Raw genomic sequence first — 72,089 nt, forward strand, 5'->3', positions numbered from 1 at the left:
TTACTTGTTACATTAATCTCTTTGTCTTGGTGTGTAAGAGAAGAGGCGGAACGAACTTTGGAGCAAAATATATTTCAGTTATTTCAACAACCAAAGCAAACAAATTAAGACCAGGAAGAGTGATTTATTGACTACACGAAATTGTTTCTGTTGTTTACAGCGATTATCTTTTGTATGTTTCATTTTGCGTTATCGATTTCTTTATGTTCCTTTCTTTACATAATGTTTGCCTTTCTTTTTTCTCTTTATCTACGTATTTCTAATTCTCCATATATGTCTAATTGTCCATATATCAATTTTCTATCTATCTATCTATCTATCTATCTATCTATCTGTCTGTCTGTCCGTCATCCGTCCTTCCTCCGACCGACCGTCCGTCTAACTATCTATCTCTCTGTCCGTCCTTCCTCCGACCGACCGTCCGTCTAACTAACTATCTATCTATCTATCTGTCTGTCCGTCCTTCCTCCGACCGACCGTCTAACTAACTACCTGACTAACTAACTAACTAACTAACTAACTTACTATCTACCTCTATCTATCTGTCTGCCTGTCGTCCTTCCTCCGACCGATCGTCCGTCTAACTAACGATCTAACTAACTATCTATCTCTGACCGTCCTTCCTCCGACCGACCGGCCGTCTAACTAACTAACTAACTATCTATCTATTTATCTATCTATCTATTTATCTATCTAACTGTCTGTCCGTCGTCCGTCCTTCCTCCTACCGTCTAACTAAATAACTAACTATCTGTCCGTCGTCCGTCCTTCCTCCGACCGACCGTCCGTCTAACTAACTAACTAACTATCTATCTATCTGTCTGTCTGCCTGTCTGTCTGTCTGTCCGTCCGTCCTTCCTCCGACCGACACCAACTACCTGACTAACTTACTATCTATCTATCTATGTATCTATCTGTCCGTCGTCCGTCCTTCCTCCGACCGACCGTCCGTCTAACTATCTAACTATCTATCTGTCCGTCGTCCGTCTGTCCTTCCTCCGACCGTCCGTCTAACTAAATATCTATCTATCTGTCTGTCCATCGTCCGTTCTTCCTCCGACTGACCGTCTAACTAACTACCTGACTAACTAACTAACTTACTATCTATCTATCTATTTGTCTGTCTGTCGTCCGTCCTCCGACCGATCGTCCGTCTAACTAACGAACTAACTATCTATCTATCTATCTAACTGTCTGTCCGTCGTCCGTCCTTCCTCCGACCGACCGTCCGTCTAACTATCTATCTATCTATCTGTCTGTCTGTCTGTCCGTCCTACCTCCGACCGATCGTCCGTCTAACTAAGTAACTATCTATCTATCCATCCATCGAAGTTCATTCTCTCGTCCTTATCTCTCACCCCTTTCACCAACTGCGTAGCCACTTATTCTTTTGGAGGGGGCGTTAAGTGCACGCGAAGCGCGCTCCCTATAGGGGAGGGTACCATCTGTTTGTGAAGCGCGAAGTTGTTGATGTCTATTCAAATTCAAATCAAAAGAATACTTCTCTTGCGTCTCTAATACCCTTATCATCTCAGCTTCAATTAACTTGCTGTGACTGAAAAAAACCCCATATTTTTTTAAAGAATTATGAGCATCAAAAAAGGGAAAAGATTGTGCAATTTGAAATAATTCCTGTAAAATAAAACGTTTTATAAGATAAATGAGATCAGATTTTAAAGTTTTATCGTATTTAGCACGGCACGAATTTAATTCTTGCCCCTTTGATCAGATACTAAATCGCCAAAGATTACTTGCTGAAAAGCATTATGGGGACTCGGGGAGTGGCGATAACTGGTATATAGTGTTCATTCGCTCAGACCAGAAGAGAAGAAAGTTTGTGTCAACTTGGTCAATGCAATCACAAAAATACATTTCATAATTTACACCAACGTATATATACTTAACAATTTCTGGCAGAAAAATACACGAGTCCGATTTCCGAGGAGGGGAAAAACGGAGTAGAAGAAAAAGTGTGGGAAACAAAGGGAAAAGGCAATTTCGATATTTTCCAGGAAAAGGAAACATTTTAAGGAAAAACAATAAAACTATACCCTTCTTTCCTTTTACCCCTTCGCGTTTTCCGTCTCTCCTCCCCCTTTTTTTTGGGGGGGGGGGCGACCACCCCCTGTCTACGCGCCTGCCTTTTCTCATTCTCACTTCTTGGCATACGTACATATATTTTTTTCAAATGCTATCTCTATAAATGATAATTTTCTCGATTATTGCAAATTAATTATATAGGTGTTAAATAAAGCTGTTCGTCAATAACGCATTACTGGTGACCCATTCTTGTGCTATGTGATATCCCTGTCATTGATTATGACCTAAGAACATGTTCCAGTCGTGCATAAAGTTTTGCGTAAGTTTACGAACAGCTTAGTGAAACATCCATCTAAATGAAATGACTAATCAAGATCATCGTTGCATGCGCATTTCGCTAAGTAGACTGACTATGAACCAATCAGAGTTGTCCTTTGAAATTAGCCACCAATCGCTAACCTTTTGTGTTACGGACCCTCGACTGGTTGCCCAAATAGACAAATACACCACATTCATATTTATAACAATGAAGAACAAATCAAAGACAGTCAAAAAGGCAGCTGAAATACTTTACCAATAATTGTGTCACGCTTCCATAATAATACACATTCATAAACTTGAGATAATTTCCCTTTATTCAATATTGGCAAGACATACGTGCATGGATAGAGTAAATAAGTAAACATCCTTCAAGTATGAGCATACATGTATGTCAGTTAAAAAGTTCATTGCTAATGACTGTGCAATTTCAATTTACTTTAATATCATGATCAATATCATATAAGGAGATGAATTTGAGGGGCCAATTTGGGGGGTCCTGAAAATTTAGGACATAGGAGGAAGCAAGCGAGTAAACCTCCCAAATCGATCAATTTGATATGCTTTGAAATTGTGATCAGCGGTAAAGAGGCAGTCACATCAACAAAACCGACTCCAGATCGATCAATGAACACTAAAAAGTCCCTCAAACTTCCACTTTCTCTCTCTGTTTCTCCTCTTCTATCTCTCCACTCCCTCTTTCTCTCCACCCTGACAATTTGTTCATATCTATACTTTTCGCCACCCTCCCCTTTTCTCTCTCTCTCTCCATCCCCTCTCTGACATCTTCCTTTTTCCATTCTGGGTTTTGTTTTCTAGAAAGCTCTCTTCACTCCTCTTCCCGAGAAATAAAGTTTCTTCTTTCACCACAAATCGCTATCAAACTCCTCGGTTAAGAAATAAGATATTAAACACCATTTACAAAATCGTTGTGTAATCTTAGTATATTTATGAATAATGCTGAATACTTTCAAGTGATAAATTGATAAACATCAAAATTCTTTAGAATTTATCAACATATCTACCCTCGTATTAAATGTAAGAAGGAAATCTTTGAATGATGCGAGTAATCAGATGATGATGGTAATGATGATGACGACCATGATGACAATGACGACCATGATGATGATGATGATGATGATGACAATGACGATAAAGATGACGATGATGGTGGCAATGATGATGATGACCTTGATGATGACCATCATGATGACAATGATAACCATGATGATGATGGTGATGTTGATCATGATATAGTGAAAATTGTTATAAGATGATGACACTGACTGCTATTTTTGTATCATCATCATCAACATTCTTATTATCATGATTGTCACTTTCTTTCATTATTATGATAGGAGATATAAAGCTATATTGCCCAAACTGTACCGTGTAGACAATAATGGATTTAGAATAAGTAATCATTACCATGGCATGATAAATGAGTAAAATAAAAGTTCAAGATCAAGTCTACAATAGAAAAACGTGGATTGGAATAAATAGAGAACAAGTGGAATGCCCCTGGCCGTCTCACCTGCATCACGCGGTTCAATATAGCAGCAGTGCTGACTTTGAATACTACTCTAACTCGCACAAGATGTTCAGTGATACATGGTTACTCTTATGTCCAAGTTTAATTAACTAGACCAATAAACTTTCAAAGTTATGATGGTAATTCAACAGATACCCCCGATTCGGCCAAAGTTCATTGACCCTAAATGACCTTTGACCTTAATCATGAGACCTGAAACTTGCACAAAATTTTCATTGATGCTTGATTACTATTATGTCCAAGTTTCATGAATCAGATCCATAAACTTTCAAAGTTATGATGGGAATTCAACAGATATCCCCAATTCGGCCAAAGTTCATTGACCCTAAATGACCTTTGACCTTGGTCATGTGACGTGAAACTCATGCAGGATGTTCAGTGATACTTGATTAACCTTATGTCCAAGTTTCATGAACTAGGTCCATATATTTTCTAAGTTATGATGACATTTCAAAAACTTAACCTCAGGTTAAGATTTCGATGTTGAATCCTCCAACATGGTCTAAGTTCATTGACCCTAAATGACCTTTGACCTTGGTCATGCGACATGAAACTCTAATAGGATGTTCAGTAATACTTGATTAACCTTATGGCCAAGTTTTATTAACTAGGTCCATATACTTTCTAAGTTATGACGTCATTTCAAAAACTTAACCTCAGGTTAAGATTTGATGTTGACGCCGCGCCGCCGTCGCCGTCGGAAAAGCGGCGCCTATAGTCTCACTTTGCTTCGCAGGTGAGACAAAAATCAATTTATGCATGATGAAGAAGTTTCACACAGTTTCATAAAATTAATTGTTATTAGCACAACATGTACAATAAACATGTTGAAAAATGCAGATAATATGCAAATGAGAGCTGATGCCATCTGTTACATCATAAATTAAAGGTCAAGTCCACCTCAGAAAAATGTTGATTTGAATCAATAGAGAAAAATCAGACAAGCACAATGCTGAAGATTTCATCAAAATCGGATGTAAAATAAGAAAGTTATGACATTTCAAAGTTTCGCTTATTTTTAACAAAATAGTTATATGAACGAGCCAGTTACATCCAAATGAGAGAGTCGATGATGTCACTCACTATTTCTTTTGTTTTTTATTGTTTGAATTATACAATATTTCAATTTTTACGAATTTGACAATTAGGACCTCCTTGCCTGAAGCACAAAATGTTCAAATAATGGAATTCCACGTGTTCAGGGAGGAATGAAACTTCATTTCACCTGACAATGACGAGAAAATCAAACTATTTCATATTTCAAACAATAAAAAACAAAAGAAATAGTGAGTGAATGACATCATCGACTCTCTCATTTGGATGTAGCTGGCTCGTTCATATAACTGTTTTTGTGAAATGAAGCGAAACTTTGAAATGTCATAACTTTCTTATTTTACATCCGATTTTGATGAAATTTTCAGTGTTATGCTTGTTGAATTTTTCCCTTTTTATTCAAATCAAGTTTTTGTTGGGGTGGACTTGTCCTTTAAAGAATATTTGAATTTTCTAGAAGATTGAACAAGGGAGCTGTTCAAAAAAGATTACAATGGCAATTCGTCATGTTCAGTGAGAAAATAAAGCCTTGTTTCACATGATGATGAAAAAAATAGAAATACGAAGTACAGGAGCATTAGAAATTATGTCTCACGGTTTATGGCATATTCATGTCAGTGAGAGTCTCACATATGATAAATTCGACGAATTTTCCTGCGCTACAGTCTTTACTGATCTGTCAACAACAACAAAAATCTGTGATATTCAGGTTTCATCTCATATAGGCCCTCGGGGTGTTTTACACAGATTTAAGTGTGCTAAGTGTTCAGTTATACTTAAAAGTTAAGTCCACCCCAGAAAAATGTTGATTTGAATCAATAGAGTACAATCAAACAAGCATAATGCTGAAAATTTCATCAAAATCTGGTATAAAATAAGAAAGTCATGACATTTTTTAGTTTTCGCATATTCGTTTTCCCAAAATCAGTTGTATGCACAACTCAGTGATATGCAAATGAGAGTCGATGATGTCCCTCACTATTTCTTTTGTTTTATTGTGTGAATGATACAATATTTATTTTTTTACAGATGACAGATAACCAATTTGACTGAAACAATGGTAATTCCACATGTTCAGGGAGGAATTAAAATCATTTCACATGACAATGAGAAGAAAATTGAAATAATTCATATTCCATACAATGAAATACAAAAGAAATAGTAATGTCATCAGTTCGCTCATTTGCATACCGACCACTTGCATGCCAGGTAATATTGGCAATGTGAAAGCAAACTACACTTAGTCTTCCCGATAGAAAATACCCACTAAATAGTAGGTACTTGTCAAAATTACGAGAACTTTCGCGGGGATTCTTCCAAGGTCGCAGGTATTTTGGCAATGTGAAAGCAACTTACGGGAACTTTTAGCCTAGTGTGTAGTTGGGTGCGGGCGCCTTGGGTGGCTGCTGAGCTAGTGATTTGGAATCTCGCACCTTGCCTGCTTATCAGACCATACTGCGCATGCTCCTAACTTCAGGAACTTATCCCGAAGAGTATGTTTCGGGGCGGTGTGAATGCAAGAATAATTAGAATTTTATGTCGTCATGAGGATGAATTAGGTGATCTGTCTCTGATTTTCATGATCACGAATACAATCACCATGTTTATTGAGATCAATACGATGCTCATATTGAAAACTAAACTTTTATTACGAAAAGAAGATGTTGAAGACTCTTGAAAAGAGGGAAATGAGAATATGTGAAATACATGTAGGTGTAGGCGATACACATTGTACAAGTTAAAGGCCTATTAAAAACGATTTTAACCTACTTTATTGTGCGATATTTGAACTAATATACCTTGTAATGGTGATTAAGGAACATTTGCGAAAAGTTTGAAAGAAAAAAAAAGAAAAAAAATTTATGTCCACTTTTGGGTTCGAACCCTCGACCTTAAGGATGCAAGTCTGGTGCCTTACCAATTGAGCTGCACTGTATCCCATAGACTTTCTACACAAGCAAATTAAGAGGATCTCAAATCCAATTTTGCAAGTGAAATACGGGCATGATCCCGGCATCTGATCGGAAAATGAAGACCACATTTACGATAGCTTACAATCTCAGCTACAACATACTTCAAGCTCAGAGAAAACCAACCAATAGAAATGGAGATATGGCTCGCGAAATAGAGGAATGTAAAATCCAGTTTTGAGAAAAAGTCATTTCCCATAGAGATTGCACACAAAATGAGCGAAAATGACATGCCTCTATAACTTGCCATTTTTCAGGATGATCCATTCCTTTAAAAGTAAATAAAGGCATCAAATTAGAAAGAGTATGTCCTCAGCTACAACATATTGAAAACTGAGCGAAAATTGACCAATATTTACAGAGTTAGAGTCAAATTTGCATAATTATAATGACGTCATAAGTAGCAAAATGGGAATTTTGAGTTCCGCCATTTTGATGACGTCATGATAAAATTTCGGGTCAAATGCGACATGAAATCACATCTCCCATCCATACTCTATTCGAATATGAAAAAAAAATGGGGGTCAACGGACTACTTTAAAAGCTATAATGAATTTTGTATAGGCATGTTTTTGCACATATATTGTCTATGGTTAGCGCGCGCGTGCTGTAAACTTTGATGGAGGCTAATTCCTTTATTACTTGTCGTAGAAGGTTGATCAAGGTATCAAATTGTTCAGAATTATATTATCGGTGCATTGATATAAAAACAAATCGCGATCATATGTTTTATAGTGCCGTTACGCGCGAGAACGCGCGCGTAACCGTGCGCGCGCGCAAATTTTTGAAATGCTTAAAATGACCCGATTCGTACTCTGTTTTGGTCAAAAAGTGATTTTGAGCATTTTAAAATTTTGGCGCGCGCGTACGCGCACGTCGTGACCTTTACATGACCTTTGATGACATGGACAGTTGACCCTTAACCTGAAGTTAATGTGATGTAAATATTGTTAATTTTTGATAATTGATAATGAAGATATGATTGATAATGTGATTTTACAAAATGGCGTCTAGATGACGTCATGATGACCTTTTGACCTTGAACTTGCTTTATACACATCACATGATAGGTCCCCATATCTGATGATATTTTGAAGATAATTGATGATGTAGATTTGGAGATTTTGTGCTCACAAGAGGTGGGAAAATAAAAATAAATAATAAATAAATAAAAAAGAAAATTCGTACGAAATTAATAGTTGATCTGTCGATTGACAGATCACCTAATTACTGAGTATTGTTAGCCAAAAAAGTTCTCGTAATTTAACAGGGATTCTCATGATCGAGGCAGTTTGAAACCACCATTTGTGACCCCCCCCCCCCGTTGTTTATTTTGAAGGTGCAATGATCTAGGAGGATTAAGATAATATCAGGCTGGTCATAATGGCTATACAAACTCAACTTGTCTATTACATATCAAAGTCCAATTCACTAAACCAAACCTCCCAGCCAATCTGGGTCATAAAACGGTGTATGAGAGGAGAAAAATAAAAACAATTATGACAAGCAGTTTGGACAACTTTCACAAAGGCTGTGAAAGGGATTTGTGGTTTCTTTGTAAGTGGACTGAATATTCCCCTGTCAAGTAATCAAAATATAACACAGACAGTTCATCTGAAGTATAATTTTTTGGAAAAATGACATTTCAGCCATTTCTGTAGAGTACTTGAGAAAATGGAAGAGTATTCACTACAATACACCACATTGACATTGATGGGGGCGTATCTGAAATCTACAGAGATATAGTGATTAATAGCCAGTAATTATAACTTTTTACAACTTCACAGCTTTCTCATTTTTTCAAGAATGATTGCCTAGAACATCAAGGGCTTAGTTCTGCAGCAAAAAAAGCATATCTTGGGCCTTACATCGGGATTTACAAATAAATCAACTAAATGCAATTTTCACAAACAAAATAAATACGATTTTTGCAGTTTAGATCTCAGGCAATCGAGTGCTAATTTTCAGCGCAATTGTGAAGTTGATGGCTAAGATTTTAAGGAGGGGTGGGTGAATATGAGACCCCCCCCCCCCCCCGGCCATATAATATCCAAAATAGCCTGGCCTAGTTAAGATTATCTATATGGTAGGTTTATGACAAGTGAAGTGATGTCCATTTGCTGAACAATCTAGAGAGCATATCTTTAACCTTCCATAATCAAATAATTGCCCATATGTTGCAGCAGTTTTTATACCATACAGTGCAAAGAATGCATCATTAACCTTTGGTAAGTCAACTTTGCAGATCGGATTGAGATGTAAAACAAGCAACCCAACATTTGCCCTAATTATTCTCAACCTTGATGCCATGGAAATAAAAATTAGGAGACATACATGTAATCCTAATTTGAATTGGTTTATCAGAAGGCAAAGCCACCTCAATTAAGCTTGTAGATAGTGATAGCTTGCTATCTTAATTTATAGAATATCATGTTTGATAAAGCGTGATAAAGTGGGATTAATGTGTGCAGATAGCCTCATTCACATCATACATCCAAACAACTGAAGTATTGTGTTGTTACCAAGCACCAGCAAAAATTCAACTAGGGAATCTACTTTTCAGGGGGGGATGACCATGTGCCAGCCCCCCCCCCCCAACTGAATAGCATGACATCATGTATTCAGTGACGCCAGTGCTACCAAGTGATTGAAGAATATATTTGCAGCTACCAACCCTCATGATCCACAACCTCCAATCAAGTTCTGGGCTCCGTAACACAAAGATTAGCGATCAATCGCTAAATGAACTGGCCAATCAATATCAATGTTATATGCGCAGTTGGTTTAAAATACTGGCCAGGGACCAATCAGTGCGGTTCTTTCATATTTGCAATTCATCAAAAACCTTTGTGTTACGGAGCCCTGGTTTTAAAGAAATCTAGGGTGAAGGGGAGAATTGACCTTCCTTCACTTATAAGGGGCCGACCCTGTTGAATTCAACAAAGATCAGAGGCAACTTGCAGGGGCAACCTGTACCTTAAACACACACCCTACATGTATAAGAATTCATTTAGACAAACATCCATTTATCTATTGATTAATAAAATTTTAACTTATCCCATATTGGGGAGTTGTTCATTTGCTCTTATGCACCTTGAGCACCTAATCAAGATGGAAAGTTCAGTACATAAATCATATGTATTATCATTATTATAATATCTCCATCATTTGGAAAAGTTTAACAATTAGACAAAGTGGTGACGACCAAATGGATATTAGACTAAATGAGAAATAAGACTCATTTGGTATTAGACCGAACATAGGGAAGACCAAATAGCAATAAGTCCTGATTGATATTAAACCAAATTAGACTAAGAATTAGACCATGTGCTGGTAGACCACATTTTAATATAATACCATACATTGATCAACAACATAACTGTGTAATAGAGATGTTACAGACACATATTACATACATGTCCACCCTCAAACAACTGAAACCTTAATCAATTCCTAAGGCAGATGAGGTGTGATAGCTTGGTTGGTGAAGAGCATCAATTCAATGGTCCAGTAACTCATTCCGCAATTAGGTCCTGTGGATAGGATGTACAGCCATGTCTACCACAACCAACTGCTGATATTGTGGAGACAATGTTCACATTACATGCTCTCTCACTGAAATGATACTCCAGACAATTTACTAAGAACCATCCATGGGCCATTCTTGGTCACATGTGTGAACAAAATTATGAGAAATCTTTATTGTAATTAGTTATAAATTCAAAAATCTTAGAGATTTAGCAAATCAAAGGTTATATAACATTTACATGTTTAGTCAGCTTTCACTTGGAAATATTATTTACTGTCTTCAATATGCAGGTTCAAGGTCAGAGGTCAAAAGAAGTGGGTCACGTGTGCGACTTTACTCAGAAGCATGATTTTGAAAGTTTAATTTCATTTTGACATTCCAATGAATAAAATGAAATTACACTAAACTAACTAAAATTAAACTAACTGATATTAAATTAGTTATAAATCTCAAAATTTTTAGATTTTAAACTGATTAAAGCCAAGACTTGTCATATTTTCGGTCACACACTCATGTGATAACAAAGTCTGGCAGCTCAGGTTCGTACCAAAAATCCCTTGGATGGGATGTAAAACCATGTATTTTGCAACCAAATACTGAGGTTGCAGAGAAGGTTCACACATTACATGATCTCCAACCATGCAAGTTCTTAGAAACCATTCATTTGATTCCGTAGTCTGGCGGCCCAGGTTCGCATCGCATTGTCCCTTGGATAGGACATAAAGCCATGTCTTCAGCAACCAACTGCTGAAACTAACCGCAGACAATTCTTTTGGAAACATCGGTTGTTTTCTCATCTGTAGTTGTAGGCAAACATCCCAGGTATCCGCTCACATATGTTTCTATAGGAAAGACAGAGTGCATTGAACTCTTCCATGGTCAACCACAGAGGTCGTTGGGTGGGGTCAACTCCAGAGGTATCAAACACTTCCTGGGTCAAATCCTGTCTCTCCAATGGAAACAGTGTCCTGTGTAAATATGATAAAAACAGAAATTTGAAGATCAATGTCAGGGCCCGTTGGGGAACAGTTTTTACAACTGAAGTGGCTACCCTGGGTAAATATACCACTATTATTATTATTATTGCCATTATTACAATGTCATTGGTACATGTATGCAGAAGATCTATAAATCAACCAGTCTTAGATTCCTGAAAATTGAGCTACATTTCATTCAATTCATCAATCTTTTAAAGCTTCTCTTATATTTTGTAAATCCCCTAAAAGTACATCTCGTCTTTAAAACAAAACTTTTAAACGAAAAGAAAATTGAGGAAAATAAAATGTCAGGATTGCTTTTCCACTCATTGACTAACAGAAAATAGCAAAAATGTATATTTTTTGCTATTAAAAAAATCTTGCCAAAAAGTAATGGTAGTGTTGTGTATGGGAATGGTAATATTTTAGATGAAAAGCATGAATAAGGAAACTGTTGAGATGTTGAAAAAGCAAATCATGAAGCATTTTTTCAATGTTTGAGTACATTTAAAACATAAATAAATGAATTTTAATGAAGTATAGTATAGCATGTGATGGAAAGAATAGTTCAGAAGTATCATAGTTCTGTACTTATATCAAAGTCACTGCCATCTTTATATACGAGTCTAGTTTGAAGTTTGATCATGGAAAAGGACACTCACAGATAAAAGAAAAGAATTCTTAGGCAACTATCAATGACGTATAGAGGCAGTAAATGAATTGGCACTCCCAATACAATATTCTACTTGATTCTCTTGAAAACACTAAAATTTCAAATCTTGGGATTTCTTTCTGTTAGGGGGTGGGGGCGGCATGACAACTTACTCAATTCCACGTTTGCAGTATGTCCTTCTGAAATGAAAGACACACCTCACTAGCTTCTCCACCATTTTGAAGGGTACCTTTATCTCTGGCTCTTGAAGTGGGGTGAGATGAACGACACCCACATCTATCTGTACAAAATACATTATGATAGTTTATTTCAATCCAGTTTTCATGAGTAGGACAGGTATGTGGAATAGACTCATATGTGAGAAAACATTCTTTTATACACGTGGGGAGCGTTTCATGAAAGGATTTGCCATGATTTTATCCCACAAGTCCTGTTCTATCCGACAGTAACCATAGTAAAAGTGCTTCTCAGCCAATCAAAACGGAAGATTGTCAGATCTAACAACTAACGGAAGATTGTCAGATCTAACAACTAGATGGGAAAAACTAGACGGGCAAAAATGTTGATGAAACGCTCTCCTGGAAAAAATCCACCAGGTGGGCGTTTCATAAAGTCGTTTGTAATTTGTAAAGTTACACGTAACTTAAAACACGACTGGAACATGATTTTAGGTGCTAAGTCGGCTATGTAAGGATTATACTGCTCACAAGAAAGGGTCACCAGTCGTGTACCAGTAGGCAGTTAACAAAAATTCCAGCCAAGCACATACACACACAAAATTCAAAGCAGTGTTGGCAAAAAAAAAAAAAAGAGTACATGTAGTCAGGGGAAAAGAGAAGTAGGAGGTTTCACGGGCCTAATCACTAGTGGCAGGCCATAAATATTCATTCGAGACAACCCATTGCTATTTTTTTTATTTCGATATCGCTGATTGACAAAGTGTATGCATATGATTGTCCATCTAACACTGATTCTATTTTTGGTAATTACTGAACTTCCTTTTCCCAAATTGGGAAGAAATATCACCAATTTTGGACTATATTTTCACTGGCGGAAGGATTAGGGCTATTTTGCTGTTTGAGGTGATGAATCTGCTCCCCCCGAAGGTGTCTTCAAACACGCCAATTTATTTTTAAAATGAGCCGGTCGAGGGACCCTTTTCTGGTCAGATATGGATTGCCAGATATAAATCCTATCCACTGGTAAGAAACATTCAACCCCCGAATTTCATCCTTATTTTTTATGAATTTTTTGAAGTGCCAATTTAACACATGAGTCTATGGGGAATGAATTAGGCCTGTGAAACCTATACAGGTTTCACGGGCCTAATCACTAGTGGCAGGCCATATATATTCATTCGAGCCAACCCATTGCTATTTTTTTTTATTTTGATATGGCTGATTGACAAAGTGTATGCATATGATTGTCCATCTAACACTGATTCTATTTTTGGTAATTACTGAACTTCCTTTTCCCAAATTGGGAAGAAATATCACCAATTTTGGACTATATTTTCACTGGCGGAAGGATTAGGGCTATTTTGCTGTTTGAGGTGATGAATCTGCTCCCCCGAAGGTGTCTTCAAACACGCCAATTTATTTTTAAAATGAGCCGGTCGAGGGACCCTTTTCTGGTCAGATATGGATTGCCAGATATAAATCCTATCCACTGGTAGTAAACATTCAACCCCCGAATTTCATCCTTATTTTTTATTAATTTTTTGAAGTGCTAATTTAACACGAGTCTATGGGGAATGAATTAGGCCTGTGAAACCAGGAAGACATGGCAGGGTTCCCAGCTTTGAAAGAAAACAAAATTCCATGATTTAAACCCTGATTTTCCCCTGATGAAATTTAAAAATTCCCAGATAATTATTCAAAGTCATTCCCAGTTTCGCATGTTTTCTAAGATGTTGTAGTGCATAACATGTATTTTCAGTATAAAAACAATAATGTAAAACTAATTAGTACTACCATAACCAGTCATTCAATGGATGTTGTTTTGATATGCAACAAAATATAACAGAGTCAGGGTGTGTATGTGTGTGTGTGTTTGTATTGTAACATGTGTTTTCTTTTCCTTGTTTTGGGGGACTATGACTTACAAGTTTTTTTAACTTTCATATTAGTCTCCAATTTAATTCATTACATTAAATCGCGATTGTTGCATGTTACTTTGTATATATTTTATGATTGAAATAAATAAATTGAATTGAATTGAATTGAAAAAAAATTGAATTGAATTGACTACCAGGATTTTGACTTTTTGGCTGATCAAAATTCCCTGATTTTTCCCTCATGTGAGGCATTTTCCCCTGATTTGGGGTATTTTTTTAAAATCAAAATTCCCTGATTTTTTCATGACTGGAAAAAGTAAAAATAATTTCCCTGATGTTGGGCTGGGAACCCTGCAAGGCCATTTCACCCCAATTCCATCCCTGGTCTTACCTGTGGTTTGGGAACGAAAGCTGTTCCAGGTATCACAAAACACTGTTTGATGTCACATAGATGTTGGGCCATTATTGACAATCTGCTTCGCTGGATGTCACCAGGTGGCGCTGTTAATCTCTGAATCAAGGGGAGAAAAAAAAACAGAGACTATGTGCAATAAAAAAAAACAAGCATGCTATGTAAATTGGCAAAATCTACTACATTAAGGATTATTGTTAATGTTTGGATTGTAGAATTTCAAGTTAAATAAACTGTATGAAGGTGAATGGGTCACTAGGTCACACTGTTAATCTCTGGATCAAGAAAAAACCCTAGACTGTTTGCAAGATGAAAACTAACAGGGTAGCCATGTACATTGGCCAACTTATACATGATTGATACTTTTCTGTATTATTCTAGATGTTTGTGATTGTTTGAATTCCAAGCTGAAAAAAATCCAACAAGGTGAAAGGGTAAGGTACTTTATAACACATTTAAAAACAAGACAGACCAAAAAATTGCTCAAAAATATGATTTCATCTAAAATCAATGCGAGTTTTGTTTCTACTCCTTCCAAAATCCAAAAATGCATCATCTATTTTATTTTTTGGATTAAAACAATAAATTTCATGTTTTCCAATGAATAAATCTAAAAATCCATAAAATGATAAGGTAATATCACCTTATAAAATGTTTACATTTGGGATGAATCCTAAATTAGAAGACTATCTGGGCATTAGACTAAAATAAAATTTGACTAGGTGGGTATTAGACAAAGAGTAGTATAAGACCAAATTGACAGTAGACCAAAAAGCTTAAGCACATGCTGTATCAGAGTCTCTGAGAATCCCTACTAATTGAAGACAAAGGGAATAAAAATCCCTGACAGTTTCAATCCTACCTCGGCAGTTAAACTGACAAAATAACTCGTAGATGAAATGTTAATTAGCCAGGGCAAGTGAATTTTAAACATACCTCGGCAACTTCTTTTTGGAATGTGAGTAGCATACGGGTTCTCCCATATGAGAATGGACCGGTCCTCTCGGCTACGGCTTCTAACCATCGTAACATCAGAGGAAGAGAGACATTGAAAGGCAGGTTTCCAATTATGTGGAGATTGGGAGGATCTAGGAAACAATAAAAAGACAAATTAAAAGGATGAAACAAACAGTGAAGTCATGCAGAGCTGCCAACCATGAAAGTACACACATTAGTATTCGGAACACCCAAACTTAGTATTTTTCTTTTAAAATTCACATCTTATTAAAATGGCCATCTTATCAACTGAAGTATTTTAAAATATATATACATCTATACATTTACTTTGTTGTGCTCACATGTGGATCCAGGATCATGCAGTGTAGTCCAAGGCATAGGGAAACTGCCTTCGTCAACTGTTCTTCTATAAAACCAAAGCCGAAACGCAGGGAGAGATTTCATCAAGTTTCGCCAAGTGTCAACAACAATTCATCGTCGGTGAAGCTCATACAATCGCTTCTCCAGCACGTGAATATCATTCTCGAGTGATATTACGAAGTACGAGTTTCAGCACTTGCAAACAACTCAGATACAATTTTTCATGTATCCTTCCTCCAGCAGTAGCTCTTTCACTTTTTTTTCCTTATATCAGTCACAAATTCGTACTATTGACTGCCTATTCATATTTTTTCGCTTGCGCCATGAGCATCTTCGCAGAGTGTGTACGCTTTATAAAATAACACCATTGTTATTATCATTGTATTCAGAAATATCCTTATATGTTTGTATAACATACAATTTTTTTGACAGCTGGCAGCTCTGCTTTACAGCTGTAATACAGTAATCATAACATAATTTAATGGTAAAATCATATGCAGTGAGACTTTCTGATGGTGTGGTACAAAGGTTAGTGATTAATCCTGAACTTGATTTTCATGATTCGTCATGCATTGTAGTCAATGCAATCAATCGTTAGAAAATGTTCTATGATGATTGCTAAACTTTGTGTATGGGCCAGACTTTCTTTTAAGGCCTGGTCTGCGACCCGATTTCAGAAAAAATGTAGTAGAATTTGATGCTAACATTGAGACTTGGAATATCTTACTGTGTAATCTTTAAGTATGCTATCATCCTTCTTAGAATAAAAGTGAATATAATATCTAGTCGTAATGTAATGTCATAGCAGTCGTACGATTGGCTACGATTTGAAACTAATTTGGTCTTACTCTGAAATAAAGGCTTGCAATCTTTCAAAATAGTTATATTAGTATTCTTTCAATTAATTTAAACCTCAAATAAAATGATATGTTCCATTCAAATTTTCAGAAAATGAGCAAAATGCAATTTGTTCCAAAATCGGACCGCAATCCAGTCGTAAGGTGTGCGGTGGCCTTTATAGAAATGAAATAGTACAGGATGCTATGTCTGGAAAGCTCATGCAACACCTCCATCTGAAAGTGTTAGGGCTAATCGTAATGAAAAATGGGAAAGAATTTGAGAAAAGTTGATCATGAGCCAACTATGAAATGGTTTATTTACTCTTTGAGCTTACCATCATCCCATTCTTTCTTGATATGACCAGGGAAGGCATTTTCAAACTTGAACCGTAAGATATCACCACAAGCTACTCTCACTCTCCCTTCTGTTGCTTCAGTTAACATCTACAAAAAAAACAAAATAAGGCTCAAAGAGTTCATAATTCATAGCAAAAGGGGAGAAATAAAATGAAACACTGTAGAAACACGCGTGAAATTCCAAAATAAAAATATGTGCTCTACTTTTCATGAGGAATTCCGTCCATTTGTTTAAGTGGATGAGCTTGGAATTATATACAAATCTTTTTCACGAGACAAAAAAAACCTAAAAACTAAACAAAACAAACAGAACTTGTCATAATTTATCTCAATCATGAGTTGTGGATGTCAAAATGCAGGACTGGGTTATCTTTATCTTTATCTCTTCATTTGAAGTGGGTGTTTCATAAAGTTGTTTGTATAAAATTACAAGAGACTTTATGAACGACTGGTGATCCTTTCTAAGAAACATCACTACCCATGAAAATCTGGTGTGAAACATTTACCCCAAGGAAGGATCCCCAGGCGTTCGTTGTCACTCGTTACTTACGGATAGCCTTGTGAAACACCCACCAAGACTGAAAATCATTCTACAGCAAAAATCTGAGCTCTTGCAAAAGAGGGGATCATGTCGGGTTCCATGACATTTGCTCTGGTGACAATTGCTCGGCTCTAAATTCCACACATTACCTAGTCAAATAACCAACATCAACCCTGGGTTTTAATTTTATACCTACCATCAGCCCAACCCTAAACCTAACACGAAACCCTGTTGCAACTCTAACTCTAACCCTACATCTTAGATGTAATTAAGCCTGGAGCAATTGTCGCAGGAGCAAATGTCGTGTAACTATGTGTGTCATGAGGTGCATTGCAAGATGGATAGGATTTGTATGTTTGGCCCACAATGGGACAGCTCCCCTCTTGATACGATTTCCAACTGACATCCCTCTCCCAGTGCACTGCAATGTATACCACGTGCTGTGAGAAAGGGCCCAATAAGATATGCACTTTTCTTTACATGGTACTAAATTTTGTGCGTCTTGCTGTGGTTTGATTCTGTCTACACAGATTGATTCACTTAAACACAAATTGATTTAAGTAAAATAGTGGACTAAAAAAATTCAAAACGATGGGCTCAATAATAATTGACCATCGAACCTAGGTGAGTTGAGTGCCTCATGACATAGACCCACATTCATTACTTTTCAACACAAAAAGCTCTTTAATAGTAAAAACATGATTATTGTAATCTTCATAACCATAGTTTTCACCCAGACTGAAAACCACCTTTGTGAATTCCAGAAAATATCTCTACGTTTCTTGGGGAAAACTAGTTATTAGATTTTGGAAATCAGACAAAAATGGTCTACCTCCAAACTGGGGATGAATCTGGTATCCTTCTCAATAACCAAGAGGTCTTTTACTCCTTGATTGATGATAGATCTAGTGATACCACCAGGTCCTGGTCCTACCTCGCAAACATGGGATCCCTGGAGACTTCCAGCTTGACGGACAATCTTATCTAGGTAAAAAAACAAAAATGATCAATCTGGATGGTATTTCATTCAACAGTTACTAAGGTTATGAACAACCTGATGTATAACTTTACGTAAAACTTTATGCACAACTTAACATACAACTTTAAGCACTACTTTACGGACGACTGGATAATGTTCTTGGGTGCTACTTCTGGGTTGGAGTTTGCAGAGTGATTTTCACTGTATCAGTTTGTGTGCGAAGCAAGCTATCGCTATAGAAGCCACATCACTGGTAGATGAGCATTCAATTAAAAACACATTGTCAGCTAAGAACCAACAGACAGGAAAATTTTGTTAAAACTTAGTTAATATTGTCGACCGATTATTCATTATGAGGATTATTTTCAAAATACATGGTTATGAAGCCCGTCTAATTGTTTAAAGCACTTCATAATCGCAATTTGGTCATAATTCGACTGGCCATTAAACCTACTTCTTAAATGTTCTTCGAACACACTGTATGGATAAACATTTTTTATTGGATCTGTTTTCCCCAAGGCTGAGCTACGGTACTAATAATCTTAAATAATTTTCATAAAAGAATGTTTGTGATGATACAAACTTTTACAAAGTAACTGTCAACTGCATGTTATTGCATTGTTATCCTTCTGCTGATATACAAGAAACCTTTATAAATTATTTAGACAGTCCAATTGAAAACAAAAACTATTTTTGTTCCTGTTGTCAATTTTGATGTTATAGATGTTGTAAATGGCTTGAAAAGGAAGAGCCATGGTTTTGATGGTGTAAGATCCATGGTATAATTAATGATTAATGATTCAATATTTAAAAAGAGTTACACCTCTCACTCATATTTTCAACGTGTCTTTGGTGCAGGGGAGTGTTCCTATGAAATTGAAAATAGCTAGTTTTGCCTATAATATAAAAAAGGAAATACCTCAGAAACGAGTAATTATAGACTGACCAATTTCTCTACTCACTGTCTTCTTTAGGATTTTGGAAAATCTTGTATACCTACAATGATTAAATTTTTGAAGTCTTTTCAAATTTTCTCAAGTTCCCAATTTGGTTTTTGAGAGAAACATGGTATTCTCTGTCTGTTAGATAAGATACATGCATTTTCTGCACTAAACACTTTCAATATGATTACAAAGCTTTTGATACGGTGAACCAAAATATTCTCTTGCACAAACTCTCTCTTATTATGGGGTCAGGGGGACTGCACTTAAATGGTTTAGAAGTTATCTTAGTAACAGACAACAATTTGTGCAGCTTATGCCATGGTCACATTTGTTCTAGTCGAAAACGGCCGTTTTAACAGTTTTTTGTCCAACTACATATAGGTGGTTTGAATCAAAATTGATAAAACGGCTGTTTTGGACTCGCCGTACGGCCGCCGTAGAACAAATGTGACCATGGTATTAATGAAGTATCTTCAGAAATATGCGACCAGTCACATGTGGAGTACCTAAACTTCCCTTCTGGGTCCCTTGGTTTTTTTATTTCAAACGTTAATGATTTTCCAACATTTTCAAAAAAGTTCTCTTTTTCGTTATTTGTAGGTGATACAAGTGTATTCTGCTCTCTCAGAAACTTAGAAACTCTTCTAGGAATTGTAAATAGAGAGCTATGTGTGCTGACTAAAGGGATTCAAGCAAATAAACTGTCGCTTGATTCACTGAAAATGAAATACATGCTATTCAATAATGCTAAGACAGTTATGCCTAATTGTAGTCTTTGACAAGGTAAATATTGAAAAGGTATCATCTATTAAATTTCTAGGTCTCTACATTGATGACAAGTTGCCTTGGAAGGTGCATGCATCCCACTTAAGTATGTAAATTACTTTCTAGAAATGTTGGTGTGATTAAAAAACTGAAGCTTGTATTCCCTAGAAGTGTACTTTTTGCCCTACTAAATTATTGTGTGCTTGCCTGGGGATCTCAGTCAAATCACACTTAGGGAAAATTCTGCTCATTCAAAAGAGAGCAGTGAGAATCATGTAGGCTGCTGATATGCCCGCTCACACTGATGAGCTTTTTTATGAAAACAAAATACTGAAGGTCCAAGATATCGTTTATTATCTTGGATAAATTATGTATCAGTTGGAAAAGGGTCGAGTACCCACGGCAATAGCATCCAAGAATAACCAAATACACAAATACCGTACGAGACAAGCTGCTTTAATTACATCATGTATCATCATCATCATCATCAGTTAGAACTCGGCTCAGAATTAAATCACTTGCATATACTGGACCAAAAATTTTAGTATTTGTTAAATAATTATTTAGATAAATTGTTCTTCAAAACGGCATTTTGTAACATTGCTTATATCGTAGCTATGTTATAACGAAGCGGTTCAAGGGTCGAGCTATTGTATTTGCGTTATGTACATTTGGATCGAGGGATCTACACGAGATCGGTCTGGTAAGAAACCTTCAATTTTCAACATTTTTAGTAACAGATTTCTTAAACCTTTCTACGCATTAGGCATACATGGCATAGGCCTAGCGTAAAATAAATAGAATCACCCCGATTTACTTGACTTTTATCTTAAAATACAGGTACATATTTCCTAGCTAGCTAGGGAAATCCATTTTTGTTTTGGTCAGTCTCTTATGCATGATAATGCATGCATGGGAAGAGTGTTAAGACTCCATGATGAAGAAGTAAATGTCGAAATATTAAAAATAACATTATCATGGAGTGGAGTCCTCAACTTCTCAAGACTAAAAATGAATTGAGTGCTCAGCTTACCTGTCAGTTTCAAATCGAGGATGAAGTTCTGAGCAAGATGCTTTTCTGCTCGAAGTCCATATAATCTGATAATTTCTCTGATAGTGGGTAATGGAGGGAGTCTTGATCTTGCTGCCGTCATATTGAGATTATTTTTCTGGACTCTATCTTAAAGACTTAGTGTAGTCTAACTTAGAGATCGCCTGCTGCGCTACGCAAGAATACGTCATTCAGCGGAATTCTCAGACAAAATCAGCCGTCAGTGTCCCGTACGTGTGATTTGATGGGGAACCGGTCGGAGGATCAGGAGATCCTGCTACACGTGCGTACAGTGCCACCTACGCCAGCAGCCGATACTGTGCTATGTGCATTACCAGTAGGTATGGGGCCGATTGCACGAAAGGGTCTTTGCAAGGACCGTCTTTCGTGTCGCCCATCTTTTATGATGCGCCATGTGAAACGCATTTTCAATAAATTACCTGCAAACATATTTAATTCGTCCGTTAAGATTAACAAAGTATTTGTTTATAAAATGATGTGATATATCATGAAATTGTATAAAATTTGATTTAAAAGCAAGCTAACAAATCTTATTCTTCATCATAAATTTCAGAAACACCCCGCTTATAGCGTATCATAAAAGATGGGCGACACGAAAGACGGTCCTTGGAAAGACCCTTTCGTGCAATCGGCCCACGGTAGCTAGTACCGTATTTCCTTGATGTGTACGGTGCACCATTCTCGTGGTGGTTGCACAGGTAGATTTTCATTTGTCCGCTGACGGCTAAGCTTTTCGGTGCTTATTATTTATGACAAGTATAATTAGGCCTACATCCCATACACTGGTATTCATGACACCCCACCCCCAACATTCTGGCATGGGCAGTTGGCAAATTCATATACCGGTACCATTATGTAGGATATGGGAGAGAAAGAGAGAAAAAGAAAGAGAGAGATAAAAAAACAAAGAAAGAAAGAAATAATTTTTTTTGCTGGCTACGATACCCCTGCCAGCATAAGCATGATAAGTAGCACATCTACGTCTGAAGGAGAGCGCAGCAATAGACATTGCAGGGGCCGCGGAACCGGGGGGGGGGGGCTTCAGCCTCCCCACTTTTTCAAAAACCGTGTACAAAAACGCAAAAATGGCCATACGCTGGTCATTTTTTTTTGCATGGTCAGCCCCCAGTGGCGTACCTGGGATTTTCCACTGGGGGGGGGGGGGGCAAAACCGGTCGAAAAATCTGACAAGCAACAAAAAAAGGGTTCAATCAAAAAGCTCTACAATCGTACCTGAAAAAAAAAATTGAAAAGCAAAAAAAAATAAAAAGTCTTCAAGTTTGTCAGAGGGGGGGGGGGGGCAGGGCTATGTCTTTTGTATGGGTTGTGACTCGTCGGGGGGGGGGGGGGGCAAACTGCCCCCTCTGCCCCCGTAGGTACGCTAGTGTCAGCCCCCCCCCCCCACTTTGAAAACCGTTCCGCGGCCCCTGCGTTCTACTTTGATCGATGAGTCCTGGCGTTCGAGTAAACTAAACTAAGAAAAAAAAAGAAATTAAAGAATTAAGAAAGAATCAAAGAAATAGAAATACATTTAAAGAAGCAAGAAAGAAAGCTAATTAAAGAAACAAAGAAAGAAATAAGAATTAAAGGAAGCCAGAAAAAAGAAAGAAAGAAGGAAATTAAACATCGAAAGAAAGAATAAGAAAGAAAAAAAAGAGAGACTAAATTGGAAAGAGAGAGAGAGAGAAAGAAAAAGAGAAAGAAAAATAAAGAAAGAAAGGTTTTCAGGGGCGGACATTCACACAAACCTTTATTCCTCCCAGGCCTGAACATTACCATGTTTTAATATTCTGCGGTTCAAACAAGGAGGTCCTTATATTGTCAAATCAGTAAGAATTGCCGGGGGGGGCAGTCAAATTGCCGTACACCCATGCATGCATGCGCGACAAAAAAAGTTTTTTTTCAAAGATATTTTTTCGAGTTCATATTCTGGCGACAACTTGTTTAGGGGCCAAAATGTGTAAATGTAGCCAACGAAAAACTTGTTGGTCATTTTGAACACTAAAACTCGTCGTTTAGGGTGTGTTTGGAAATAATATGGTCACGCATGTGTACAGCAAATTTGACTGCCCTCTCCCCGGGAAAAAATGTATAATTCAAACAATAAAACACAAAATAAAGAGTGGTACCATCACGGTGAGGGACATCATCGATTCTCTCATATGCATATCACTGAGTTGTGCATTATTATAACTGTTTTGTGAAAAATAAGCTAATTAAACTTCAAAATGCCAAAACTTTCTGATTTTGATTAAATTTTCAGCGTTATATGCTTCTTTAATTTTTCTATATATTGATTTAAACCAACTTTCTTGTGGAGTGATCTTGACTTTAATAATATGAGTGGGTGATTTCTTGGTAACCCGACACATGCTCCGGCGACGATTGCTCCGGTGACAAATGCTCCCCAAAATGCGACATTTGCTCCACGACATTAGCTCCGCCGATATTTGCTCCGCCGAAATTTGCTCCGCCGACAGTTGCTCCGCCGACTGTTGCTCCGCCGATATTTGCTCCGCCGACAGTTGCTCCGCCGACAATTCTCCGCCGACAGTTACTCCGCCGACAGTTGCTCCACCGACAATTGCTCCGCATTCAGCGACAAATGCTACCCGAACGACACATGCTCCAGCGACAATTGCTCCGCCTATATTTGCTCCGCATGTAGGGACAGTTGCTCCGCCGAAATTTGCTCCGCATGTATAGGGACAAAATGCTCCGCTGATAATACCTCCGCCGAAAATGCCATCCACCGAAAAATTAATGTTTTTTTATGTAAAACTAACAACGCTTCTTCTCCAAAGCTGTATGGTCATTATCATTATTCTATATATTTTTAACAATCCTAATTGAATTGCTCAACAGAAAGAAATAGTTTGGCTCAAATTAAATTTCCCATCAGTGCTTTCATCTCGAATGTATCTACTTTTCTTTCCTTTAAAACCAATTTCTCCCCCGTCCCTCTCCCCTCCTGTTTTAATTTTTTTTCTCTCTCTTCATTCCTAGTAACTTATGTTCCTATTCCTTTTACAACCTCTCCCTTCTTCTCCTATTTCTTTCTTCTCGCTGTAATGCTATTTTGGTCTGTCTTTTACTGTTTATTCTTCTAACTTTTTCCTACCCCCTCTAATGGAATTGAAAACTAATGAAGTTTTACAATCTTGTTAGAAAGGTGTTTCCCGTCACTTTCACTCCATTTTCTTTTATTATTTTCCCCTTCAATTACGTGCAGTGTGAAATTAACTCTCCGCTTAAAGGACATGTCCACCACAAGAAAAAGTTGATTTGAATAAAAAGAGAAAAATCAAACAAGCGTAACACTGAAAATTTCATCGAAATGGGATGTAAAATAAAAAATGTTATGATATTTTTAAATTTCGCTTAATTTCACAAAATAGTTATATGTACATCCTGGTCAGTATACGAGAGAACTGATGACATCACTCACTCACTATTTATTTTGTATTTTATTTTAAGAAATATACAATATTCAAATTTTCTCCTCATTTTCCTGTAAAAAATGTTTTATTTCTCCCTGAACATGTGGAATTATCATTGTTTAACATTTCTTTTAAGGGGTAGTCCTAACAGTCACATCTTAGCTTTATTCTTATAAATCAACATAGATATATGATATCATAATCCTTATTTGAATAATGCAATCGCGAGCGCGAACATTTTTTTTTACTTTATGTGTTTTGTCCTAAAATTTGAACATACTGGACAATGTAATCATGAAAATAATATGTATGCAACTGGATAAATCTACGAATGCGAAGCGTGAGCAGAAATTGTTAATACACGCTTTGAATTGATCAGAAAGGTACTATTAAGTTTGCCTGCAGTTAGCCTTGAAGTAATTACATATTTTAACAATCAAATAATGCGAGCGCGGAGCGCGTGCTGATTTTTTTTGGACATTTCTAAAAAATGGAAATTCTTAGCACTTTTTGTGATTTCAACAGGATAGGTATTCAACTAAACAATTGATGCCAGCGCGAAGCGCGAACGGAAAATTTCGATATTGAGACCTAAAACGAGATACTGTATTCACGTTATATAAATTATGTAAAAGATGAGTAATTGGGGATCTTCCTAACACTAATAATTCGAGCGCAAAGCGCGAGCAAATTTTTTTTTATATACGTTTGAACTGATCGAAAAGGTACCTGTGAAGGACTGCTTGCAGTTAGCCATGAAGACTCTATATATTTCAGCAATCAAATAATGCGAGTGCGAAGCGCGAGCTGAACATTTTTACCTTTCTACATAGAGAATGAAAAAATTCAATCAATTTCTTTAATCGTGAATAGGATAGCTATATAACCTAACGATTGATGCAAGCGCGAGCGACAAAATTCGAAATTTAGTCCTAAGAACGGGACACTCTATTCATGTTTTGTAAATCATGAATAGGGTGAGTAATAGGGATCTTCCTATATTAATAATGCAAGAACGGAGCACGAGCAGAAAATTGTTGATATTGTAATCTGAAACTGGACATTCTCGCGTGTGTTTTTTATATATAGACCTAGAAACTAGGCATTCTAAATATATCTTTTATCATAAAAATCAATAAAAAAGGGTGTATTTCAGCTCTAGTTTAAGCAATTTGTAGGAAAATTGTGAGGTGAATATGGATCATACTGAAAAAACAGCTAATATTTTTCATATTATTACTTAAGGTTTTGACATGAGACCGGGACATGATTAGGACAAGTCATCACATGATCTTCCTATTCCTCTTGCTAAGTGCGAGATGAAACAAAAGGGACAATTTAATCACAAAAATTATTTATCTTATTTAATAAGCTAATATGCCCAAGTAGGACACGAAATCATGGCCTGAAAACTGGACATTTCAAGAACTTTGGTAATTATGAATAAGATGCATGAGTAAATACATTTTAACGATTAATGCAAGCGCGAATCGCGAGCCGAAACTGTCATGAAATGTGGATTTTAAGAAGTTTGTTGTGTAATCAATATATCAACATATTTAAAAATCACTTTAAAACAATCAATTTGTAAATCAAACAAAATAATGAAAGTTCGATTTCCGCGGCGAAATATCTTTTGCATATTGACTTCCAAACTAGATATTTAAGCTCCATATTGAACAAGATATGTAAATCAACTAACAGGCAATGCGAGCACATGAAATATGAAAATTCTTCTTATTTTCCAAGTATTTCACTTGTCTTCCTCTTTTTGTCTCTCTTTTCCCTGTTCCCCCTTTTTTTGCTCCGCCAATCGGGGGGACCCGGGCCCCTCGCCCCCCCATGGATCCGCCTATGATATAAAGTGGCACAAGAACTTGAATGGTAAAACAAAACAATACAAAAAAGTATGTAACGCAAAAAATGAGGCCTAGTAACTGTCGGTAGAGCAATCGTGAGCAGGGCAATTGTTATTTGAGAACCATTTGTCGCAGGTATTTTCTTTAGGTCTTAATTTATTTTTTTAAGCGACATGCCGATAAACTGTCGATGGAGTAATTGTGGACGGAGCAATTATTGGCGGAGCATTTGTCCCTACATGCGGAGCAAATGTCGGTGGAGCAACTGTCCCTAAATGCGGAGCAAATATTGGCGAAGCAATAGTCGCCGGAGCATGTGTCGTTCGGGTAGCATTTGTCGCCGGAGCATTTGTCGCTAAATGTGGAGCAATTGTCGGTGGAGCAACTGTCGGCGGAGTAACTGTCGGCGGAGCAACTGTCGGCGGAGCAACTGTCGGCTGAGCAACTGTCGGCTGAGCAACTGTCGGCGGAGCAACAGTCGGCGGAGCAAATTTCGGCGGAGCAAATGTCGGCGGAGCAAATGTCGAGGAGAAAATGTCGCGGAGCAAATGTCGCATTTTGGGGAGCATTTGTCATCGGAGCAATCGTCGCCGGAGCATGTGTCATGGATTCGATTTCTTAGGGAGGCGTGATAGCTCAGTCGGTATAAAGCGGGGGTTTCGGATTCCGGTGACCGGCGGGTTCGATTCCCAAGTGGTGCGCTATATATATAGACTAGTGCCCCTTGGTAAGGCATTTATCCTCATTATCAGGTCCCTCGGAGAGGACCTTAAGCCGTTGGCACCTGGTTGCTTGCTCACAGGCATTCGTGCTTTCTTAGCAGTCAGGTATAACACTTTGGTATATATAACTTCGGTATAACTTATATATTTAATCTTCAATAAAGTAAACTGCTGAACTATTCATGGCAGTAAACAACTTTAATAATTTTTTAATCAGCGTTTTCACTGTGTAGGCTTTTTTGTCACAACTTTATTGTTTTCAGTTATTTTACATCTGATTTGATGTGATTTTCCAATATTATGCCTCGTATAGATTGTTTTTTTTCTCTACTTACTCAAATCAATTTTCTTTGAGTACTTACAACATGGAATGTAGTTATGAAAAAAATGACATAGCGACATTTTTGATGCGGGCTTTAAAGTCATATCGGTCTGTTGATCATTTTGCAATCGTCTTTGGATTAAGTACATCCTTCCTCTCACATTGCGCAATCTTGGAGAGTGCAACCACACTTTACATGCAAGAACACGTTATAGTTACGTGTAGACTATAAACCCCCAAACAAAATAACACACTCATATAGAAATTGTGATCAGACAGGTTGAATATTATTTATTGTTTGAGATGATTCAAAAGGAATGAATTATTATGTATATTTCTTCACATAGCAGGGTACATGAAATAAATGTGTTTGATTATGAATGCATAATATTGGCTTATAATTATGTGAGCTATGAATTTTGAAAACTTTGATTCTGTACAACACCACATTAAAGAAGCTCCCCGTAATCACATCTCCAATACAAATTTAATAGAATTAAACAACATAAAGTATAGTCTCGAAATTATTGAATTTGTATTATTATACAATACGGGAAAGATGCTCGATCGCATGTGGTGTTTATATATAAAGAATCAATGTTTGAAAATATACATGTAGCTCTACATAAATAAACATGCTTTGGTGGACTTTAACCACTCCCCGGGGGGGGGGGGGGCACTTCCATTCACGAGTGGATACCATGCGCGACCATGTGGTCTCGAAAAGCACCCTAAACATGTAATTTCCATATTCTGAAAATGCACCCCTTAACAAGTATTGGCGTGTGAAACCCTACCCTTAACAAGTATTGAAGACAAAGCGATACTCTTGGCAAATATTCCCTGAAATGAACCCCTAAACAACTGTTCCGGGTCCTTCGGTCGTCGGCTTTAACTTATTTGGTTTAGTACGACCCCACATTCTACACCTCGCGCAAATCGGACTCTAAACAAGAAGTGTTGGGGCAAAAAGGACATCCTTTATAAAACATTTTAATTTTGTTTTATCATCCCCGCAAATTCGACCCTAAACACGTAATTTTCCTAACGAAATAGATACCCTTTTTTCATTATTTTTGTGTTTTTGACACCCTTATCACGTTACGTACGTAACGTGCCCTATCGTGAACAAGACATCCTTTCATTTACGTGTTTTTTGGGTCGCGCATGGTATCCACTCGTCAATGTACGTGGCCCCCCGGGGCCATTCCTTCTTTTCAATCCATGATATAGCCTTTTTTTTCAGATACATGTAACAGTTACACACACTGTCACCACCTACTGAAAAGGGTTACACTTCGTAATTCCGAAGGTTTGTTTGTCCGAAAACGAAATGAGGTTCGTTAATCATTACGTTTTCGGACTAACGAACCTTCGAAATTACGAACCTCATTTCGTTTTCGGATTAGCGAACCTTCGGAATGACGAGCCCCATTTCGTTTTCGGACTTACGAACCTTCGGAATATCTGAACTTTCGGAATAACGAAGCATAAATGGGTGTCGATCACGGGGGGGGGGGGTGGGGGATATATCACCCCTAATATTTCAAGTGGGGGGGTGGCCTGTATTATCACCCCCCAATAATTTAGGGTAGAAAAATTATAATAATGATGATAAAAAATGAAAAGTTTGATCATGATAATTATAGTGATGATTATAATATGCCATCAATCAGTTTGTGTCCCTCGCAATTTGTGTATATTGTTATTAAATATAAACATTCTTTTTCAGGACTATTAAACAGATGGGTGGAGGTTCAAGATGAAAAGGAGTGAAATGTTTATGTATATGATATTTTTTAACACATGACATAACATGACCCCAACGAAAAACAACTTTTGCTGATAGGGTATTCCATCCCACCAGTGGTGAATAAATTAATTCAAAAGGGTGGAAAAATAACCGGGAGTAAAAGGGTGGCAAGATAAATCGTCTAAGGAATGACGGTAAGCCCGATGGCGAACGTACGAGAAGCCACACAGGCTCCGAATCTGCATTCTGGCCGTCTCACCTGCATCACGCGGTTCAATATAGCAGCAGTGCTGACTTTGAATACTACTCTAACTCGCATAAGATGTTCAGTGATACATGTCCACTTTTTATGAACTAGACCAATAAACTTACAGAGATATGATGGTTTTTCAACAAAAAACCCCAACATGGCCAAAGTTCATTGACCCTAAATGACCTTTGACCTTGGTCATGTGACGTGAAACTCATGCAGGATGTTCAGTGATACTTGATTAACCTTATGTCCAAGTTTCATGAACTAGGTCCATATATTTTCTAAGTTATGATGACATTTCAAAAACTTACCCTCAGGTCAAGATTTCGATGTTGATTCCTCCAACATGGTCTAAGTTCATTGACCCTAAATGACCTTTGACCTTGGTCATGTGACATGAAACTCTAATAGGATGTTCAGTAATACTTGATTATCCTTATGGCCAAGTTTCATTAACTAGGTCCATATACTTTCTAAGTTATGACGTCATTTCAAAAACTTAACCTCAGGTTAAGATTTGATGTTGACGCCGTTGCCGCCGTCGCCGTCGGAAAAGCGGCGCCTATAGTCTCACTCTGCTTCGCAGGTGAGACAAAAAAACGATATTGCCAGTCGGGTTAGATTAAGAGAGAAGTTGTATATACAGAGGCGTCGATCCGGGGGGGGGGGGGGGCAGGGGGGCGATCGTCCCACCAATGAAAATATTTGAGGGGGGCAAACATATCGCGTCCCCCCCCCCCCAAATAATTCCGCATGTGCAACTAAAAAATAAAATAAGATTGTAATGCTACAGTGAAATCAGCAAGCGAGATTGAGATACCAACTAGATTTTGATTTAAAATCGTGCTCAAGATGTCTGCTTTTCAGATTGGAATAGTAATACTATTACTAACCCAACCACTCCCAAATGTCCTAACTTGTGATTTAGTGAGGGTAATATTGAAAGATCCCCATCCACAAGAACATTTGTGTCAATCATCCCCCCAACCAAGAATACCGATCGACACCCATGTAACGAAGCTTCGGAATTAACGAAAGTATGCGCTGAAAAAAACAGTGTCCCACATGGTATTCAAAGTGTGAAAACAACATGAAATCAATTGAATTTGCACAGTGATCCATGCACTTGCAAGTGAACACACTGCAAACACGGACATGGTGTGCAGTATAGGGCTTGCCCTCTTTTTCTAAATTAATTTATTCAACTCCAAGATAATTGGTGGAGAATGCAATAATATAAAACAAAACGCTAAAGCAGTATAAGTGTAAAACAACCAAACAAACACAAAACAAAATCAGAGAATAATGAAACAATTAGGCTAAACACAGATCGGGAGAAAGTTGCTAAAAGGACTTAAAGGGTCCACCCAACATAAAGTTGATTTGAATAAAAAGAAAAAAAAATTCCAACAAGCATAACACTGAAAATAAGAAAGTTATGACATTTTAAAGTTTCGCTTTAATTTCACAAAACGGTTATATTCACAGCCTGGTCGGTATATGCAAATGAGGAGACTGATGACGTCTTCCATGCACTCACTATTTCTTTTGTATATGCATGATTATGAAATATTCTTATTTTCTCCTCATTGTCAAGTGAAACAAAGGGCATTTCCTCCATGAACATGGAATTAGCATTATATAGTTCAGTCAAGATGGTCCTTATTGTAAAATCTGTAAAAAATGAAATATTGTATAATTCAAATATAAATTGAAAACAAAAGAAATAGTGAATGAGGGACTTCATGGGCCGTCTCATTTGCATGTCACCGAGTTGTGCGTATCAATGTTTCGTAAAAATAAGCGGAACTTTGAAATTTCATAACTTTCTTATTTTACTTCCGAAATTTTCAGCGTCATGCTAGTTTGATTTTTCTCTATTTATTCGAATCAACATTTTACCGGGGTGGACTTGACCTTTGAATTATAGAACTTAGTACAAGTTACTTTATTACCGTGCATCAGGAAAGAAGTATTAATATACACTAAAAAATGGGTAGAAAAACACATTTTTTACAACCAACAATAAAACAGCACTTTTCGTATTTTTGTGAAAGAGATTATCTTAAATACTTTTCACATGATCACCAAAATCCCTGACGTAATAGTATTGATTAAGACATTGAAAATGACTGTTCATGACATAAAACAAACCCAAAATAATCATGATGTCACATTTTTCTTCACACAATTTTAGAGAAAATGATTAAGATTTGAATAAAATATTCAACTATATATACTAGTATTCTATCGGTAACGCTCTTATATAGTAAGAAAAACAAAAGCATATCCGCTTGTCAGAGGAACATCACACTGACACTAAATATAGCAAAATAATTATTTTAAAGGACATGTTTTCTCTCTGTATGTCACACATAAAGCACAATAAAGGTGTAAAATTAACTTGTACGTTTTGAAATGATATGTGCAAAGTTCCTCGTTTAAAGGTGCTCCCTTTCTGAAAGGTACAAAATATGTACGTAATATCTTTCACTGCTCTCAGTGTGACATTCGTATTTCTTTGAAATATGAAAGATCAGAGGATTTTTAAACTAGGGGGAGGGGGGGGGCGGACACTTTTTTTTAACGTTTCACAAAATCAAGCGCGAGCTAAATAGGCCCTACTGACATGTGAAGATGATATCACCTCAAACATTGCGAACGTAAAGCACGAGCTGATTTTTTTTTATATCGTGAGATGATAACTTGGTGTTCTAAGCATTATTGTTTTACTAATGAACAGGATGGGTATCTATCTAACTAAACAATTGGCGCGAGCTGATTTTTTGGGGTCTATTTTCTTCACTTTTTGTATTCATGAACATGCAGGACGCGTAAAAACTTGAATAGCGAGAAGAACAATTTGTGCATATTGACTCCAGCACTTGATTTTTAAGCCCCATGTTATTCTATTAGATAAATCCTTTGTCTATCTCAATCAAAAACCACTGTGTGCAAAAAGCGTGAGCAAAATTTATATAACGACCAGCAAGATTTTTGCTAGTGATTGAATATTTTTGGGAGTTCAGAGTGAATGGGAGAAAACAAATCAAAATTTAATGCTGCTTTGGGGCACTTTAGAGCATTAGTATAGGATGCCTATTAACGCATTTATTATCTTTTTTTAAGTTTTCAAAATTTCGGGGGGCAAGGGGGTGCCAGCACTGTATAGGATGCAAAGCTGCTATTTAAGGTGCTTTACTTTCTGAAAGGTATAAAGTGGGTAAAAAATTGCACCTTTAACTGCTCCAAGTTGACATTAGTCTTCAACTTTCATAATAAACCAAGCATTAAATAGTTTATGCAAATCGCGTAAAAGACATCGCATAGCCGTACAAGGGGAGGGGGGGGGGGGGAGTGGGGTGTTGAGCCGCGGAAACCCTCCCCGTATGATACGAAAACGGAAAGAAAAGGGGGGAACTTATACATTGTTATCGGGTTTTCTTAGTGATAACTTCTTTTGATGTACATTTAAACCTATATATGTCTCTCAAAATTAAATCAATTCTCAGTTGTTGTTTTTTTTTACAAGGGAGACCAAATCATTGGTGAAGAAAAGTTCCCTTCCCCCACTTCACCCACTCCCCAATCTGGTAAGGACATGCAGTGGAATGTAGTTTGGACACTTTGAGGAATACCAGCCACCCCAGTAACTGATTCAAAACATGGTTTTAGATTAAATTAAAGTCCACTAGTATTACAATTTCATCCAACAGAAGTTTGCCGAATACATGATCATATAGTATGGCTTAAAATTCCAGTTTCAGCATGAAGAGAGAAAGCATCGTACAAGCGATATACTAGTTAGCATGTTAATCCTACAACAAAAATATTATATCACATATAATTTTTCTATGATAAAAAATGTGCATAATAATGACCAAGAATAAACGATACATAATGCAAGTTAAGATAAACAATAATTTTGTATACTTGCTAAACTTTCTATTGTACAATAATCATGATAATGACCTTTATTGCTTTCCTTAAAATCATTCAGAATACATGATTTTCTTTCCTACACACCGAACATGCCATATAGGTCTATAACTATTTTTTAACAGTTACAAGTATATAAGGATATAATTTTATAAAGGAAATGTCTACTTGAAAGCATAGATCATTTTAATATTCAACCCTTGGCGGTTAAATGGTTGAATATGATTTCTCTCGACAATAACTGTGGTATTGATCTTCATCGTCTTCTTCTTATTATTCAGAATAATGTGTTTTTATCATACACACCCAATAAAACTATTATATCATTTGCATTATAGGCTAATAAGTAAAATGGAGGATTCTATTATGTTGCTACCCGATGAAAAAAAAATGATACAAACGTAATAATCAGTAACCATAATAGACAACATTCATAACAACAATTAAACACGTGCATATTATACATTAACCTAAATGAACATAGAAATCAGTAAGAATTAATGAGGCCTTCAAAGTTAACATGCTTAAAGAGTAATTTAAATAAGTTAAGAGTATTTGGGTAGATACTGTATAAAATGGCCAGACTGAGTCTTTAACTGAAATACAAAAAGTTGCAATCCATAATCAGATGATGTACATAGAACAGAAAAATCCGTTGAAGTCTGAAATTTTTATCCATAAAAACATTTCTCTCTAAACGATGACAGTCTGAATAATTTTGTTTAATGCTACAAACTTATTTTCACCATCATGTTTAACATCTAGCACTGCAACGAATTTCGGTTACTCTTAACTTAAACTCTAGAATATTCTATGCATGATTTGAATATAAAGCACTTTTAAAGCAGCAGAAATTTACGCAGAAAAAAATATAGGCGAAAATTAAGTATTTTATTTGTCTGTTTGAAGACGTATATAGAAGGCCTATATGTTGGTTGATATAATGTTACTCATCTGTCTATCGTTCAATAAAAGAAGCGAAGTCTCTAAACATGTCTGATATATGATAATATTCGCAATCACAACCCATTATTGATGAGATACTGGAAGTATACAAGCATGATATTATTTTTCAAATGCATGTGTCACCCTATTACTATGACTCGAGTAATCTTTTCACTCTAAAAACACTGAGTAAAATTTTACCCAATATTTAAAAGGAGTAGCATGTTTGCTGGGTACCTTTTTTTACCCCATAGGGCTAAACATATTCAGGTATATTTTTACCCAACCAACATGCATGTTCCCATTTTACCCAATATTGGGTAAACTTTTTTTTTAGAGTGTTTGAAGACATAGTCAAATCTTATAGCTCAGGTCACAATTTAATGACTTTAAAGCATCTTCAAACTCTCACCGCAAATTTAACCAACTTTTTGTACATTTATTGATTGTATTCCATACAAAATTATCAAACCAATTAACCAAATGAGATATTTATTTACATCATCTTATGTAGGTATGGGGCGATAGACATGACAGACATATGAAGAGTTTTGTTCCAAAAGGAGTTAAATATACTTTTGGTGTTTTTATGTAAATCAAGGTTTTTTAATTCACCACTTTCCCTTAGCCATTGTTTTATTTTGATACATTATGATAGTACAACTAAATCATGATTTCAAAAGTCTAGCATTCATTATCAATTTTTAGAGAATTTTTGAAATTTTATTTTTCGTGGATTTAGCTCCTTTTACCTTAGTAAAATGTAAATTTTTGCCTATTTAAACATGTTTGATATTGGACATTGAACACGAAACGCATAAATATGGCTAGCAGAATACATTCACACTTTTTCTGATGTAGGTAAATCCAATAATATTCTTAAAAATTGCAAAATTCTGTTAATTTCAGCAATATTTGCACTGATGGTATAGACTTGTACACACAACTTGTACCTAAAATATGAATGCATAACTTTATGTAAAATAGGAAAAATAACCAATTTTAAATAACCGTATAGTGGATTTAGCTCCTTTTGGAACAAAACCCAAATTTGAAATAAATTTTTACGAACCTTTCCCCCATCCCCCCCAAAAAAATCAAAATCGATATGTTGCATTTCATTCCCACGGCAAAGTTAAAAAAAATCAATTTTGGTCAAAAGTGGGGGATTAAGCTCCTTTTGGAATCAAGCTCTTCATATAGGTCTACGTTGAATACGAGATAAACTAATAATAATGATAATATAATAAAACTAACAATCTCCACATCCATGAAATTTCGGACGTTAGAATGTCATAGGGTTTGCAATTCGTCCAGGTTAGTTACCCTCGATTAATTGATCGAGATCTTCGTCACTGTCATCTAATATATCCCAATCATTGCCATCTCCGTCATTGCCATCTAATATATCCCAATCCTTTGCTGAGTAGACACGAATCACCTTTCCTATATTGATGACCACGAGGTCATTTCCATGGTTAGCAATCACTGGCCAGTCTTCTGACTTGAAATCTGCTGATACATCGAGCTCGTCTATGATGTACTCAAGAATACGACCATCATTCAGGGAATGCTTGGTGAGAGTAATGGTGCGGCTGCCCAAGCTTGCGGATAGAACGTAGAGGGCGTCACTCTCTGTGCAGGAGATGGACAGGTACATCCTTCCCGGTTCCTTGATTACTTGCTGGATTGTACCATTGTCATCAGTGATGATGACGGCTTTCAAATCCCCTTGGAGGAACACCAACCGACCTGACTTGGCGGCTGCAAGACTTTTAACCCTCTCAGTAGGAACCTTGAAATTATCGAACTCAAGTTGATCTGCCTTAGCAGGGGTATCCCTGGCCTTAGAAAGTGGAGAGCTGCCGAACGCAAAACCGCCGACCTGTTTGACCGGCATGGGTGCAGGAGAAGGGAGTTTCTTAGAGCGACTCCGATAGACAGTAACTGACGTGGATGATCCATACCCTGCTTTGCTCTCTATTTCCTGTGAAGCCGTTTTGCGTTTCGTTCCTGAATCGGTGGGAGAGAACTTGAACCCTATATGATAATGGAACGGGGGGGGGGGGGGTGTTGATTAATAAATGGTTAAAATTTGCAAAGGGTATTTCATTCACATTTGACTTTTCATTTAAATCATAAAATATGAATATAAAATAGTGAGGAACAATGGAGCACAATATGCTTTGAATATGGTACACTAATTTTTAATCACAAACTACGGAACAATGTGTACGCCCTTCTCTCATTCCCCTTATAATGAGTCACATAATTTATGGAAGAAACTCCATCAAACTTTATGGTGTAGTTTAGAATATTGTTGTTTTGTCATCAACATCAGTCCAACCTTAGAATTATGAATGAAACATTTGTTTATTTAGTTTGCCTTATATGGCATGTCGTAGTAAACAAAATATATGCTGTTCGTGATTATGATAGACTATTAGGCCTACAGCTCATCTCACTAAATGGGATTTCGATTCAAATGAAACTGTTATTTTAGACAAATAAATTCTCTATGAAAGAGTACACTCATTTACAACTTACAAGTACAAATTTACAAGTGCATGACCGATTTAATATGCCTACCTGAAACAGATGAAGAACTTTTGGTAGTACTTGGTTGACCAAATGCCGTCGAACTCGAAGATATGCCGAAGGTAAATTGCGACGTGGGCACGCTTGGGGTATTGAAGTTGAATGAAGCAGAATTCGTATGTGTCCCAAATGGCGAACAAGCAGGATATTCTGGTTCGCTATGAACTTGATCGTCCATAGGATTGCTGTCAGTAATGACATCACGGGATTGGAAATCAACAGCAATCCGGGCGTTATTGTTGAGTTGACATGACGAAACTGATATCGACGAACTTGCACTTAAGAAGACTTGATTGGATTTGGAAAATGCATCCAGTTTTATTCGGAAGAATTTCGTATCACCAGCGGTTGTCTCAACAAGGACAGATAGTCTCCTCTTTTCCACTGCTATAGCCATATCTACCACCTGTTTGATGCTTTGATCCTGATTTAGCTTCGTCCAGGTTGATGGTTCAGCATCGAAAGACAACAGTTTCTTATAAATACCATTCTTACAGGCAACGTACAAAGCATTATCGTCACATGAGGTTTTCACAATGTCTTTATCAGGAATAGGAAACATCTGGCTCTCTTGCCAAAAGGGCGGCAGTAACAACGCAGCAAACGGCGACACTGGCGTCGGAAAATTAGGCCCTTGAACCAGGGTACCTCTTAAAGCCAGGAGATCCCTAGAAATTGTCATCGTGACTTCTGACGCGATCTCCTCTTCGAGTTCTTTAAGGACTTCCTCGGGCAAGAAAGGACCCCTCGAGAGGTCGGCCACCTGCTTTGCTGAAATGATGTCATTAGCTTTTATTTGTAGCCTTGTCAGGATATCTGTAGATGTTTTCAAATTGTCTCTGAACGCATTCAGTTTGAGATTGAGCTTTCCCTCAAATACTTCAACCTTCTGCAGGAGTTCCTCTTCAGTTTTGTTCAAATTCATTGCAGCCCTTGCTTTCAAGTCCCGAATATTTTCTCTGAGGTTATGAATCTGCTGGTTTATTTCTGCTTCCTTTTTCTCCACCTCACCGAGTATGGCCTCCACAGATTCCTGCTTACTTTGACAATTTTCCAGACGATCTTTCATCTTCTCCTGTGTTTCCAGAAACATCTTTTGCACTGTTGTGCAGTCATGGTCAGGCTTGGTGTGGTCAAGAACAATGCAGTCTCTGCAGATCCGTTTCTTACATGTCCTGCAGAAGAATCTCCGTATCTCACCTATGTGCTCGTCGCACTCGTATGCCTTTCTCCACAGACCCTCTTCCATCCAATTGATTTTTACCGAACCGTTGACGATTTTCTCCAGGGGCACTGGTCGGTGATCTTTCATTAATATTTTCATTCTTGAATGAGAAGATGCACATGAGTCGCAGATGAAATTGAGACAATCTCTACAATATGTTGTCAGAATCGAATCGCTGTCCCCACAGGCGTCGCAGGCTATTTCGGTCGAGTTCTTCTTAGCCTCTAGAACTTCGATGACCCTGCTTATCAGTGGATCTGACTTCAGACCTGACACACCGTCCACTGGAAGGGTAATTGTTTCTCTGCACATAGGACACTTGATCGAACCCGGGCGAACTCGATCACATTGTTTCAGGCATTCTTCGCAGAAAGAATGTCCACAAGATAAAGATTTAGGATTCTTTAAGGTGTTTATGCAAACAGCACAGTCCAGTTCACGATTGAGTTTTTCCACAGCCTCTGCCGCCATATTTTAATCTAGCATATGGGAATTCTCTTCAACTATATAGCTTAAAGAATGCCACGAATGGTATAATGAATTGAAATATAAGTATATGTCCTACTTACAGCAAAGGCAATCGCGTTGGAAATTCCCACCCTCAATATCAATTTAACTTTGGAAATCCCCACTATGAACAATAAAGCATGATTTGCATAATTATATCTGATCAAACGAGTGTGCTCCCTCTTGTGGTACATCCAGGAACTGACTGTGTGCGTGTTTTTCACGAGATTATTCAGTAAACATACGTATACATATCACATGGGCCTAAATCCATGACGTCATATTATTCAAGGGGGGGGGGCAATAGGATCACCGCTTGGATATATACACCTACCACACACACACACACACACACACACACACACATATATATATATTTATGTATTATATGTACAGGATTATACATTTTTTTAAAATTGCGTAATATATTGAATCCAAATCAAGCTTAGCGTTAATAAATATTTAAGACGAAATTACCAAAGCGATGGCTAACATAGAGCCTTCTGTTTGACTTAAGTAAAGCTTTCAATACATTTAATCACAAAAAATTCCTTCACAGACTACATTCATTCGGAATACAAGACAATGTACACCGTTTTTTTCGAAGATTACTCATTAAACCTAAAAATTCAGGATATTCATATTGAACAGGTTAAATCTATAAATTACCTTAGTCATGTTGATATGACTATTGCTAAAAAGGATTGGTAATAAGATCTTTTCATAAAAGTGAGTAAGATAATCAGTTTTCTTTTCAATGTATCAAGTTTTAATGTTTTATCGGCGACTAAATCTTGTCTTGGCATTTTACAGAAACTGCAAAACCTTGCAGGAAGGACAATTTTGATTTTCTAAATCAAAGTATCAGAGCACAGGAGAGTGCGTGGAATTTTCTATATTTTAAGACAGGAAATATCTTGTAGCAACATAATTTTTTCCATATTGTCTATGCTTCGGAATAAAAATAAATTAAATAGTCACAATTGGTAATACTATTAGTAAAATGCCTTATAGATAAAATTATAGATTTTAAAAGAAGCGTAGCTTTCAAAGATGGAAGGTAAAGAAGAGCTGTAACTTAAAATCCGTTTCTGAAAGAGTCGTGAAAAAAGTGCTTTAGGTGTTTTGTACGACTGTTTCAAGAACGGATTTTGAATTCTCTTTTTTGGTCGTCATGATTGGTACTGACGAAAAGTGTGAGTCTATTCTATCTTTAATGTTTGAGAGGTACGCTCCTTTTAAATCTATTATTTTATTTCCACAGCATTTCTTTGTTGTTTAGGCGTTTTGTTCTGAGTAAAAAAAAAACACTGAAGGCTCTGATTACAGTGAAACAAAATAATGATACCCAAATTTTATTGGACAAAATCCATATTTGGCTTTGTAACAAACAAATTTGACAAACATGTTCAAAGTTATGTAGATCTTATTTCTAAAGCTACTTTTTCTTTGTAAACAAATTACATGATTGACAGATATGTTCAAAATTATGCAATTCTCTTTTCTGAACTATATTTTCAAGGGTTTATAAAGTGCTAGGGGCAATTGTAACATGCCGTTACATCTGCCCCCCGGAAATTTCTTTGGAAATATTTTACCTTTTTAGCTTATGTCGTGGAAATATTAGCCCAAATACAGGTCTAAGAACATATTTTCTAAACATTAAAAAAAATGCGCGTGCTCTGTTCACAGCTTGTCCTTGTACTTAATTTTCTGCTTGGAATGGGAGCCATGGCCACTCGTGTTACAATATTGTCCCCGGTCTCAAATACTGAAATAACTGTGATTATTATTATTTTTTGTTTTGTTAAAAAAACTCAATCAACTTTATCATCAATTTTGCATATCAAATTAATCAAAAGTATACTAAACTAAACGTTTTAGTTTCAACTCACCTCGTCATTCTTTTGTTGAAAGTGCTATGTTAGGCAGGATGTATAGGCCTACTGATGGATAGCTTAAGTGGCTACCCTGGGTTTTACGGTTGTTATTATATCACATTCATATATAAAAAAAATCATCATTAATATACTACTTAAGCATGTAGTATTGATCCGGGTTTTTCATCCAGATTGCAACATTTTGAGAAGTGTTACAGTCTTGTAATATATGCCTCATGAAATATTAAAAAATCCGCCCGCAATTATATTCATGCCACATTATTTCCCCAAGAAGAGAAGAAACAGCACGATTACGAGGATTAGTGCTTGAAGACAAAGTGTAATCATTTTGTTTTTTAATGAGGTATTGTGGCATGAATTTGATTTCTGGTGGCTTTTTATATATATTTGGGGAGGCATCATAATACATTATAATGTATTTCAACAGAATCACGAGGTGGGTTCAACTAAACAGGTTCACAAGAACATTTCATCAATTTAAAATAATGCACAATTGATGATTTATACCGAGGTTTTTTATACCAAGGTTTTATACCGAGGTTTTTTTTACCTGACTGCTAAGAAAGCACGAATGCCTGTGGGCAAGCAACCAGGGGGCAAACAGCTTAAGGTCCTCTCAGAGGGACCTGATAATGAGGATAAACGTCTACACCAAATGGCACAAGCGCATATCATTTGGGAATCGAACCCGGGTCACCGGAATCCGAAACCCCCGCTCTACCGACTGAGCTATCGCGCCTCCTCAAATGAAGTTGATTGATTTCTTTTAACAAAATAAGAAAAATAATCAGTTAGACAATACACATTAATAGATATAGAAAGTACGATATGAAAAACAAGTATAATTAGATCAGAATACAACCATTTGCATCTACAGAGTATTTATACCGTTATGACCAAATATGAATATAATGAAAGATACAGTCTGGCGATTAATTAATTGGCATCAAGGTAAGCAGTCTGGATTGCTACAATTGTGAAGAATGGTTTTATATAGCATGATTAATATTCCTACGTCAGAAACTAACATGACACATTGATCATAGTGATAAACTTTTGAAATCCCTCTCTAAAAATAATTTCAAAAATAACAAGAAAACACGACAACCTCATTAATCTGTATCATGTTATTTTCCGTTTTCACCCTTTCTTTCTCCAAATCAAGACTTCTAAGATAATGTCAATCAGGAAGAAATATAAAACGTTAAGAAAATAACCATCAACGTGAACTAAGGGAGAAATGTATGTCGCGTGTCACTCTGCATCGGTCTATTTGTACATAAATTTTGATAGTAACAGTCCATTGTGGTTGGCGAATTCTGTTATTTTCTCATCCCTCCCTCCCATTCAACAAGCTGCCTTCTTGACCCTTGCCGTGATCATCGAATGGCGTGTAAAATTCATTAGGGCACATCGATGACAAATGCCGACACCTTTTGGCAGTGGGGAGAAAAGCAGCAGATGACAATATTTGTTCGCGAACCCGTCGAAAGCGAAAGAGTCGGAGTCTCTGTTTATCTAGAGTTGAGACTATCGCTGCGTAAGTTCCATCTCAAATGGCATAGGGATGTAGGTCAGTCCGCTCCTTGGTTCAAGGCTTACCGAGTCTGGTCCTTGTGGCGCCCTGGCGTTGAAGCGATGAGTAAGGTTGGACACCAAGATAAACCGTTCCATCATGGCCATGTCCGATCCAACGCAATGTCTACGCCCTGGGAGACACATGAGAAGGTATAAACTTATCAATATACAGTGCGTCCCACAAATAGGAAACCCGTTTTCAGAGATAAATTTCACAATTATCAAACATGTGTTTCCTATGAATTTGATAATAACTGATGGTATAATATAACTGATGGCAAGAGTGGAATCTCATCTTTAATTTGAGACCAACAGCTTAGCAAATGAATCACGCATGGCAGGAGACAAACAATAAATATTGAGGCCTATCAAAAACAATTTGTGCAGAAACCCATGTAAGAATCTGAATCGACTCTCATTTCAAGGATTAGTGACAAAAACTTAACAAAGAATAAAAAAAATGATAATGAGTCAATCATCGAACAAGCAATGTTGTCGTATCAGTAATCTTGTCCAATTTTTCTGCGCTACCTGATTTTGACATTTAATTTCACACTCGTCTTGCTCATTAATGCGTGAAGTGTTCGTCACATATAGTATGTATCAAAATGTAGAGGAATAATTGAATTGTATGTTGATGTAAATTGAATATTATACTTGATTTGCATTTGAAGAAAAAAAGATGTGGGAATCTCGGTTTTCCCTTTTCCGGGGGCGCATTTTTTAATGGCAATAAACAAAGTCGGTATATTGCATGAAACTCTGGTGGGGCACTAAATTGGGGAAGAAACGAGAAATGGTCTTTCAGATCCACGGTAATATGCTGCTTTAAGCAAGTATGATAACGATGATGACGATCGATGATAATTATGTTAATGATGCTGATTAGAGAAATAACGAAAGCAACAATGACATTCCTTATCATTATTTTTAAATATTATTATTTTAATCATTACTATTTTTTTTTTTAATTATCATTATTTCACTATCACTACCACTACTACTATTACTACTATACTACTACTACTACTACTACTACTACTACTACTACTACTACTAGTACTATTATTGTTGCTGTTGTCATCATATCCATCATTATAGCAAATATACATTCTTGATGTATTCTATTCATAATACTATATTAATTACATAGATGCTGACCGGTATGAAGTATGAAATATATATGAAAGATATATAAATCACATGTCAATATATAAAAAGATATAGTAGTCGAATAATAAGTGTATCTCGGGGGGGGGGTGAAACTCGATTGGAACTTAAAAAAAAATCAAGCATATAAATAAAAACAAATGAGTAGCATACATGGGAATAACTTCGATCTACTACATAAAAGACAAGTACTTCACCTATTCCAAACTGAGAACGTGCCCGTTCCACTAGCGACGTCTTCAGCTGGCCTTGGTCGTCTAGGTAACGGGATGGGTTGAATTTCTGTGGTTCTGGGAACACATTTGGATCATGGAGCACAGCGTAAAGGTTCGCGATGACCACGGTCCCTTTAGGGATGTCGAAGCCATGAAATTTCGCATCTTCCTTAGACCCATGCGGCACACCTATCAGAAGGCGAGAGAAAGTTAAGAATGTCATAATGCGTCCCCCAGGGATAGGTGCTATCACCAATTCATTTCATCTCAAAAATGAAATTCGCAGAAAATATTGATCTCTTCCATTTAACATATGATAACAGTTTTAGATAGATAGATAGAACGCAAATTATATTACTGAAATTAAGTCTATTATTTCCTAAAGTTATTTTAAGGCTATTGTTGATATTTTCTATGTATAAGTGTACTACACAAATACAAGCAAAATACCTAATTTATTTATTCACTGTACTACAGTGAATAAAAAAATGAAGGTATCTGTTTTTTTTTCTATACTTAGCCTTCGGCTTTATCCGTTACTCTTATGCTATGTTGATTTAATAAACCAATAACCGATACTATGAGGGGTGATCTTAATTAATATAAATTTAACGGTATACAGGTTCTCCTGTCTATAATATCAAAATCGCAGAGCAAAACTCTTTGATCTCTGATTCTAAAAAAGATTAACCGATCGATATCAAAACCAGATATTCACACATGAATATTCCTGATTGAAATGAGTATTTGAAATGATTTTTTAAACAAATATATTCTGACCGCGATAGGTTTATTTGATATTCTAAAATAATTGGGCTATACATGTATATTTTTCCAGATAAAATCTTGGATTGTCGTGTTTATTTCGATGTTTGAATATTTTTTGCAATTGCCTCGAGAATATGCCCTAAACAATGTATTAAGAAACAAGTCTTTGATATTTATTTTGCGATCAGACAATATAAAGACAATATTTATACCTACATATTTTACACATTATTTCGGAAAGACAAAAAATAATTGATTATCATTCATTATCATTATTATTATTATAAGTATGATTACGATGATGATTCTACTCCAACTACTACTACTACTATTTCTACCACTACTATTTCTACCATACTTTCACTATACTACTACTACTACGACGACGACGACTACTAGTACTACTACTTCTACTACTACTATACTACTACGTACTTCTACTACTATCACGTACTTCTACTACTACTACTACTACTACTACTACTAATTATAATAATAATAATACTATTACTACTATAATGCTACTACTAATACTATTACTACTACTACTACTACTACTACTACTACTACTATGCTACTATACATGCTTATACTATTACCACCGCCACCATTACTACTATACTGCTACTACTAATTCTACTACTAGGGCCTAGTATTGCAAATAAAATTATGTGAAACCAACGTTACCTAGTGGTCCAGGGCATCCGGTTCGCAAACTTTCTGTTAAGAATGCCTGGGTGTACGGTAGATTTGGTCTATCTTCTAGGGTTGGTAACCTGTCCCGTCCTACAACACGATCAATTTCTTCTTGCATCTTACGCTGTTCATCCTCATATTTGATCAGATGAAGGAAAGTCCATTTTAAAGACGAAGCTGCGTTGCATAAACAAACAAACAAAAGATTGGTGTTAGTACGTAGGATTGTAACATGTATTATTCACAATATTATCATAATAATTATATTAGAATAAATTTAAGTTAAAAGACACCAACAAGTTGATTTGTTGAGACAGAAACAAATCGGGCTAAACGACGATATTTTTCACGTAAATCGGGTATTATTTTATATTATTTTAATGGGAAATATTATATTACAATTATTTCACTTAAAGTGCTTGCACGACAATATGATACGCACATTTGTATTTTATACCTATCATTAAAAATCAAGAGTAATACTTTTTAATTTTTTTTTGCTTCATTTTTTTTCTTAGATACCAAGGAAGCTTTTGATTTAATTACAATTAAGACTTCTGAAGAACTCAGTTTTGATTCAAACCCTAACCTAAAGTTTTGATTTAAGTATGGATAACCAATCGTGACCCCTCCACTAATAGTAGAGGATTAATGTATCCCATTAGACGCTTTTATCAATCATAATATGAACTTGAAAATTTCAGCTTCACATAGGCCTAATTTTAGCACAGAATTACACCTACATGGTCTTTGTTGGATAGGGTTTCCGAATACATGGGCGATAGAATAGAACAATACAATTCTACAATTTATCTAATGATGTTTAATAATAGTGTTATAAGATATCATACAAAAGATTAAACAAACTTTCTTATTTAGAACACTACGTCTGGGATTTTTCAAAATTGTGCTTTTTATTTTTTCTTATCGTACTTATAAAATCATTGCTGTAATAGCTCAGTTGGGCGGAATTAACCTGTAAGATATCCCATACATAATAATTAAACCAATGATCAATAGAAAGGAGAAGAAAAGTATGTTCTAAAAATAGTCACGTGCACATAAAATGCGTGACACCGCCACTGATACCGACCCCCCTGCCCTTAAAATGTAAATAAAACGAGGTCATACCAGATGACGAATAATTACACAGTGAAAACAATTATACAACACTGTTTACTATATGAACCTTACAGTAATTGTTTAAACAGTTTAAACAAGTGTTTAAATCTTAAGCAATAAAGTTTAATTTTCAATTTCTAATCTTCAATAAATTAAACATGATTGTTTCAACGGTTAAACAAATACTGTAAGGTTCATATAGTAAACAGCGTTGTATAAAATCTTAAACAGAGTTTTTACTGTGTATCAACATGAAACGGAAAATGGAGAATGATATAAGATCGAAAAAAAGCTTTCACTACCAAACGAAATTTGGTCACGAGAAATTCAACTAGAAAAAAGGGGTTTCGATACAATTAGAATGAAGCTGATTTTAATTAGATATATCCTATTGAGTATACTTAACACATCTCCAGGGAAGCAGGGGTGCTTGGGGTGAATAATACACGGAACACCCCAATCATCCCCGCTTATAAAGTGTCATGGACACAAGGCGTACCTGTCGTATCTGTCCCCGCTGCAAAAATATCGCCTATGAAATGCAGTAACTGTTCCCGACTGAAACCCGTCGGAGCCAGAAGCTCTCCGTTATTATTCGCCCTCTCCTCTTCTTTCTTGTGCATCTCAAGGAGGAAGGCATCGATAAGATCACGGGGATCCCTGCTTGGATCGAAGGCTCTTTGATGTTCTTCGCATTCCCTGGTAAAGAGACCATTCTCCAGTTGTTTGACGGCGTTCCCCAGTTCATGGTACCCGCTGAAAGGGACGTACTTCATCCAGCTTAGGTAATTTGTCACTCCTGAAAAATGAAGAGAAATCAAATTCTGAAAAGGAATCTAAAACTATTTTTTAAATATATAGATAGATTTCATGAAAAAGCGATTTAGGGCACCAACCAAGCAATATAACACGTTATCTCATATTTGGTCTCTCCCCAACCCATGCTTCTTTTGTCTATTTTATTACTTAAAACTCGCCAGGGCGGACACATTACCTCTTTCGCTGCACCACCAATGCATGGTCACTAATCCTTGCTTTTACAGTTTTTCATATGCCCCTTGCACCCCTAACCAATATACGCACCTGCTACGCCAGTCATTTCAAATATCCTGTCAAGCTTATGAAGGAAATCGGTAAACTTTTCATCGTCGTACTCGAATCGCCGACCGAAAACCATCTTACAGGTGACGTCACAGACAGTCGACATGATGTAGATGAATGGATTGAAAGGTTTCTTGATCTTGGAGAATTCCTTCATCAGGATTGAAATCTCGACATCGATGGCGTCTCGTAGGGAGCCCTGAAGACGACCCATGCCGTAGTTCCGCAGGGCGCGAAGTGTGAACCGACGTTGTTCTTTCCAGTGGTTTTCAATGTAGCAGCATGCAACTCCTGTGTGGAAAATTATAGGGATAATTGTAGTGTGAAATGCAGTGGCTTTGCAAGTGTTATCAGTTAAGCTATGGAGTCCAACAATTTATCATAACCAGCGTAAATCCTGGGTACCCAAAATAATGTGACGCAAATGTTTGTGATTTCGATTTACCAACCATCGGTGTCAAAAAACCTTTCTGTACGAAGAGCGTAAGAGAAAGTCCAAACCCCCTCAAAATGGTTTGAACAAAAAGAAACAATTCAGACAAGTATTACCATGAAAATTCATTAAAATCTGATAAAAAGTTTTAAAAGGTTATCACTTTCGCTTAATTATACAAAGATACAGTTATATATGCACATCCAGGTTGCTATGTGCCAATAAATGACCCTTTTAGAACAATTTGATTTAGTGACAAATTCTGACATGATGTCCACACTTTTACCCTTTCCTTTCATTTCATTACCTTTTTTAAAAAAAATTCTCCTTCATTTTTTTTCCTTCCGTTCCAGGAACTTGCCCACTACCCCATCTCTCAATCTGTACGATTTCAATACGTTTTTTTTTAAGATCACTGTAGATACGTCATTTTCTTTGTTTTAAGATGGTGCCCTTTTCGATAGAAAAAGTGTTCTTTTTTCCTTGTGCCCCATTCTCCCACTTTCAACTTCGCTCCGCCACCCCAGGATCAATGAACTGGGAGAAGAATAATGGAATATGATGGGTTCACAAAATATATAGTTACGGCGTATTTAACTACATGCTTTTCATGCCGAAAAAGGCATACTGGGGCCCATTCAATATACATTTACAGCTATGATAACTTTTTGCAATCATGGCGTCTTTCATGGAAACTTCGAACAATGAGACATTGGACGAACTCGACAGAGATGGAACAGACACTCCAAAGAGCGAACAGATGACAAGACGAAGTGGTTTGAGATTACCTACATCTATTGGCAATTAGACCAAATGGGTATTAGACCATACAGCTTAGGGCCCGTTTGATAAAGGACTTGCAATTGTTGTAACTTTGCAATTATGGCAATTCCCATGAAAAATTTGACTTTGGTTGGCTGTTGAGCCCTGTTACCATGGTAGTTGTCATAATTGTAAAGTAACAACAGTTGTAGCCCTTTATGAAACGGGCCCCCGATTAGACAAAATTAATTTTTTAACCAAGTGTGTTTTGGGTGTGGTTTTATAGACACTGATAATAGACCATGATTACCTCCTTGTGTCGTCAATATATTTTGTATTGGCGGTTTAATTGCATGAGGTGAGAGCAGACTATTAAGACAATGATTATAAAAGTTACCAAAATGTGCCGTTAATGTCCTACGTAGTCTTGACATTTTGGTATATTTACCAAAATATGTTGTAAAATAATACAGGAAAATGTTGGTACATTGCACATGTTGGTATTTTACCAAAATGTGCCGTAACACCCCACCCCTCATGAAAAGAAATCCTGGTGCTGCTCCTACTCCCGGCATTCTTCATCGATAACTTTAAGTATGCACGACATCATGCAGGATTTAAAAGTGAGAGATTAAAGATTTTTTTCGGCACTAACACATTTACAAGATATAATGCGAATGACAATATTGCTAATTTCAATTATAAACCGACGGGTCGGTAGTGAAAAAAATGTAATGCCTTAAACTTCGCAAGTATATGACATCACATCTTAATCCTTACATTGTCATGGTATTTGGTTGAGCCCATCATGAATATAATGATAATATTTAAGAGAAAAATATTTATACCGACCATGTCGGACATGACCTTTCTTTCTAACATGAAAAGAAAAGCATAAGATAATCAACTAATTTTTTTGACATGAGTTTCATTACAGATCAAGCATGCGATCTTAAACACATAGGAGTAATGCCGAAAATTTCTTCACAATTTTCTTTGGTATATCTTCTTACGAGTGGCATACCTGTTAAACCTCGTCAAGCAGGGGGGGTGCACAAATTCTGACAACTAAAAAAAATTGCCTCTTACCCTGTCCATCGCTGTAAAGTTCGAATGCCGAAATCCTCGGCCGATCACTGAAGATATCATCAGTTCTTGAGAAGGCTTCTTTTATCGTCTCGTAATCGTTCAGGAACACCGCTCGGTAGCTGCCCAGAAAACCCCCGAAGATCGGCCCATATCTCTTGGACAGTTTTGTGATACCAACAGAAGGATATTTCTCGTCGAGGTAGGGTAACATGCCGACAATGGGATACCCGAGGGGGCCTGGTGGTAGATGACGAAATCTCCGAAAGCTTGAGCTTTTCAAGTACCATACCAACGTCAGAACAAGGCTTATGGTGGCCAAGACGACTCCGTATGAGTCAGTCAGCAATGCCATTATTTCTCTGATTGTAACTGGTCTACTTTTCTTCAAAGAGAATATTTATGAAATTGGGGATATATATATATATTTTAATATACAAACTACCCTCTACCTCTGCGAATTACTCCGTATCTTGCTTCAAGAGTTGGGATTCGAGCGAATTTTCATGAGCAGCCTAGCTTGCTGTAAAAGCTTCCAAGGGTGTCTTTGACGAAGGGCGACTTGAACCTGTGCACGGCCGGCGGGAATTGGTGATTGCTTGACAGCGAAATAAAAGGCTTCTCCTGTTTTGTGTAAAACTATCTCACTGAGTTATAGGCACATATCATCTCGGTGACTCTTTGTAAGCTTTGGCATGAAACTCCATGAAATGACAGAGGAGCTATGAATAACGGCCTACACTTTTCCTCACTGCAGTACGGAAAACGGTTATGGCGTCGTCCTACGTCTCGGTTCTTCGCTCCGAAGGTCCTGAATGTCAATCTGAACAATACGTTTGCTGAAATGATAGCAGGTTTTTAATACCCAGATTCCCGGGTAGGTTACATAACTTAATCGAGGAGAAGGCTCGGTGTTTGTTTTAGAATGTAAAGATCCCATCGCCCAATACTTCCTGATTATATTTGGCTATTTGCATACTTCAACTAACAAACTACATCTTCGTGATAAAGGCCATGTATACTCTGTGTTACGGGCGGCACTACAGTTGTTAGAGTACCGGGTGCGATCACGCCCCTATATCTTACAAATTAGTGAAAAAAAATAGGGAAACGGAAAAAGAAAGGAGGAAGAAGGGGGGGGGGGGAGAAAGAACACTGGCAGAAATCTGGTCCGAATAGTGTGTGAGGGTGTGTATGTGTGTGTGTGTGTGTGTGTGTGTGGGGGGGGGGTGATAGCAATATATTGACCTGCAAAACTTTTGGGGACGTACACCCCCATACCATTTACACGGAGGTAATCTGTACATAATGCTACCATTAGTTAAAGACCTACAACAATTTCTTTCGATGGCTATATTATGCGACCAAGCGTAAGCTATATAAAATACAGAATGGTGGATGTGTATTATCCAGAGGCGGACCGTGACCCGGAGGAGACAAAGCATTGGAGGGGTGCGACATTGTTCACAAACAATACAGTGCCCCCGACAGTGCCCCTGCAATGCATCACGGTCAATGCATATTATGTATATACATGTATACCGTAAACAGAATACTACCACCTTACCTATATCACGGTTTTTGTATGGTTATACATGTATATCATAATGGATTTGTTAGATAAAAAATGAATTAAAGTTAATATAGTTAATATAGGTTTTCCCGTCCAATTTCGCACTCATTGCATGCAACAGGAAAGATAGGTCATTGAATTTCGCACAAAGTGCATGAGAAAGTATAAATAGGTCATTCAATTCAATAGATAGGGCAGCCAAAATCACCAGTCGGCATTCAAATTTGCTATAGTGCAAACCAAATAGCCATTTGGCATTCATAATCGCTTTAGAGCAACCAAATCCGCCACTCGGCATACGAATGTGTACGTATAAGTGCAACCAAGTTCGCCCGTGAAACCTCCTCGAGATATGTTAGGGCATTCAATTTCGCCATAGTGCATCCAATTATACAAATTGTGCATGAAATTTAGCACACGCAATTTTTTACATTTGTTTTATAACTTTCTCATGTTTATATTTTCTTCCATTTTATGAATTTAGTATGTCCATATTAAGTCAGCGAAAAAAAATAAATATCGGATGACTGAAAACATGAATTAACAGAGGGAAAATTCCCTGGCATTTCCCTGTGTTAATTCATATGTCTTTTTGATCATTGTAGTATTTTTTTGGTTCTTAATGTACATTTTCTTGTCATTTGCACCATCTCTTCGATATATGCATTGACTAGAGACATAATCATAGAATGTATACACTATCATGATTTCCTTCTTTCATATTTACGTTTAATATTCTTTTTATCTGGCATCTGTTTTCATATGACTTTAATTATTTGAAACAATAGTCTTTTCATTAAAACTTAAGACATTGACTACGGTTTTCTTCCCTTATACAGTGTGTATAAAAAAGTTTACACTTTGAAAAAGCCTTGAGAATTACAAAGATATACAACATGTGGGTAATTTTTCACATATAATCATGGGTTTGGGTCTCATCTATCCAATAAAAGTTAAAGTTTTGACAGAATTTTACACTTGAGTGAGCACTGTCCATTTTCGTTTCACGTTGTGACAAGGGGAAAGGGCGAAATCATACCCTGCAAAACATTTCTCACACATTTTCCCTGCATCTTTGGTCAAATGAAATAAAACGGATACCTTCAAGCATTTTGTAACAGTTTTGCCACCCAAATTGAAATTTCAACACTTAGTAAGCACAACCTTTACCCTTTTTGTGCCATCTGGATCTGAGGACATAACTGAATCTGAACAAAAGTTTATATCAGACATCTCCAGCTTTTTTCACTAAGTTTCTATCATTTAAAGTGGGCTTACATTTCGTTTTTCATTTAATTCTTGTTTCTCCACACTTTTCCCAAGCTTGACAATGATTACCAAAAGGAAAATCAAGCCAAAGCCATTTCATGTAAATCACAAATCAGTGTAAAGCAAATATCAATTCAATTCAATTCTCTTATTTCATTTCCATTCAAAACATACAAAGTAATATAAAGCAATACAAATCAAGTACAATTTTATAGAAGGGCATTCTTACTTCGTAAAGCAGAAAAAACAGTATAATATAGAGCATAAATGGAAATTAGGGGATCCACTAAAAAGCAAAGCTTGTAAAGTGTGGATCTCCCTTGGAAATGAAGAAATTATAGTTGACTTATTCTTATATGCGTACATGCATATATCAAAGGAAAGAAAAAGAGAACAAAGGAAATCATATTGATATCGTCACGATGGCCTCGGTGTGGGTGCAATGCTCTTTTCGAAGTGTTTTGGGCAAGGAAACAAGTTTTAAAAAGGTAAAAGATATCTTCAAATCAATTTTACTAGCTAAATTCTATGTGTTCTTCACGATCAAGGTCTACTTTTGTTCGCATTTATATTTCAAAGATCTGCTGAAATCACTTTTCACTGACTTTTCAAAAGTAAGTGATGCTCACTCAAGCGGATTTATTACATTGTCTTGCTTAAATGAATCTTTACAAATGTTAAAATATGGAAAAATCTTCAGGATATTGCATTTGTATAATTTTACAAGATTTTTTTCAAGTGTAATTTTTTTTGATACGCACTGTATAATTCTTTTTTAACCTCTTATATTCTATAAAAAACCATAATAACTAAATGTATATACTTCATATGACAACATAACTTCCTAAACTAGCAGGCCACATTTACATTATTTTTTTCTACAAGCATCTGTAAAGAATAATGTAAATTGTCAAGTGCGGTTTTATGAATGGTCACTGGTGGCACATAAACTGCAGGTTGGGAAAAACAAACAAAGAATGTTTGAATATGTATTACAAGTCATGTAAATACAGTGCCAAATTGAATGCACTAGTTATGAATATGAATACCCAATACAGCGAAGTTGAACGCTCTGCCTTCAGTCACGTGACTTGAGTGCACTATGGCGAATCTGATTGATGTTTTTACACTTTTGATTGCTCTGTAGCCAAACTGAATGCCCATTATGAATTTTTGGCGACCCTATGGCGATTTTGAATGACTAGTTTGAATTCTTGGTTGCTTTTTAGAGAAATTGAATGAACTATTCATACTTTTACATGCACTAAGTGCGAAATTGAGCGGGAAAACCTATATCAATACGCAAGCGAGAAAATTTCCAATAGTTGGAGGACACGATGATGACCAAAATCCTCATTTTAGGGGTGTGTAATTACTGGGGAAATGTGAGTGAGCGTAGTGAGCAAGCCTTGAAAATGTTGCTTTAGTTGTTTAAAATTATTATATGCATATGTTACAGAGGATGATAGGGGTAAATTATCAGTAAGGTAAATTTTAGACAAGGAAATAGAAAAATAAAGAGCAAATAAGGATTAAACAGTCCAGATTTTGGTTTTAAAAATCTGATTAAAGAGAAATAAAAATAAGAAAATGAGATCATGATTATCTGGAATAAGGGTACTTTATTAATGATTTTAGGCCATCACAGGCCACATTATAAATTCCCCAAAACATTGACAGAAATAGCAATGAAAAGGAAAATATTGCAGAAAGGAAATATTTACCAATTTAAGTTTGCAACGAAAGTCGCGAACTTCACGACTAAAATGGCAAAATTTGCAACGAATATCGTGACATTCACGATTATTATTGCCAACTTTGCAACGAACGAAAGTCGCCAACTCCATGACTGAAATTGCAAAGTTTGCAACGAATGTCGCAAAATTCCCGACTATTATTGCAAACACTGACTGAAATGAAAATCTCGAATTTTACGACTGAAGTCGTGTGTGATCGATCGGACTTCAGGGTATGACGGGCCTATCATGTCATCAGCCGTCATTCATTTACTCACTAGAGCATGCTGAGTGAGTGAATGATTTGTACGTATTTTACCATCACTCACTCGGGAGAGTGAATGATTGAAGAGTTTCATCCGATCAGAGAGCTAGAATCGTTATAGAGATCCCTCTTACTGAAGTGGTTTTACATCCATTCGAGTGGATTTAAATCTAATTGAGTGGATGTACAATCCCGGGTACAACCACTCTAGTGAATGTACAACCACTTCAGTGAGGGGGGTCTCGATAACGATTCTAGCTCTCTGATTTGATAAAACTGTACAATCATTCCCCCTAGCCTCCCGAGTGAGTAATGGTAAAAAACGTACAAATCATTCATCCACTCGAGTGAGTGAATGATTTGTACGTTTTTTCCAGCACTCACTATGGCTTGATTGGCCCGTCATATTCATCCCCCCATCATCCCTCTACTACTCGTGTCGATCTTCGCTCATAGACCATGTAGAAAGGGAAATATTTGCTCCCGCACTCCGTTTCTGGAACTCTCTTCCCCCACAGTTCAAATCTCATCCTCACTTTAGTCATTCCAAAGAAACCTGAAAACTTATCTTAGGTCTCATAATGCCCCTCAATACCCTAGTTAACCCCCACTCCAAAAAATTTACAGTGTAATTTTCATTTATGTAATATGATTTAATATTTTCTTTCTTATTTACTGTTATTATGCTGAGTTGATATTCAATTGTTAGGCGCCTTGAGCATTTCTTCTTTGCGCATTAGAAACGTGTTTATTATTATTTTATTGATTGGTTTATAATAAAAATTATCAACAAACAATCAACAAACCTTTCACTCTTCTTATTTTCATGATGGCTAAAACTCTCCCGGGTAGGCTTTTAAATAAGATTGAATTAAATTGAATTTATTGATTGATTTCACCTCTATGACCATTTCTCAACAAATAAATAAAAAACACAAATCAATTACAAACAAAATCAACATAAATAATGGCAGAGCTTACAATTTCGAATTAGTAATAATAATACAAACAAAATACAATAAACTGTAATCATCATTTCCATGGGTAAATCAACCATTCTTAAAAAGTATGAACAGCTGTATGTATGCTTAAAAACAAAAGAGAAATGAAAAAAAATGACCAGCAAAGAAGCGAGGTTTGTATAACGCATATCATTCGAACAAAATGCAAATAATTATTAAACAACATAAATCGGAGATTGGAGAGAGTGATAAATGCATGGTCATGGATGACAAAAATAACGGAACAAATAGGTATGGGGGCGGGGCACCACGAAGAAAGAATAAGATACAACAGAAAAAATATGGGAAATTAAACGACTGGAACAAGTTAGCTGGTATGAAAAATCAAAGAAACATATCAATAAAGTTTTGAGAACAATTAGGAAAAAATGATCATTTAAATTTCAAAATCACTAATGATTTTGGAGATCCTCCAATTGGCAATGCAGCCGAGGTTCATAATGTCACACAAGTACAACTCTTCCCCTTGGACACTGAAAATATACCATAAATATTTATTTATTTATTCATGTATTTATTTATTTATATATATATTTATTTATTCATGTATTTATTTATTTATATATTTATTTATTCATTCATTCAATTTTCTATTTATTTGTTTGTTTGTTTCTCATTCTAGTGACTGCACAAACTGCCCTTGATAGAAAACACTATCCTGCCATGATAACCCGTTTCTCCTGAGTTATGTAGGCCTATACAGACTTGATAAAAGTGACATTTTAAAGTACAATAGTTAGAACTTTAACAAGGCAATTGCACAGGACTGGTGTGATAACATAACTCAAGTTATCTCAACATTTAAAATGCTCATAACTATCCAATATTAATTATTTCTCAAACTTTCAATATTTTGTTACTTTGACTTTTTTCTTCCCACACAAGCTAACTTGTCCCCGCGTGGTTTAGCTCTCATCGAATGGAAAGCTCACACTTCCAATAAGTTGGTTTTAATGAAAGCAGAAAAATCATTCAGAAAGTTTGGTGAAAATCCGTCTAAGAATTAAAGGGATATAATTTTTAAAGTTTTTAGTTAACGACGCTACAAACGATCAGATCCTCCAAATGTCGTGTTCACAAAAAAAATGAAAGGGATTTAATCTGTCCGATGGATACGTCATCAGGCACGTCAGTTCATACCTACTTTTATGAGAAAAAATATGTAAATTCATCACATTCCATTGACAATAGTATCAACTAATTTTGAACTGCTCGCATAAGACAAATTTAAAATAAAATAACATGTCATAAATTGTTATTCTATGATCAGGTTGATGGATTTTAATCAACCTTCACCATTATTTTTTATTATTTTATTAAAACTATACGGTTGTCAAGGTGTACTTCCCCTTTATGAGTGATGAGTATGTTCAACCGATCCCTCCTGATTTTAAATATTCTATTTTTGAAAATATCGTCTACACTATTCTTAAATGTAACCAGACGACTACCTATCTAATAGAATACACAACCATGCACTATAATAACTATAACATTAATAGAGCGCTTATACTGATGTTTCATAGCTAAGCTATCAATACCTAAGTAAATAACCCCAAATTGAGAGAATTCTACTTTAAACAAACAATGAAAGGTTTTACTTGGAAATACATGTCCCCGAATAATATTTAAAGAAAACTGTCTCAACTATACTGCCTCACCCCCAAGTCCCACCGGGCTCTCTTCGGGGTGATTTTCCTCAATTCGCCAGCTGATTTAGAGACAGCGATAACGGACCTCCAAGTACTTTTTTGTATCAGGACAAGGGTCACCAAAGACAGCATCTATGGCAGCCACAGAACACGATTGCTTCCCATGGCAACGGACTTCGACGGCCTGCTTTGCAATGCCAGTAGTTTCGTAGCAAAGGTCATAATCACTACTCCACCATTCAAATGCGCCTCTGCATGTGTTTTCATTTCTTCTGTCATAATGTGCCCAGTCTATTAGGATCCTATTAGGACACTCTATATGTAGAACTCTGCCTTCGCAGGCCCTAGCTGTCAATCGAGTACCGACTGCGTATAAAGTTGAAACAACATACAGCGAGTAATTATTAGTTGCTGTCACAACTGGGGTGGTTTCACATTAGGTGACTAAGCAGGTATTGCAAGAAAATATTTGCATTATCAATCGCAAAATTATGTCGCAATTTGATACACTGTAAAAACTCCGGTGTTGATTTAATACCAGCCGGAATCTATATATGTCCTCACCAGAGAACAGTTTGGTTTTAGTCTTACACCAGAAATTAGGTGTTTATACAACACCAATTAGTATTAAAACAGCATTGGTGTGATTTCAAACTGGTGTTGTTTCAATACTTCTCTGGCGTGGACATATAAAGATTCCGGGCTGGTGTCAAATCAACATCGGAGTTTTTGCAGTGTATAGGACATGCCCTTCTATAGATAAATTTGCACTGTAGAAAATCACTTGACACTCCTAATTGTTTCAAGAAACAGATCAGCGATCGATCGCTGCAAGATATATGATTGATTCTGGAACTGTAAATCGGTTTGCATTGATCGCACGTTGCTTTTAAAATCTTTTACATTTACAGTATCAAATCATCTTCAACGTGTTCGGTGTATTTCTATAATACATTTTCAGGTATTTTCTCCTCTCACCAATGCGTGATGCGTTTCACATCCCGCGCAACTGTGAATTTAAGTTTCAGAAGTATTTTCTTACAGGCTTCGTCGACTTCTTTGTTTTTTAAATTAATTTTCGATAGAAATCATGTGCAAAGCTATTTCAATGATTTTTTTCTAAATAATCAGTTATATCTTATCAGTAAGAGTAAAAATAATATAACATCTATTCATTTTGGCTACATATAGAATAAAAAATTGCATATAATGATTTGTGGCAATCGCTAAACTATAATAAGGGTCTAAACTCTTGTTAAGCATGTTAAGAGTGCGAAATGTAAGCACCAGGATGCTGCGAAGAGCATGTTATTCTTCTGGTGAATGTAATACGAACTGCGTAATAAACACAGTAATGATCTTCCTTAACATTTTGACAATAAAGAAAGGTTTGGGGGGCTCAGTGGTACTGCGCCCGCCTCATGAACGAGAGGTCCTGGGTTCAATTAACAGAAGAGTCATACCAAAGACTTAAGAAAATTGACTTCTAATTGTCGGGCGTTCGACGCATAAAGGCCACCGCACACCTTAAGGCATGGTCACACCGCCGAGCGTTGTTGGAGCGGTCGTGGAGCGGTAGGGAAAGAGGGTCGAATTTCGCTTTCAAAATTGGGGGGAAAATCGAAAACAAAAATTGAAAACAAAATCAAAATAGTCGTAATCGAAAATGGTGAACGGGAGCGACCGGTGATTTTTTCCTCTCCGCTCCACGACCGATCCAACAACGCTCGGGCGGTGTGACCATGCCTTTACGACTGTTCGTGATCCTATTTTGGAAGAAATCGCATTTTGCTCATTTTCTGAAAATGTGAATGGAACATATCATTTTATTTGAGGTTAAAATTAATTGAAAGAATACTAGTATAACCATTTTGAAAGATTGCAAGCTTTTGTTTTAGAGTAAAGGCCAAATTAGTTTCAAATCGTAGCCAATCGTACTACTGCTATGACGTCATTACGACTAGATATTAAATTCGCTTTTATTCTAAGAAGGATGATAGCATAGTCACATGTTTGAACATAGGTATTCGTACGATGATTTAGAAAATTACACAGTAAGATATTTCAAGTCTCAATATTAGCATCAAATTCTACTATATTTCATTCTGAAATCGGGTCGCAGACCAATCGTAATGTGTGCGGTCGCCTTAAGAATGGAGAAGGGTCAATAATAACATGTTATGCAGTGCCCGCTGGAAGAACAGCTTAAAGCTAAATTGTTATTTAAAGGTCAAGTCCACCTCAGAAAAATATTGATTTGAATCAATAGAGAAAAATCAGACAAGCACAATGCTGAAAATTTTATCAAAATCGGATGTAAAATAAGAAAGTTATGACATTTCAAAGTTTCGCTTATTTTTAACAAAATATTTATATGAACGAGCCAGTTACATCCAAATGAGAGAGTCGATGATGTCACTCACTCACTATTTCTTTTGTTTTTATTGTTTGAATTATACAATATTTCTATTTTTACGAATTTGACAATTAGGACCTCCTTGCCTGAAGCACAAAATGTTAAGATAAAGGAATTCCACGTGTTCAGGGAGGAATGAAACTTCATTTCACATGAAAAAGCAAAAGAAATAATGAGTGAGTGACATCATCGACTCTCTCATTTGGATGTAACTGGCTCGTTCATATAACTATTTTGTTAAAAATAAGCGGAACTTTGAATCGTCATAACTTTCTTATTTTACATCCGATTTTAAATTTTCAGTATTATGCTTGTTGAATTTTCTATTTTTATTCAAATTAAGTTTTTGTTGGGGTAGACTTTTCCTTTAAGTATTTAGAAGTTTTTCGCTTACGTGAAGGGTGTATCAGTGCTATCATTAGGAAGACATAGATAATAAACGTTCCAATTGATGCCATGGTGCAGTGAGTGAAATAACCTATCGAGCGAAAAAATATCGAGATGAATAATGATGAAGACGAACTATATTAAGTTTTCAGGTTAGAATATAATTTTCTTAGCTCACGCTTAGCCTCACAGTTACAAAAAATAAATTACCTTGATCATGTTGGTATTACTATTGATAAGCTAGTAAGATAATCACTTTTCTTGGTGGACTGTTTTTTTTTTCAAATAAGTCAAGTTTGAATCTTTTATTGGCGACTAAATCTTGTCTTGGAATTTTACAAAAACTGCGAAACCACGTAGGAAGGACAATTTTAATTTTCAAGATTCAGAGATTTTCAAGTATCAGAGCACAGCAGAGTGCATGAAATTTTCCATTTTTTAAGAAAGGAATTAATTTTTAGCAACATCAAATTTTCCATATACAGATTTGTCTATTGTATAAATTGTTTTATAATATTTCTCATGCCAATTTAAAAGAAAAAATATTTTGAGGCACTGAGATACCCTAAAAAGGAAAGAGAATCAAACTATCTTGCCTAAACATAACACTAAAATTATGATACGGACATTTCATTATCGTTGAGGAAAATTATACAATTTACCCCTTTGCATCCAAAAACTAAAACAGATTACTTTTCAACTTATAAGAAGAGAAAAAAACCCGGAGCTGTGAAAGATGAGAGTGATATCTGACCTTGCATCGAATGTTCATACATCCTAATTATTTAATTTTCATATTTTACATTAATTTATAATAATGTCATAGAAACTTTAATAGCAATACTCGAGACCTGGGGGCAGATTGGCTATTCACAGCCAATCTTAAACGGTTTATCCCTATGATTTATTTTCTATATTTTTTTACATTCATTATTTTGTTGAGGTATTGCTACATATTATTTTGTTCATACAATGCTTATTTCGTTTTCATATTTATGTAGTTTTTATTGTGAATAAAAATAAACAATCTCATAATGATAAAGAACACTCTGAAATACAGTCCCTCAAAAAACGAAATCGAGATTTATCGATGATTTATCATAACTTAATCACAAATACAATAAACAAATTACCTACCATTTTAAAGCTCAGAATCCCCTCTTTTATCTTATAGCTTATTTCTCATTCACACGTAAGTGAGCAAAAACAATTTGAAAAGGGGATACCAAAAATTCACTTGTCGGGTCGTATCTGGGTTTTAAAAAGAAAACAACATTTCTAAAAAGTTCAATATCTGCTCTTTAATTGGATACCTCAATTCCAGAAAATGGTCAAGAAATAACAAAGTGCTGGTTATTTGAAATAAGGCTTGAATTTCAATAATTTCATTAAATGAACAGGTTTTACAGGCTAGCGTTCAAACTCACTCAACACTCCGTTTTGTTGACGATCAGCCATGCATTAAGTCTTTTGTTACCGTGCGATAGCTTCTGTGGGAAACCGGTGAAAACACATCATGGAAATACAAGCATTGTTTCGAGGGATCATAACTTCTTCTTGACCATTTTCGGTGATTAAGGTATCAAACAAAAGAGCAGATATTGAACCTTTTAGGCATGTGATTTTCTTTTTGAAATTCAGATACCCCCGTCAAATGGGTTTTGGCATCCTTTCTTCGAATTGTTTTTGCTCACTCATGCGTGAATGAGGAATAATCTAATCAATATCAGATGAAAGAGGGGATTCTCAGCTTTACATTGTTAGGTCATTTGTCTATTGTATTTATGATTAAGTTATGATGAATCATCGCTAAATCTCGGTTTCGTTTTTTCTGGGACGCACTGTACAAAACAAGAGGTGATCTGTCGATTGCAGCAGACTACTATATCTCTCCTACTACTTCTTTTCTGACCGATTGTAATAATTTTGGAAGCTAAGGAAAATACGTTTAAACAATACTAATGAAAACATGAGTGATAATCATGATACAAAAAATGAAATAGACTCTAAAATAACGATATCAAAATTCTGAATTCCTTATTCTCAAAGCTCAGATCAATATATTCAACATAGATTGGAAATATACATATTAAGCGTTAATAAAGCAAACTATAAAAAAAATATTGAGCAAAACAGTGATGGTGGGGCGAACTGCAAGTCCTAAATTCGATATAAGCATGATAAGATCGGAAAATTACGAGCATCATATTATTATCATGTAAAATAAATAATGATAAAAATAACAATTTTATATACCGCAAATTCGCAAATTGCCTCTAAGCGGTTGAGAGAAAGGAAAATGAAGTATAAAGGAAATAGAAATAGAAATACTTTGCACAACAAAGTGTATCAAAACTAATATTAGCATTTTACAACTTTTTCTCACCAGATCATGAATAAAGAAATACCATCAATGGGCCAACAAACATAAGATATGATCAATTTTAGATTAAAAAAAGAAGTTTTAGGCATAACTTTAAATATATTAACAGCGTTAGCATCGTTAGTTAAAATGAAGATTGAAAACACGGTCTGGATCAACTTACGTCTTATGTCTGTTTGATGGTGGACTAGGAGCTCGGATTTTGTATCACCTCACGCCGTCTGGAATATATTCTGAGCACAAGAACCATTGACTATATAGATGTTTTCGTCGAAAGTTTCTACAGAATATTTCCAGCGGCACAATGCTAGTCCAGGGGTCTTGTGCAGAAAAAAGTTGCGTTTAAAAACAGCTAAAAAAATCAAGCGCAAGTCACTAACGACGCATTCGATTGGTTTTTCTTGGGTTACATTTTGATTGCTAGTCTTTCGGCAACCTGCCCCAGGGGGCACGTGACTCGGCATTTCCACCAATGAGGTGGAAGCGAGATTGGTGGTTGAGGGTAACGACCACGCCCCTCTAGTCCGCTCATTGCCTTTCTACGGGTGTCGATTGGTATTCATGGTTGGGGGGTGACTGTATGATGCAAATATCGTTTTATGTGAGGGATAAAAAAAATCTCATTTATGTATTTTGCATTTCTAGACTTTGTTTCCACCATAAACCAGAATAAAGAATACCAACGAAAATGAACTGATATTCAACAAATTGGTGGTAAAATAATCAGGGCACACACCGATTCGCTTGGTTGAGGGGAGGGGTAATTGAAAAGACAATGTTAATGTTAAACATAAGATTCTAATTTATTTCATCCTGGAATTCTTTTCTTTCTCCATTCATCTTTTTTGAAAAGTTTCTCAAAGGAATGGTTTCTTAAAATTAACATAAACATAAAAAATGCAAAAAAAATCGATAGTTCTGATTATAAACGTGAAAGTGCAGTGGCCGCTGATAGCCATTTAGAAGTCCGGGATTCGATCGGCCATGGCACCTCTGCCCATGCACAGCAAAAACTGTGGTGTTAACCGGTGTACATAGAGGACCACACCAGTTATTTTACACCGGTGTTAAAATGGTGGTGTTAGTTTTACACCTATAGGTGTTATTACAACACCTATGGTTGTTACATTTACACTCTTTGGTGTTATGTTCAATCTCTAGGGTGTTATTTTAACACCTCAGGGTGTGGTCCTCTATTAACACCAATAGGTGTCAGTTTTAACACCACAGTTTTTACAGTGTGAGCAAGGAGTTTAATCGACATAGTTCTTTTATCCTGTATTGAAATAAATGAAAATGCTATAACTTACCACCACCATGATCATCATCATCTTCTACACCTTCCTTATAACCATGATCATACTTGCATATTATAATGTTCTACTGCACTGTAAAAACTGTGGTGTTAAAACTGACACCAATTGGTGTTAATAGAGGACCACACCCTGAGGTGTTAAAATAACACCCTAGAGATTGAACACCAAAGAGTGTAAATGTAACAACCATAGGTGTTGTAATAACACCTATAGGTGTAAAACTAACACCACCAATTTAACACCGATGTAAAATAACGGATGTGGTCCTTTATGTACACCGGTTAACACCACAGTTTTTGCTGTGTGTAAATTATCGGGGGAGTGGTACATACAGGCCAATATATATTGGGGGATCTATCTCCCCCATCCCCCCATGATTGACAACCAAGCCACTCTCCATGTTTATCTCTGGTTTAATTTTCTTTAACCATCTTTCCATTTTCGCCATTTTTCGATGAGAGGACGGAAGGGGGGGGGGGGGGTAATTTCCATGCTAGTATACAAATAGCGAATAGGCATGAGTGCGATGGTGCGAGATTTCGCATGAGGTGAAAGAAAGATGCTCTATTCAACGAGGCGTTAGCCGAGTTGAATAGAGCGTTTCATTCTTTCACCGAATGCGAAATCTCGCACCATTGCACGAATAAGAATATTCGCTATTTGTGTTGTACAACGCCTCGGAATCTAGCGAAAATATGAAAAAACAAAGAGTTTTTCCCTCCAGTAATCTATAAAAAGGGAGCAAAAATATTGAAAGCGAAAAGCAAAATCCCACAAGCCGGGCCCACAAGCGCACATGATCTTGGACAGCATCATTGCGCATTTAGCCAGCGAGCTGTACGCGCATTGTCACCTTATTCAATGAAATCGCATTGTGACGTCACCTCCTAAAGCCGTGCAGTGGTACATTTTGGATGGTACGTCTTGTGTGCAACGGTACGATTGTATGACATTCAGCCTCCCATTTGATCGCGTACAACTCGCTAAGTAGGCGTTTAGTCTGGTCAGTTAGCGGAATTATGTGGACACGGTGGACAAAAGCGTGATTTTTTCTCCAGACCTTTGTTTATGTATAAGAATTAAGAATGGGGTATGCTCCAAAAAATCTGGCTGCAGGAACAGTGAAAAAATGGGTGAAAATGTCAGAATTTATGAGTTCAGATTTGTCTGATATATAGACTAGCGCTAGTGCAAAACTCAATAGCAGTGCATTATTTTGCATTGGATTAGTTCTTGAATTCAGACCCTTTTTGAACAGATCTTCTGTTTGTCCTCGCATCTCAATGCACCAAGTATCTGAATGAAGATGCTAACCAAGCCGAAGGGAACGGTGGAGGGGGTTGAATGTTGGTGTGTATGTACATATTTTGGTCTTGGGGTAAAGGTGTGCAAGACACATTTTTTGCATGTGTTGGAAATTGTGTTGCCATCGTAACAGTGTATTATTTCAAAAATAAGGTAAAAATCTTGCAGTTAGAACCAGTTCCTCTGTTTTTAACCGATTCTCATGAAATTTGGCACACACATCGGTCTTGAGGTGAAGATGTCTAAGGCACACTTTTGTGTGTCTTTCAGAAATCTTGTTGCCATGGTAACAACATATTATCTGGTGAAAATTAGGAAAAACCCTTACAATTCAAACTGTTTCATCAGTTTTCAATCAATTTTCATGAAATTTGGCACACACATTGGTATTGAAGTAAAGATGCACAAGGCACTTTTTGTGTGTGTTTCCAAAATTGTGTTGCCATGGGAACAACACATATGGCAAAATTGAGGTAAAAACCTTGCAATTTGAACTACTTCATCAGTTTTGAACAAATTCTCGTGAAATTTGGCTCACACATTGGCCTTGGGGTAAAGATGTGCAAGAAACTTTTTTTTTGCATTTGTCAGAGTGTGCATTACCAGGGTATTATGATAGCCAGGAATGTAGGAAAACTTGTGGATCAAACTTCTTCCCCTGTTTTTAGTCAGTGCTCATAAAAATTGGAAGAAATATTCATCTTAGGGTAAAGATTCATATTAAATTCTAAATATCTTCTCTGCATTAGAATGTGGGGGTATTAATCACCTTCATTAATATTTCTGGGTTTGGGGGGAAGGGGCAGGATTAGTCCTTTAAATCTGACATCAAAGGTTAAAGGCAGTGGCCATTAGAAACATAAATATTATAAACACTCTTAAAAAACGCATCCCCTTAAGGGCATATAGGCTGGAGGTACACTGGGTGAATATGAAACCTTCTGCTGCAGCAGAGGAATTCCAACACTGGCAAGCAAAACAAAATGTGTACCCCTTCTACTTTCAACAGCTGATTTTCCAAACCTTAGTTCCACCTCCCCAAGATGTGCACCCCTCCCCATACCACTTTTAGTTCTACTTCCCCATGCTCAAACCAGTCTACACCTTTGTCCCTCAGGGGTCAATGCATTTTTAAAGCTAGACATTACTCTTTTTTGGGGGGTGGGTCTTTAGAAAATGACCTCATTAAAATTACTGTTAAAGGATTATGACCAAGAAATTACCCCCCCCCGAAAAAATAGGGGGCTGATAATACTTTTTAGCAGAAATCCCCCCCCTCCAAAGGTAAGAAGAGTCGTTTGCACTTCAGACCATTCATTTGAAGCTTAATGCATTCTGATTTGATAAAAAAATTGTTTACAGTACCCAATTAACCATTGTTTATTTATATTCTCCTACTCAGCCTTTTATCCATATTCCGTTCCTACTCTTTCTTTTTAACTTTCACATCACTCTTGATTTTGAGCTTCACCATGCCATCTCCTTCTGTTTCCTGTCTCTCTTTAAGTATATTTTTTCTGACATATTTTAAAGTGTACCTTTAATCATGCAACTAATTATTATAGAAATATAAATATATACAAAAATATCTGCACTTGTTTTAGAAATTCACTTGCAAATCCATGACTCAGTAACATACCATATCAAAAATATACCTAAGTGCACAATAGATTTTAGCCTCATATTTTCTTTCATTTATTTTTTTCAGTATATTTCTGTGACAGCCCCTGCTTCATGCTTCAAATGAAACATTGATTAATTGGACACCGGAAACTTTTTTTTTCAAAGCAGAATGTTTGAGGCTTTAAATTAATATGCTGAAGTGTAAAGGATTTCCCTTTTTTTTGTGGGGGGGGGGGTTAAGTTCCTAGTCGTTATAATTTCATTTTAATCTTTATGTGGCAATTTTCTAAAGCCCCCCCCCAAATAAAAGATGTAAGGGGTGATTTTTAAGAGTGTTTAAGTTCCTCATGGTCATGGCCTTTAACCTTCTATATTTTTATGTTGTCAGTTTTTAAGGACCTTCTCCGCCCCCCCCAAAAAAAAAGCCAATAAATATTATTGAAGGTGATTAATACCCTGCACTATTATATGACATTATAAAGGGGAATCTAACCCAAATAAACACTTGTTTTTAGAGGAAAATGAAAAATCAGACAAGTTTATAGGTCAAAGTTTGAACAATATCGGACAAACCATAACAAAGTTGTGAACATATTAAACTTATAAACATTGGTAATCACTATACCCATGAAGACTTCAAATTGACCGCATATGTGATGTCACAGTGATTTAAGAAGGCAAGGACCACTATTCCATGTACTGGAATAATTAATTAGCTAAAATTTCTTTTTTCAAAAGTTTTACTTCAAATTATATCTTTCTTTCATGAGGACATAAAACATACTACCCGGTTTATACTACGGCCCCCGCCAATGGGATAGGGATTTAGGAGAAAACCAAAAATCCTGATAACTACTAGTCTTATGGGAAAGTTGTCCTTGCGGCCCCACCCCTTGTCATAATTTACTTACCCAGTTGCCAATTTGAATTCTACATACTTGTAGCCTTAGGGATCTTAATTTTAAAGCAGCCATAACTATATTTTGCTTGTCCGATTTCTTTAAAACTTTCACCATTCTTATTTTTCTCCTTTTCCATGCACACAACATTAGGACCAAGGCTTGATTCCCTTTTAATACTGAATATGAATCTTTACCCAAAATGAATATTTGTGTCAACTTTTATGAGCACAGGCTGAAAACTGAGAGGTAGACTGATCCAAAATGAGTTTTCCCCATATTTCTGGCTAAATGTGGTTACCAAGGCAATGCACTCTCTGACAAAAGGTTCTTGCACATCTTTACCTCAAGGCCAATGTGTGAGCCACAATTATTTCATGAGAATTGGTTAAAAAAAAACAACTGATGAAATAGTTCAAATTGCAAGGTTTTTACCTCAATTTTGCCATATGTGTTGTTCCCATGGCAACACAATTTTGGAAACACACACAAAAAGTGCCTTGTGCATCTTTACTTCAATACCAATGTGTGTGCCAAATTTCATGAAAATTGATTGAAAACTGATGAAACAGTTTGAATTGTAAGGGTTTTTCCTAATTTTCACCAGATAATATGTTGTTACCATGGCAACAAGATTTCTGAAAGACACACAAAAGTGTGCCTTAGACATCTTCACCTCAAGACCGATGTGTGTGCCAAATTTCATGAGAATCGGTTAAAAACAGAGGAACTGGTTCTAACTGCAAGATTTTTACCTTATTTTTGAAATAATACACTGTTACGATGGCAACACAATTTCCAACACATGCAAAAAATGTGTCTTGCACACCTTTACCCCAAGACCAAAATATGTACATACACACCAACATTCAACCCCCTCCACCGTTCCCTTCGGCTTGGTTAGCATCTTCATTCAGATACTTGGTGCATTGAGATGCGAGGACAAACAGAAGATCTGTTCAAAAAGGGTCTGAATTCAAGAACTAATCCAATGCAAAATAATGCACTGCTATTGAGTTTTGCACTAGCGCTAGTCTATATATCAGACAAATCTGAACTCATAAATTCTGACATTTTCACCCATTTTTTCACTGTTCCTGCAGCCAGATTTTTTGGAGCATACCCCATTCTTAATTCTTATACATAAACAAAGGTCTGGAGAAAAAATCACGCTTTTGTCCACCGTGTCCACAAGTAGGGCATTTTTGACGCTAACAGACCAGACTAGTTGTACAATACTGCATGTAGACAGGCTATCCTTCCATGCCCCTGCATGGGAAGAGAGGGTGCTGAAGCAGCACACCCAAGATTTGCATAAGGGTGCTATGAGGCGCCGATTGTACCAATATTATATAGAACAATTATTTATTGTATAATCATTGTTTATTAAACAATAACTTTTATTCAAATATAATTTACATTTTATTTGTAAATAATTACTATTGTATAAATAACATTTCTAATTATTCATATATAATTCCAAGTAATACTTTATTATTTGTAAATAATAATAGCTCGACATTCCATTATTTATAAATAATCATTATTTATAAATAATGGAAAACAAATGATAATTATTTATAAATTATGGAGGGTTGAATTGCTATTATTTATAAATAATGAAGCGTGGCCGGCTTGTAATTATATATAAATAATGAAAATTGTAAAATTATAAAATAGTAATCATTTATAAATAAAATGAAATTATATATATATATATATATATATAGATATATATATATATATATATATACATACATATATATATATATAATTGGTATTATTTGTTAAATAATAATTGTTCTATATAATTTTGGTACAAACGGTGTCTCATAGGGTGCTGCGTACACCTTACACAGCACCCCATGGAAATCAGGTAGGTATGCTAAAAAGAAGAAATCTAACCATAATCCCCTTCAATTTTTTTAATGAAAAACCCTTTTATATTCGTCATTTTTTCTTCTATAGACCAGCACCCCCCATTCCTAGGGTTCTGTACGCACCCATTAAAACTACGGTGCTTTTATAAGCAATCAGTGAGATGGGAAAGTGTTATAAAACGTCAGTGGTGTTGACCTAACACCCTGGTGTTGTCGTCCTCTTTAAACACTTGCGGTGTAGGTTTTACATTGCTGTTTTCGCAGTGTGGCAAAACAAACACATCATTCTTGTACGTATGGTAATTGTTGTGACCGTATGCGCATGTCTGACAGAGAATTGACACTCCAAATCTTAAGAAGGGAAAATTGTTGTAAACAAAGTCGTACATCATGGGAAAAATAAATTCAGTTAAATCAATTTTTGAACAGTACAATGATTTTTTTTTCTTTTCTTTTTAAACAAGTGCGCTCCTAGTTACAAATAATGCATATAGCATTTCCATTTATTTGAACGCAGGATAACAGAGCATTTGCAAATTAAATCCCTTGCTCACGGGCATAGCCAGGCGCTTGCCGCTTGTATAGCCAGGCGCTTGCCGCTTTAAACCACTCGACCACGGCACCACTACAGTGAATTCAAATGTTCATAACGATATATCATATTATCATTGGTGTATGCACGGGTTTACAATCCAAGCTATTGTTTGTGCTAAGAGTCTCGTAATCGTCAATTCTCAAACAAAATACTAGATTGAAGAATAATGCGATTAAGCAATTACAGTAGACAGAGTAGAGCAAGCCATAGACCTACTGCAAGTAAAGTCGAAGAACCGATTATAGTCGGTTTCATGGTTACACTTCGTAATTCCGAAGGTTCGTAACTCCGAAACACGTAAATTGCCTATACCTCGATGTTCGTTAATCCGAACAATTGTGGCGTTATTCCGAAGGTTCGATAATCCGAAAACGAAATAAGGTTCAATGTTTCGAATGTTCGTTAGTCCGAAAACGAAATAAGGTTCGTTAATTATTACGTTTTCGGAATAACGAACCTTCGGAATTACGAACCTTATTTCGTTTTCGGATTAACGAACCTCCGGAATTACGAATCTTCGGAATTACAAACCTTCGGAAATACGATCCTTCGAAATAACCGAACCTTTAGAATAATGAAGCTTCGGAATTACTAATGTATGCGGGTTTCATGATACAATGTCCCTGAGACATGAGATTTGCTATATAGTTGGTCTCAACAGTATTGGGCTAATGTTATTTGATGATAAACAATGGATTAATCATTATACCATTCGTATCTTTTCAGGGACCTAAGAAATACAAGCCCTGTTTTAAATTCAGGTTCCACCACTTTTGTTTCTCTTTGCAGAAACCAGTTTTAAAACTTATTATTGTACTTAGTCATTGAGCAAATCAAGTCAAATTTTAGCGCAATGTATTGATAGTATCTCTGGTGTCTGGGTAAAACGTACATTAAACATTATTTTGTTTTCATGTAGATTCAGAGATTCAATCAATTCAGTGGCGTAAATCCGATCCAAGCAGCAGGGAGGGGATGGGGGTGTACAAAATACTACAATATTTCAGTTCAAGGCATGTTCTGATATATACAACTGAAATACAGTTACATATATGTTCTTCTACGAGCGAGCGAATCGAGTGAGAAAATTTTAATTAGTTAGATGACAGAATAGTGATCAACAACGTCTTTCAGGTGATGTGTATGTAACGTATAGAGATACATACTATAGCAATTAGTAATACATGTCTATGGTGTGTAATCATCACAACAAGGGCTATGTATAAACAGGGGTATAATTTTAACTTAATACTACCATCCATCACTTTTGGTGATGACAGTTGAAGGTCTATTCCGATTTTTTTTCGATGGATATTGTAATTGTTTTGTTGTTATACTAACTACTGAATTACAGTCAATGTCCAAATGCGACCGAGCGAAGCGAGCGAGCAAAGATGATGGTCAAAAAACGTCCTGCTAGGTGTGTGTGATTTTAAAGAAATGCGGCGAGCAAGCGTAGTAAGCGAGCCTAAAAAATCCTTCATTGTTATATTTTTATAGAGAATAACAAGGGTAACTTGTTAATAACGAAAACTTCAGGAGATAGGGGGAGGAAATCTAAATACGCACTAAAAATATATAGAGCAAATAAGCAAATAAAAACATGCCATTTACACAGACAACAATTTATGACTGTAGAAGATTGCTTCTGGAGACTATAAATTTGTACATTACTTTATTTATTTATTGTACACACAGTGTAACCGGCAGACCAGCGTAGAAATTCGAAAAATCAACAAATATATATCAAAAGAATAGAGGCCAACTGAGTATTGGATTCATTTATGAAAGGTATAAAGCGAAACACCAGGCAGAGGTCAAAATAGAGAAATTCTTCTCAAATACATGTTACATCATTTTTATTTTCACCTGGAATGAATGATTGCTCATTACAATTTTCGGGTTCAATGGGTTCCATGACATTTTCTCCGGCGATAATTGCTCCGCTGTAAATTTTTAAACACTACTGGGAATGACCA

General features: G+C 36.3%; 3 protein-coding genes across 3 annotated transcripts; all 3 read right to left on the reverse strand.

The window, feature by feature from the left end:
• Positions 1 to 9,728: 9,728 nt before the first annotated feature.
• On the reverse strand, positions 9,729 to 21,622 carry LOC121414156 (dimethyladenosine transferase 1, mitochondrial-like). The gene is made up of 7 exons (XM_041607228.1): positions 21,356 to 21,622; positions 18,467 to 18,618; positions 17,072 to 17,180; positions 15,517 to 15,668; positions 14,560 to 14,679; positions 12,265 to 12,392; positions 9,729 to 11,430 (listed from the first exon to the last, which is right to left on the reverse strand). Exons 1-7 carry the CDS (start codon positions 21,474 to 21,476, stop codon positions 11,256 to 11,258), a joined length of 957 nt encoding a protein of 318 aa, XP_041463162.1. The 5' UTR covers positions 21,477 to 21,622; the 3' UTR covers positions 9,729 to 11,255.
• A 13,745-nt stretch (positions 21,623 to 35,367) lies between these two features.
• LOC121414157 lies at positions 35,368 to 39,257 on the reverse strand. The gene is made up of 2 exons (XM_041607229.1): positions 37,217 to 39,257; positions 35,368 to 36,667 (listed from the first exon to the last, which is right to left on the reverse strand). Exons 1-2 carry the CDS (start codon positions 38,919 to 38,921, stop codon positions 35,946 to 35,948), a joined length of 2,427 nt encoding a protein of 808 aa, XP_041463163.1. The 5' UTR covers positions 38,922 to 39,257; the 3' UTR covers positions 35,368 to 35,945.
• A 1,023-nt stretch (positions 39,258 to 40,280) lies between these two features.
• LOC121414158 (cytochrome P450 2U1-like) lies at positions 40,281 to 50,869 on the reverse strand. The gene is made up of 6 exons (XM_041607231.1): positions 49,793 to 50,869; positions 47,491 to 47,799; positions 46,907 to 47,206; positions 45,277 to 45,462; positions 43,804 to 44,010; positions 40,281 to 42,567 (listed from the first exon to the last, which is right to left on the reverse strand). Exons 1-6 carry the CDS (start codon positions 50,142 to 50,144, stop codon positions 42,389 to 42,391), a joined length of 1,533 nt encoding a protein of 510 aa, XP_041463165.1. The 5' UTR covers positions 50,145 to 50,869; the 3' UTR covers positions 40,281 to 42,388.
• Positions 50,870 to 72,089: the final 21,220 nt, after the last annotated feature.

The sequence above is a fragment of the Lytechinus variegatus genome, chromosome 4 (genome assembly GCF_018143015.1).
Source record: "Lytechinus variegatus isolate NC3 chromosome 4, Lvar_3.0, whole genome shotgun sequence".
In the NCBI taxonomy this organism is placed as follows: Eukaryota; Metazoa; Echinodermata; class Echinoidea; order Temnopleuroida; family Toxopneustidae; genus Lytechinus; species Lytechinus variegatus.

Coding starts and splice junctions, on each gene's coding strand:
- LOC121414157 (XM_041607229.1), bottom strand. CDS start 38,921: ATGGCGGCAGAGGCTGTGGAAAAACTCAATCGTGAACTGGACTGTGCT. Junction 36,668..37,216: donor AAGTTCTTCATCTGTTTCAG/GTAGGCATATTA, acceptor ATTATCATATAG/GGTTCAAGTTCTCTCCCACC.
- LOC121414156 (XM_041607228.1), bottom strand. CDS start 21,476: ATGACGGCAGCAAGATCAAGACTCCCTCCATTACCCACTATCAGAGAA. Junction 17,181..18,466: donor GATTCATCCCCAGTTTGGAG/GTAGACCATTTT, acceptor TTTTTTTTGTAG/ATGTTAACTGAAGCAACAGA. Junction 15,669..17,071: donor CAAGAAAGAATGGGATGATG/GTAAGCTCAAAG, acceptor ATTGTTTCCTAG/ATCCTCCCAATCTCCACATA.
- LOC121414158 (XM_041607231.1), bottom strand. CDS start 50,144: ATGGCATTGCTGACTGACTCATACGGAGTCGTCTTGGCCACCATAAGC. Junction 47,207..47,490: donor TGAAATGACTGGCGTAGCAG/GTGCGTATATTG, acceptor TTCATTTTTCAG/GAGTGACAAATTACCTAAGC. Junction 45,463..46,906: donor AGCGGGGACAGATACGACAG/GTACGCCTTGTG, acceptor TATGCAACGCAG/CTTCGTCTTTAAAATGGACT.